Here is a 72089-nt window from a genome sequence, read left to right on the forward strand (position 1 = left end):
GCTTGCAACGATTACTGGGAAAGGAGAAAAATAAACAAACTAGACAAAAGTAGGATCCCATTTATGGTTGGAAAAGCAAACACATATATACTTCCAGGGCTTCCTGCACAATAACGCTACAATAGCTCACTTAACCCGGCCTTGAGACTATCAAACTCAATCACAATATAAGCCAAATGAGTAATACCACCTCAGCATCATTTTTACATATACGACAATGCTCTTATTGAGCACGTCGGAGCTGCTACATATAATTGACTTAGAAAATATAGATAGAGATATCTTGGTAGTATTTGGCTTTGGCTTATTGAGGCGTTCTCTCAGCGCAGGAAGTCAATGCGATTGACCCCAGCTGCCTTGAAGATTTGAAGGGAATAGTCCAATACTGTCCAACTGTAAATACAATGTAAAAAAAACACACATAGTATGATGTGTTGTAAGATAAGCCACCGACAACTAAGAGAGCGTTCTGTTGTTAAATGAATCCCTTTAATGGCTCGTTCGCTAAAGTGTTCTACTTTCTTAGCGTACAACGAACTTGCGGGGCCGATACCTGACCTCGATACCTGATGAGTGTAAGGGGGCACGACCATGTAGGTAGTTTTATATTTGCACATAAAGGAATCAGGATAACTGAAAGCCATTCCTTTTAAAACTTAGCCACTGCAGCTTGCCGGACTGCCGCTAAATCTGTTTACATTGGCCATAGAAGCAATTTCTGAGAGAGGTCAAACGGTCTTGTCTTACTACGCCACTATCAGGAAATCTCACGTTCACTAAAACGCCAATGCGAAACACATGTATTTAGGCGGGCCAGGAAATGGGCGCTGCTGAGAAAATACGTAAACCCGTGTCAAGTGCAATATGTGAATGCAAAAAAAAAATGCTACATGGCCTTTGAAATTTAAAAAAAAGATGCTACGTTTATGCTCGTTTCCACAAATTGTGTTTTTTTCTTGATCGACTTTTATATGAAGCCGATAGCAGATTTTGTGACCATGCGGTATTGATTGAGCTGTGAAATGAGTGATTTTATTAGGCAAAATGGACATGCCACAAGCAAATGTTAACAAATTCTAAGAGTATCAACGCAGAGCTCTCAGCACATTTTCAATGCTTGACAAACGAAAAGAGGAAAAATGACAAGACCATGGTAATAGGAATTGTTCATGTCTCCCATCTGCTCTTTCTCTTAAGAATAAAAAGCAAATTATCTTTGACTATGTCAGCCAAAGTAGCTGCACAAACATTGTCTCTGTCCATCACTGAAGATCGTAACGCAGCCCGAACGAAGATGGTGGAGCTGCCTTTTCTTTTTCCGTGCTGGGGTTTTCTTGTACACAAGCGGGAAAAGGCTAGCATTGTAGCTTACGCTGTTGGGTTCCTTTGATTTCTAATTATCAGTAAAGTGACTGCAGTTGATGGAGTGTGGTTTCGACTCCTAGACTCTCGTGCCATCACTCCTGGGAACAGAAGGCACAAAGCATCCGGTAGCAAGCCAAATTTCAAAACTTTGGCACTTTCAATGACCACACTCTAACGAAATCCGTAGATTCGTGCCTCTGCCTTTCAAAGAACCATGCTTAAGTCACCCGCCGCTCATGCTTGTGTGGAAACCCGTAGAAAGGAATCGACTTAAAAGCGTTCGACGAGTTTGCGTAGCTGCCAGTGCAGCCAACAACGCACCACGTTTCGCAAGCCTTGTTTGGCCAGAGTTCGTTTCACTGGACATATTCACACAACTAGGCCAACTTTCTGCTCTCTTGAGGATATATTCACGCACAACATCATCTAAACCTTAGGATTTCTCATTTCCACACAAACCAACGACACACAGCACGCTCCAATGCGCTGGCATGCGCCAGCCTCAGCCGGCGCATGCCAGCGATTCAGCGATGTGCCGAAAGGCAGCGCCACTCATTCAGCTGCCCGGTCCCTATAAACTTTCACGATTTGCAAGGTACTGTTGGAAACAGCACGTTTATGTGATGTGTGCATGCACTCAGCAGCTTTCGTTGGGAGAGGTGCTTCTGCTTAGTTACTGGAGGTTACATAATGTGTATGTGTATTGCATCTGTAATGAAGTGATTTGAGCTGGGCCAGAAACAGCCTGCTCTTTAACATGTGCACTGGTGGGTCATGTCATTTATTGATGCCATGCTGCCACAATACTGGATCATATGATGAAGCTTTGGGCAGATTGTATTGTGAGATCTGTGTATACCTCTCGATAAAATCTCCTACATCTTAATCATAATACCCAGTATTTGTGGCTACAAAGCATGAATAACTGGTGACCAACTATGTAGTGAACATGGTAATATTCAGCTCATATCTGCTTCAGCTCAAATGACTGTTACGGAGATAATACGCGCATTATGTAATCTTCACTAGCCAGAAAACCGAAGCACCCTTCTCCACAAAAACAAATTTTCTTCATTCCATGCTATACGAAGCACTTCACTACCAAGCATACAGAAATCGTCATACGAAACAAAACTGAAGCATCGGTCTTCGGAGAAACAATTCCGTTTCGCGAACACTATAGGAAACTTCTCATTATCAAGCACAAAGATTTTGTCGTATGTTCTGCACATATGGTCCATAATTAGCATATGAAAAATTCTTCGGCAACGCATTACCAGCGCGTTTTTAAGTAAAGTACAGCTTTTTTGTTAGTGCACGCTACTGGTTCAAACCTCGGGACACGCATGTTCTTTCCAGTTCTACCACTGTCAAGTAGACACAAAGAAACCGTGTACACGCCCTCGCTTCTGCTAATGCATACTTTGTGTCTCTGTGTGCGTGCAGCGGCTCATAAATTATAAGGTCGCTGGTTCCTCCTAGCGCTGCAGAGTCAATTTGCAGGTTAAACTGCCACCTAAGGCAATATAGTAAACTTAAATTTTTGGAAGCTCAGGTCATTCATTCATTCATAAATCTTTATTGAGAATGGTAAGAATAGTTATAACATTTGGTCATAGGTGGCGCTGTTATATTAAGGCAAAAGCCTTTAATACCTCATCGTTGTCAGCCGGGGCTGTCGGCAGAGGGTGTCAAACTTTCGAGAGCGTACCACCTACACATCCGCCGCCCTTACTCAGCTCAGTAAAGCTTTATTGCGAGAGCAATACTACGCCAGGTCTAACTGCTCGTCGCTGAGTGCCATGTCCGTGGTCCCCTGGCAGGAGCTGCCGAATTGGGTCTCTCGTTTCACATGGTACGGTTGTCAGAATCAGCCTACCAGGACCCTGTCCTTCACGTTATCCCTATAGGCCATTAAGGCACGTTCATGCTGTTTGGTTAAAGCGGGGCTTTATATGTGGGCTGAGGAAGAACGCTGGGTCAACCACAGCTAATATCTTTCCCTCCATATTCGGTTCAGCAGCGTTGAACCCTTCTAACTTTTTCAGTCAGTCATAAAAATGAATAAACCTTGGCTTCACCGGGAACTGAACTTCCATCCCTTGGATCCCAAGCCAAGCGCTTTAACCAACTGAGCCACCCCACGGATCGTGACATGCTCATCATAATTCTCCTCGCCTACCGTGAGGATGATAGTGGGATTTCGAGAGTGATCGATACAGCGCCTTTCCTGTAAAGTTATAAAATGCCGATGAACTATGATGCGTTCAGTGGAATGCTAATTGTGTTCGACAAGGGGCGCACGATGTACGGTCACGACTGGTCATGACGTCACCAGGCGATTCATGCATATATAACAACACCGATATCTGATGTAAGCACAATGCGGTGGCGCTTCTATCGCAAGGCTTAGACTGGGGGTGAAAAGTAGGGTTAGCGCCCAGAGGAATACATGGAACCCAAAGATTTCAAAGCAGTTTTCTCATTTCACGGGGCACCTATGATGTCATTTGGTACAGAGCAACCATGAGCATTCTAGAACAGATCGCGAAAGTATGAAATCTCATTACCGAGCGAAGTATTTCTAAAACACCGCGAAACGTATGGGGGTACGTGTTGGGGCGACCCATATAAACACATGTAAATACAACTTACCGCAATATTTTCATCATTTCGAGAGCACCAGAAGTAATGGCTGGTCGTTAAAATGTTGGCCAGCGCTTTGAAGAAGTGGGCGACAAAGTGTGCTGTGTCACTGTGGAGGCAATCTACTTTTAAACCCCTCGTTTAGAATCTGAGTTAGAAATGCACAGCAGTAGTGGGCCCCATACACAGTAATGTGGAGAACGGTTCGCAAAGAAGCTGACTTTGCGCTTTCAAAAGCAGGCGTTTTTTAAGAGCTGGCTGGTGCATTACTCTAAGACTATGAATATATGTATGCAACAACAATGTGAGCCTGACATCGCTGTAAATACATATTTATCAATAAATATGTGCTGCGCATTCCCAAATGAAGCTCGACGTCTAAGGCGAGTAGCCCGAGTGGTTGTTTTTTGTAAACCTCATGTACCATGTGCCGACATCATTTGCAGGTGAAAGTAAAAAAATTTCGAGTGCTGGCAACGCGCACGAGTCGCGTAAGGCAGTATAATGGTGCCATCTAGACACAGTTCATTTTATGAATTGAGAGGAATAATATGAGCATTATGGGCACGATGTCATTCTAAGTATTGAAATGTATGCATATGTAGCTGCGTCGCGATACATGCAGATAGTGAGCAAGTCTTAAGCAACCATTTTGAGTGGCTTATATTCCGATGTCCATGCACGCGCTGCATACTCTGCGCCATACCAAAAGAAAAAAAATAGAGATGATGAAACAGCACCGAACGATATACGAGAACCATAGCAGTACCACCGGGAACAAGGAAATAAACGAAAAATAGTTTACTAGTTTATATGCCCCTCGATGACCTTGCGCGCACCCACCTGATTCAAAACAATTGTATGCCACCAGGGACTTGTATGCATGTACGGTCGCTGTAGTGTAGCGCCTCGGAGAGAAAAATAGATAACTGAAAGTAGCACTCAGGTGTCCTTTGAAGAAAAATGGAGTAATGCGAAAGCACAGATGCTGCTGTTAGTTGCTTCTGGCTGCTTTATTCACTTTGATACTTTCGAAATCCGTGCCAATCCCTTCCTATGCCCTTTTTTGTCTCTACTTCCGGTTTCACGGTGTCACATACTCTACATCATATTAATTCTTTTTATTTAGAGAGAGAGAGAGGTCTGTTTACACCGACATGGACCTCGGGGCAGGGGCTCAGTCAGGTGGAAGGTCTCCTCCTTGCCGGCTCCGCTGCGCCGTAACCGCCTAGAAGGTTTTTGAGTAAGCTTCCTCCGCCAGGCGAAGGAAGATCTTGTACATCCGCATTTGGGCTGCAGATGTAAGACTTCCAGGTAATTTGATCAAGGGGATCAGTCTCTAGCTCCAGGAGAATCTGGGCATTGGCAGATTAGATGATTTTGACCCAGAGGTACGTTGCAGAGATTTCAAGCCCCTGGATCACCTGTCGACTCATTATGCAGAGTAACATAAGGAAAGAAGTGATTGGCCGGAATTTTTCGCCAGGCCCTGCATTCGTGGATCCTTGGTCTGGGAGTCTCAGAGAGCTCCTTGTAGGTGATGAGGGGGTCTTTGTCTTCGGGTAGCGGGGTCTCTACGGCCGCTCGGGTGTATACATCTCGAGCGAGACGATGGGCAGCCTCATTGCATGGTAGGCCCTGGTGAGCTGGAAACCAGATGACTGAAAGCTCCCGGTTTAGTGGCTGCTTTCTCGGTGGACTGGCAGCTTGCTTGAAACTTAGGCCTTTGCCGAAGTTCCTAACAGCTGCATTATTATCTGAGGGAATAGTTTTGGCTTTAGTGCCCGTACATGCTAGCACAATCGCACCCTCTTCAGCTATTAAAGCGTTACGCGTATAATGGATCCGGTTACTTTATGGAAGTGGTTCCCATCTACCACTGCTATGACCGCGGCCTCTTCTAGCCCGCAGGCAGCATATCAATAGGCTCATTCCTCAGGAGGGTCGTTCATTAGTTTGCTTTGAATAAATTTTGCTTAAGGTTGTGTGACTTCACATCCTTGACATCACCTTAACTGGTTAATTTAACTATTTCAGTATTTGATGCATTCAAACGTGGTGCCAAGCCATTGGCTAATGAGAACATTTTCGCCTTTATATTTGCATTTTGTCTCTACTTAATGACCTAATTATGTTTCCAGACAACATTGCGTCAACCTCCTTCGATTGACACCACTCATTTGCCTCTACCACTTCTGAATTACTCACAATTGCTGCGGACAACTTCTACATTTTTTGCCTGTAATTAATTACCTAAATAAGTAAGGAGAGGCACAGTATCTGTCACACTTGTTTCTGTGGACGCCTGAACCGCACCGTAAGAGAAGGGAGGAAGGTGGGAGCGAAAGTGGTTAGGGAGAGGTGCCGTAGTGGAGGGCTACGGAATACTTTTGACCACCTGGGGAACGTGCGCTAACATCGCACAGCACACGGGCGCCTCTTCGTTTCGCCTCCATCGAAATGCAGCCACCGCGGTCGGGATCGAACCCAGGTACTCCGGCAGAGTAGTCGGGCGTCTTACCACTGCACCACCCCGTGGGGCTAACTTATTTGCCTAATTATTTTTCCGGAAACATTATGTCACCCTCTATCGATTGACACCACTCATTAACCTCTACCACTTCTCAATTACTTACAACTGCTGCAGACACAATTTTGCTGACACGGCCTGCGGATGCTGTCTGCAGAAAGAAATCTGTGAACATAGCAAGTAATGCTTTCGCTATAAAAATCAAGTACACTACAATTTTGGCCATGTCCAATGGTTGCAGAGTGCCCGCGTCAGTCCAGAGGACTTCCTAGTGTTTCAGGCATAGCAAATGGCCCCAGGTGCACAACGCCATCAATGTGCATATTTTCATTACAGCCCCAGGAAGCACAAACCATCGGGCCAATGTTGTAAGTACGACGGCGAACAATGGCCCTACATTGGGCCACCCTTACCAGCAAGTTCCCAACATAGGACATGCCAGTGAACACCATGCCCAACAATGGCCCAGACTAGTCAAGGCTCTCCTAGTGCTGGCGCTGCCAATATCTAATACTGGCTAGATTGGGCCAGGATGTACAATGAGTTCCTGATATTGGCACTGCCGTACATACAGAATGTCTATATTGGACCGAGATTGCCGTTGCTCCTCCAATAATGGTCGCACCGGGATTTAAAACTGGCTATAAGGGGCCAAGTTGTAATGCGTTCTGCCATCATTGGGTTTCCCGTTTTTTAAAACTGGCTACAATGAACCAAGTTGTCCGGTGTTCTTGCGGCATTGGAGGTTCCGGTTTTTAAACATGGCTACACTGGACTATATTATCCTCGGTTCTTCCAGTATTGGATGTTCACTTTTTTAAAGCTGGCTACAATGGAACAAGTTGTTCTGTATTCTGCTATCGTTGGCCGTTGCTTTTTAAAACTGGCTACAATGGACCATATTTTCCTGTGTTCTTCCGGCATTGCCCGTTCCGTTTTAAAACTGGCTACAATGGACCAAGGTGTTCTGTGTTCTTCCGACGTTGACCATTCCGTTTTTAAAACTGGCTGTAATGGACCAATTTGTCTTGTGTCTTTCCAATATTAGCTATCCCTGTATAAAAACCGCCCACAATAGGCCACTTTGTCCCCTGATCTCCCGATTGTCATTACCATTATAAAACACAGCTTTAATGGGCTGCCGAAGTGAATATTGTTCGTTCACCATTCAATCAAAACATATTCTACATTTTTATGGTTGAATACACGTGCGCTGGACGCCAAACCCTGGCATCTAATACCGACAACATTTGAGCCGATCGTTTGGACCTCACAGAGTACCACATACGGGACGACAATTACTATAACGCATTCAAGCACGTACCACTGCAGCTGTCGAGATTCGTCTTTTCGGTGCGCTCATATGCGGAGCACGTTTGGAGGTCAGCTATATGTGGTTACATTTTAGGCTCTTGGCATGCATGCAGATTTCGTTGCAGGCGCATACGTACGTTTGTCGCACAATTATATCTGATGATAGCACGACCGTGCAACCACAATATGTATACCCCAGACCGGCTAGCACTCACGACCCAATATGCCTGTATTGGACGCCGATTACATCCCTGCATCTACTTAACCTCTAGTACAAATGCAGTTGTTAGTGAGAACGCGCATACAAAACGAAATCGTGTCGCCATAGCATGATCATGTGACATTAAATTAGTGATTAGAAGGTAGCTTTTTCATTACCGAGAAGGAAAACGTTGCCTCAAGTTGAAGGAACAAATTACCATTTTCTCAGCGATGTTTTTGTTCTAATGCTTTTGCATTATCCATAAGGAACTACGCGCAGCATCGTCTGTTTACCTGGAGAAAAGACCGAATACGATGTGTGTACTTTCTAGACGCAATCCCTGGAAAATGAAAAGCCGGAAGACTCTCGAGGTTACCATTTTAGTTTTGGGCATTCACACGGTGGTAAAAAAAAGAAAAAATTACAGTTTTTCGCGCAGACTGCGAGCATGACAAGCCCTGGCACCTTTATATGGCGCACAACATATATATCGGCGATAAACAACAAATTAGTTTGTTCCGCCTATTAGTTTAGAGTTCGATCATTCCAACCGTGCTAGACAGTGGCAAAGGAATAAAGAAATTGTACAAGAATGAAAATAATTTGCTCTGTCGAGTCATTCGAAAAAACGAATGCAGCCCAGAAACACTGTTTTATTTGAGGCAGTTTTCCATGCCCTTTGCAATTTTTTCATTCTACTACAATTATTTGAATATGTTGCTTGCTCATTGAACGTTATCGTCTTTTTGTGCACTCCGCGTTAAGGTGAAGGTGATTGCGAAAAACGTCTGTGTGTTGCCTGATGTCACAGCACATCAGGACTTCGACGCATACAAAATTGATTCTGAATCATTCATTGCTGTGTCTGTCACCGTCAATTTGCGAAGTCGAGACAAAACATGACCAAAGAAATATTGTTACAGCTGGAGAATGATGAGGACGAAGTGGCGCGCTCGTTTGTGGAAGAATAATAAAAAGAGTTGCGTCGAACGGGGGCCCCTCGTTGCCTGGCTCCTTGGCTGTTCCTCAATGTATATATCATTAATCCTCTTTTGTAAATATATTTCTCCCTGTTACAAAATTATATGCCAAAATTCAAAAACCTTGAACAATTCACAAATTCCGTAGAATCTTCAGAACTGCACTGTGCGCTATAATTGGACAAAGGCTTTATCGAAGTGGCCATAATTACTAGCGCAACAAAATTATGCAAGGTGTTTTTAATAATATTGATAGCTGAGGTTGTGTAGAATAGGTGGAAAAAGTTTAAACAATGCTAAAACTGTTTCTTTTCCTAAAAGTTTCAATGTTCGCTGTTTTCTGTAAATCAGCGGGATCGTATCTGTATTTAAATGTCATATAAATATAAGCTTTAGCTGTTTGCGGTTAATTATGCTGAGAACATAGTGTGGAATTATTGCTACTCTACCATGAACCTTTTCTGAAATAAAGGCCTGCAAATTAGGAAAATTTTGTTTCCTGGGCCGATGTTGAGAACTTTATAAAAACATCTACTCATACCCGAAAAGCGAAAATTAACTGAATACAAATAAACACATGTACATATATTTACTCAGATAATTTTCAGCTAGCTAACTTGAAAATAATTTGTATAATCAACAATCAAAGCTGTCCAGAACAGCAGAGAAGCTCGGACCTCTGCCTCTTCGACATTATTAATCAGTCATCACGCAACAATATATAATATTGTCACGTGCTTAGGGGCGTCAGGAAAGGAAGAAGTGGCTGGAGAGAAGAAGAAGAAACGGAAGACACAATGATGTGCTGGTGTTTTTTGCGTGACTCGCAGCGCTTTAGACTACCAATAAACACCCCTGTTACGTACTGAGTACGTAACAGTTGTGGTGGAGTTTGCGGTGTAGATCAACACGGATCCCCGTTGTCTTCGACGAAGCCGCCGGCTCGCTGGTTTGCCACCCCTACCATCTGACAAGGCTCAAGACGGCGATGCTGACCGCACAACACCTGCGGTGAGCAACTGGCAGCACTACCGGGAGCCGCGCACATTTGGGGGAAAATCTGACTGGGACGTCGACGAGTGGCTAACAAACTACGAGCGCGTGAGCGGGTACAATCGTTGGGACGCGACCGTGAAACTAGCGAACGAAGTGTTCTTCTTAGAAGGCACTGCCATAGTTTGGTTTGATAATCATGAAGACTCGCTTACCAGCTGGGATTGTTTCACAGAAGAGATAAAGGACTGTTTTGGCGACGGATCCGCGAAGAAACGAGCAGAACAAACGTTGATGCAGCGGGCCCAGGTACCTGGCGAGACATGCACCGCATATATCGAGGATATTGTGAAATTGTGCAAGGTGATAAACCCTCGGATGTCCGAGGAAGATAAAGTGGGGCACTTGCTAAAGGTATCGCTGTCGATGTCTATAATTTTCTTATCAGCAAAAACAATTTTAACTCTACAGCTGACTTCATCAGGCACTACCGCACTTTCGAAACCTTGAAGTTGCGCCGCATTACTCCTAAATTTGGGCGACTGGCCAACGTCACATCTGTTGCGAGCGTTGATGTCAGTGCTCCGGAGTCCATGGCTGATCTGATACGCCGGATTGTGCGGGAAGAATTGTTGCGTGAGAAAGACTGCGTGCCGGGACGAACACCAGTATGACGGTTGCGCGCTGCAAGCAGAACCCGCGACCCCATCAACTTCCTGAACTCCGGCTTTAAATGCATCACGCTTTGGCGAGGGCAGACAGCATAACGATTTTAGCACTTCTCAGCCACGGATGGGCCGAAGAATCACCTACACGCGCCAGATGGTTCGTCAGCAATGCCGTCCCGATTACTACCGCCAACCAGAACCAGTTTCCGCCCGCAGTTACTCGGACCGGTGGCTCCAGCAACCCGTGTGTTATAGCTGTGGCATGACCGGACACATCTCCGGGTATTGCCGTCGGCGGGGCCTGCTACCACAAGATCATCGACCGCTGCCCAACGTTTCTAACCATTTCGACACTGAATTTTATCCGACACCGACTCTGGATACATACCGCCTGGCACAGATGCGAAACGGATCGCCTGCTTCGAACCACAGCTTGACGCCGCCAACCCAAAGACAGCGACAATCACCGTCTCCTCGGCACCGTTCTTCCCCTTCGGGAAACTAGAAGACGCGGCCGATGGGGGTGAGGTCGCCGGAAAATCAACGTTCCCAATACCTCTGCCTGTGTTTATGTTAAAGAACAAACTCGAAGTATCCATTGAAGGCATCCCTACGATGGCACTAATTGACACTGGCGCAACAGTCTCTGTTATGAGTTTAGCATTCAAGAATCGATTAGGACATAAAGTGATGTTTAGCGTGAATCAAGCTGTGGTATTCCGTGGTGTTGGCGGTGAATCATTGATGCCTTTGGGTGTGTGCTATGCGAAAGTTGTGATTGGGGGTCAAGCGTTTCGAACCGAATTCACAGTGTTGCCTCGTTCCACGCATGAAGTAATTCTAGGTATACACTTTTTGCAACAGTGTGGTGCAACGTTAGACTGCCGTAGTGAACAGATCTCGCTTAATGCTGCGTTGATGTCGGCCCTTGTAGAAACCTCGTGTGTATGAAGATACAGTTGTACCTGCGATGTCCGGAGAATTCATTCAAGTTATTTCATCTACGAATTTGTGCGAGAATTTCGACGCTGTAGTGGAACCTACAACGCTGGCCTGTGCGAAGAAGAGTGTCTTGGTGCCTCGTTGCATAGTTTCAGTCACCAGAGGCCACACCTTGCTGTGGACTGTAAACTATTCAGACGAGCCAGCCGTGTTGCCTCGTGGCATGAGGCTCGCTCATTACGAGGAAGGTGTGTCGAATTACGTGGCGGCACTAAGTAACCATGCTCCTGAAAAGAAAACATCTCATTTTGCAGAATCTCGAATCCAGGCAATGATAAACACAGCGTTGGGAGCACAGGAGCGCCGAATTTTGACAGACCTGCTCTCCAAGCATGTTTTGGTTTTCGACTTCGCCAGAGATCATCAGCCACCGATTCCAAATTCTCGCATCCATCAATCAATTGATACTGGAATTTCTCGCCCGATCAGACAGAAGCCCTATCGTGTGTCTCCGGTCAAAAGTCAGCTTATTGATGAACAAGTCCATGACATGCTCCAACGTGGCGTTATCCAGGAATCTAAGTCCTTGGGCGGCTCCAGTTATTCTCGTTAAAAAGAAAGACATCACATGGCGTTTCTGTGTGGACTATCGTCGCCTTAACGCCGTCACCAAAAAAGATGTATATCCACTTCCACGTATTGACGAAGCAATCGACTGTCTTCATTCGGCCTCATACTTCTCCTCGGTAGACTTGAGATCGGGGTACTGGCAGATACCGATGAACCCAAGCGACAAAGAAAAGACGGCATTTGTGACCCCCGATGGTCTCTATGAGTTCAACGTAATGCCCTTTGAATTGTGCAATGCGCCTGTCACGTTCGAACGATTCATGGACACCATTCTGCGCGGACTCAAGTGGAAAATTTGTTTGTGCTATTTGAACGACGTTGTGATCTTCGGCAAGACCTTTCAGGAACACAATAGCCGCCTCGCCATCGTTCTTGATTGCATTGAGAGAGCAGGCCTCGTCCTCAACTCTAAGAAGTGCCACTTTGGCGAGCGCCAAACAATTGTTCTTGGTTGCTTGGTCGATAAGGATGGTGTTCGGCCGGATCCTCGGAAGATTGCGGCTGTAACCAGCTTTACAGCACCGAAATCAGTGAAGCAGCTTCGGAGCTTTTTAGGACTGTGTTCCTATTTTCGTCGTTTTGTGCCTAGATTCGCTGACATCGCATACCCGCTCACGTACCTTTTGCACAAAGATGCACCGTTCAATTGGACTACTGACTGCAACTCTTCCTTCCGCCACCTCAAATTCCTTCTGACATCAGGACCTATCCTACGTCACTTCTGTCCTTCGGCCCCCATCGAAGTTCACACCGACGCTAGTGGCGTGGGCATTGGTGCTGTGCTCATCCAGCGTCATGGCACCAATCAGCACGTGATAGCTTATGCTAGTCGTTCGTTGAGCAAGGCGGAGCGCAACTACACCGTTACTGAACAAGAGTGCCTCGCAGTGGTTTCTGCGGTGCAACGATTCCGTTCCTACCTATATGGCAATGTTTTTACCATCGTCACTGACCACCATTCGCTCTGTTGGCTCGTAAATCTTCGTGACCCTTGCGGCCGGCTCGCTCGATGGGCATTGCGGTTGCAAGAGTTTAACTTCACTGTGGCATACAAAAGCGGCCGCCAACATGCTGACGCTGACTGTCTGTCACGCTTGCCGCTTTCATCAACTGGTAGTGATGATGACAACTTTGATGACTACCTGGCGCCTATCTCGGCAACGTTTTCTGACCCTCAACTGTTCCAGATAGAACAACGCAACGATCCGACTTTGGCACCGCTCTTCTCTGCCGCTATCACTAAAGCTGGAAAACGCCGTTTTTGTCATTTCAAAAAGTTGCACGTTTGGAGGCCGGCTGCTTGCGCACTAAAATTTTGTCATCCATTGTTTTTCATTCACCATATCTGCGTAACTTTTACTTTTATAAGAAGTATTAAAAGTGTGTTTCATTGATGCAGTTGATTTAGTAAAAAATCGCAAACTTTGCTTCAGGAACAACGCGCTACAAAAATGTTAATGTTCAACCTTAAATACTGGCGTGATGCGTTACGTTGTTTGCACTAAAACATTGTGTTTATTACGAAGGTTATATTGTTAATTTAAGGCAGTATTTGGAGCTCTAAGCTGCTATGTGTGTTCTCTGTAACGCCGCCAAAATTATTATGCTGGAAAGCGATTTGCTTATGATTGTAATTATAAAAGTTACACATTGAAAAATCATCTTCAAAAATATAGTATTGTTAGTTTTGGTCAAAGCTGAGAAATGAAATAATATATTAATAAACTAGATTGAATACTATTGCACCTAACAATAAAAAAGAATGCAGGACAGAGAAAAAGTTCAGCCTTCACTTGCGTTCTGCCATGAAATTGACAGAAATAGCGAATTAATACTATATTAAGCTATATTAAGTATTTGCCCACAAGCAGAAAAAGGGTGTATAAGCGCTGACAAGGCTTTAAATTTTACTTAAGGTAAAATGTACCTAAATTCAGCAAATACTAAATTGAAGCTTTGATGCCTACTCCATAAGGGGGAGTCACATAAGGAAATCTATAGACTAAAAACAGGCATTTTTATATTTCTACTGTTACGTTTTGCAGAAATAAATATATTTGCTGACTCATATTAACAAATTACTTTGCATTGTTTCCACAAATTTCGATAAAAATTGATGTTGAGGCCGTTTCTTCAATTCTAATCAGTTTTCCTTCTTTTACCATTTTCTTACTTTTGTCCAATTTCAAAATAATATGCAGAAAAACACACAAATCTAGAGCTTCAAATTTTTCCAGAAATAAAGAATGGAACCTAGATAATGAAGAGAAATAGTTTCTGTGCCAAGATATTATTGGATCTTACAAGAATGCAGGTTGAATTTGGCCATTATCAGCACAAGCACTCGATTTAATATTTAATGTTATATTTTTAAAAAGTATAACGCAACACTTTTTAGTCCGTGATATTTTGAGGTACTGAAGATTTTTGAGAGGGATTTGAATGAAAATCGAAGGTGATCTTTTTTTAATTGCAGCAAATTTGCCCTTTACTGCTGTTTTCGAATTTTGAGCAATTTTGATGCGTTGTGGAGAACACACCTAGTGGTCTGGACTGGAATTAAGAACATGCGTCAGGAAGTGAAAACATATTTAGAGCAACCAACCTAATGCATCATATGCCAGCACATAAGGTTAAAAATGAATATTTTTGCAGCGCATCGCTCCTGAAGCAAAGTTTGCGATTTTTTAATAACTGAACTGCAAAAACAAAACAGGTTTCTAATAGTGTTTGTTAATGTAAAACCTGCATATATTTAGTGAGTAAAAAATAGTAGATGACAAAATCATGGTATCCAAACTTGCAACATTTTTAAATGGCAAAAACAGCGTTTTCTACCTCTAGAAAAATACCATACATATTTTTTTTCGAGGAAACTACGCCGTATCTTGCAAAACTAAGGTTGATTACTTTGTCTCCAGATATTCACCCACCACATATAAGAATTTCATTGGAAACCCAAGATGGTCATGGGACTTCGATTATGTTTCCTATCTAAGGCACCCATAATACGCTGTGGGAAAGCCAATATCAGGGGCTTATTTTTAAAATTCCATATTTCGAACGGTTGTGCCATCTAAGAAAATTTGAAAGCTAGGCACACCATCGGTGTCGCCAGCCCTCACTTTCTTTTACAACTGCACTTGCTAAGCTGAATTAATACGTTGAGTACTTAATTTTAGCCACGAATATAGCGCTGTTACGTGTCAACTTTAAAGAAAGGCCGCAGTGACGCGATTCCCGTAGAATTTGTAAGCAAAATTTGTTAAGCTTACAAATCTACCCATATATATGATATATTGCAGGTTTTATTTAAGCTACATTACACCTGCTGCGCCCGATAGCTTGAGCCAAGGGTTAGAAACAAACCATTAGAAACAGGCGATGGAAACCGGTGGCGCATTGCTGGCAGCCACTTAGGACACCGCAGTAAATATTTATTTTGTACGTAGGAAAGTGAGTGTATTCGCTCCAAGTACTAAATATTCACTTTATACAATAAATAGTACTTACAGAGTCGGTGAGCACGTTCGGAAACCCCTGTTTCAATATTTGCGGTTACAAACCTCATGTGTACCTTTTTTTCCATCTGCAGATAAATTCCGGGTTATGTAGATACCGAAACCGATACCAGCCCATTCGCGCACCCCAATTGTGCTGCTCACAACATGATTTTGAGCGGACAAAACAATCTGCCGCTATGATGGCTGGTCCCATGTATGAGTAAGGGTAATGCTGGCGATGGTTGCTTCGCGTCGGCCCTTTGGCGCACATGAAGGCTCGAGTTACAATGAGCGCGCCGAACTTTGCAATGCGGATAATGACTGCAAAGCGGTAAGGATATAAATGAGTGGAGCAGTATTTTTCAGCTGTAAAATGCAAATACAGTCTTGTTGAACGAATGTGCTGGCGCGTACGAATAACTATAGGCAACTTATAGGTCTAACGCTACACAGGGCTGTTGAGCCAAGCCAAGTCCTCAATTGTATTGTCCGGGAATCTGATTTTTGTATTTTCGTGGTTTCCTATTGTATCTGGCGTTCAAACTGCAGACGTGAGGGTTCTTTATCGCAAATAATCGTGGTTTGTACCGGTACTCTTCAAAGTAGCAACACTATTTATTGTGTAAGTCATTAATCAGTAATTTAGGTAAATAATATCAATTAAGGATTCCAAACAAAACTTATACTGTGGCGCTCAAGGTAGCTTCCAGCAATATGTATCTGGTTTCCTTTGCCTGCTTCCAAATGTTTTTATCCCTTGGATCAAATTTGCTTGGACAAGGAGTATATGTGTAAAAATGGTGCACCTCATATTTAAATTGACTTCAGATATCATCCGATGACTAAATCACCAATGATCCCACTAAAGGCCCTTATAATTGCTTTAGTGACAGCTTTTTATCACTTTAACAGGCTACAAAATTCATATGAATACGGAATGAAGGCTGATAGTTTCTTTCGTGTATTGTCTAGGATGCCTGAGGAGAGGCAGCATGTACCTGGTTGACGTCCTCTCCAGGAAGACCGCGGCAGCCATCAAGCGATGGCTCGTAACAGTGAAGTAATGGGACGGCGGGCACAACGAGCAGGAAAACGTGACATCTTCAACTCAGCCTAGAAGCTGAAAGCCGGAATAAATTGCTGTGAAGGCTCACAACCTTAGTAAGCTGTAAGTGCCACTCTTTTATTAGAAGGGCTTTGAGCCTGTTTCGAATATTTAAGAAAAACCAATAAACAGTGCTGTTTAAACCCACATTTGTCGATGCGCAGGTGTTTTTAAGCTGCATACGTATGGGGTCCTTTTCACCTGCCCGGAGAACACCAGCGCTGATGCCACAAAGTTAGAGCCAGCTTGGAGGAGAATATACGCATCTCAAAATACTGCCGCAGCGCTAACGTCCATACACAATCGAACTGCAGACGTTATAATGGGTAAACCATAGGCCATGGATGAGTAGACTCCTAATAATACCTGGATAAACCACCGGGTAGCGTGTACCGCCGAAGTGATTGGGCCATGTGTGGGTAAGCCATGGCCTTATGCATGACACTAGCGCGGCAGTAGGCTGACCAAGTCGGCCATACTCGTCGGCCCGAGGTCGATTGCCGATAATTGGCCGCTCTTAGGCCATTGTCAATTTTTGACTTCGGGCTGAGGTGGGTAGCCTAGGTCGGCCCGATGAGATTTAGTCGGCAATATTGGTAAGGGCCGAGCGCGGGCCGACTATGCGCTTGCCGCTTGGGACTACCGTGTGACAGCTATAGGTATTTTCTGGCTAGCGATGACGCAACGATCGAATATTGTTCGAGCGTACGCACCCGGTCGCAGCCATCCTCGAAACTGGCAGCGGAGCGATAAGCACTGACTTCAATAGCTGCAGTGTGTTTTATGGACTTCAGCAGAATTATAATAGATAACGATCGAGTAGCTAGATTTCAGTGTTCACACTTCAGCACTCAAGAGCTGTAAATAAACGCTTATGCGTGACAGTATGCAGACAGTATGCAGACAGAGCTAGTAATTTCGGCGTGTGTGGACAGCGACATTCACCCGTTTAAGTGAGCTACCTACAAAATCAGCCAAAAGCGTATATCAGCTAACCAGCGGCCAGTGCAGCAGTCGTGAGCTTAAATTGCTTGTGCATATTATATCTAGCCTTTTAAAAAAAAATGCAAATGGTCGCCAAACATTCTCTTGGTAACAATATTTAGTATAAACTGTTTGCACATTGTAGAAAGCGTAGAAGCGGCAAAAAACTAGCGCGCCAGTCATATGCGGAGACAGTCGACAATCAAGCACTGATTCCTAGTGTGGGATGAAACACTGGCTGTCTCAGCCGTATTGCTATGGAGGCGATCAAAATGCAACAGGTCACATGCTATGCAATGTATGTGCGTCTTTCATCATAACAAACCCAAGGCAGCTGAAACTAATCTGGAACTCATCAGTATAGCGTTTCTCATTGGCCATGAATTTCGGTACGTGAAACCTGGAATTTTCTACATCTTCCTAAAATAATGCGCGCGATTTTATATGCATCGTAATAGTGTTGTAAATTTTGTTTCCTCATTGTTTTTGTGCAGGGGCCATTTGCGAAAAAGGTGGGGGGACGCTTTGAAGGCACACGCATTTGTTCGCAGGTGGCTGCCTGGTTCCTGTGACAGAGGGGGTGGAAGACAAAGGCGTTATGCTGAAACCTTCCCTGGCGTACCAAGCATGCCACCAGTGAATGCAATTGCAGGGTCGGCCCCCTTCACTATGCCTATGAGTGTGCCCTCCAGCTCCCTGGCCCCTTCCACTTCCCGAGAGCCCGCCTTGCCCTGCCCAACCCTGCCACTGCCCTGCACGCCCCTGCTGCCACTCTGACTGCCACTGCCCGCCAGCTGCGGCTGTGTGTGCCCTCAGCGCTGGCTAGTAACAGCTGCCGTCTAGTAACAATTGCAATAACTATTATCTTTTTGTGAACCCTGCCCTTGTTTTGGGAATATCTACTGGTTGCTCATGAGCGGCAATTTGCATTATTGTGACCACTCCTATTTGGAAGGCCATTATTGTCCCAGCAAGTTCGACGTGCTTTCACGAATATGCCTTGAATGGAAAAGGCTGCATTTTATGGCCTGCACAGGCAGGGCTACAAAATGTGTAATCTTGGCATCATCAATGGTACATGATGATGGTACATGTACATGAAGTAGCCGGTGTACCCATGAAAAATTGGATGAATATTGGTATCGACAATATGCGGCATGAATGGAGTAGCCAGTGCACCTGCGATGGCTAACCATTGGTATGATATTGGCATTGACAATAGGTCATCAATGGAATAGCTGGTATTAAACAAATATGGGTAATACCATGATGGTATAATGCTGGACAGTATTGGCAAGAATCATGGTGCATGAATGGAAAGTCTAATATTAGGCCTACATTGGTGGCTCCAGCTTGGTTGAACACTGGACCAGTCTTGGAACGAAAGATGGGCCAAGGATGGAGAATGTAGTAAAATGCCCAAATGCCAATATCAATCTAATATTGATGCCATTCTTTTCCAGTGATGAACCATTGTTGGGCCAATGCTGGTGTGCTGCTTGGGGCGCTTTTTATCCGATTCCGTCAAGCTTTTCACATAGTCCGACATTGCTGCAGCACACACTACATTCCCTTGCACGTTCTGCAAGTCCGACGATTAGCGGCACTGTTCACAGCACGATAAACTGACCACGCACAGTTGCAGACGACCATTCACCACCGGCGTCGTTGATAGTAGATGCTCCGGAGCTGGAGGCACCCGCGGTGGGTATCGCCAGCTGCGCCGTCGTCTGCTGCAATGCGCGATTCTCTTTCACTCCATGTTATCGTAGGGCGTTTGACAACTGCTTTTTAAATGTAATTCTCCCTAGGATGTATCACTTGAGCGACAGTATTATCAAGCTAATTTACCCCATGCGGCAGCATGTCGGACTAAAACTGCGCGATTCGCTGCAAGCCTTTTGGGGTGTTCGGATTCATAACATATATTCTTTAGGGAGTTTTAGAAGTAGACTGCCTCCGCAGGGATGGAGCATACTTTGTCACACACTTCTGCAACGCACCAATGTTTAACGACCCGCCACCACTTCTGGTTTTCTGCGAAACGAGAAAAATGTTACGGTAACTTGTGTTTACATGTGTTTCTATGGGTCGCTCTCCCAGCTTGCACCCCCAAACGTTTTGCGGTGTTTTAAAAAAATACTTCGCCTTGGTAATGAGTTTTCATACTTTCGCGATCTGTGCTGGGATGTTTACGGTTACTCTGCACCGAATAACGACAACATAGGTGCCCCGTGAAATGAAAAAAATGCTTTGAAATCTTTCGATTCTATGTCTTCCTATGTGCGCTAACCCTACTTATTACCCCCAGTCGGCTGCGGCACCGCGAGCGCGCCCTTTAAAACCACTGTGTTGGTCTGTAAAGCGGGAGGGACGATACGGTGGCGTAACGGGCGTAACCACTGTCATAGAAAACGAAGAGAGTAGGGCCTACACTGCGCGGCGTAAAAGAAGGAAAAACCCCAAGGTTGCAGCCTGGCAGTTAGTCATCGAGGCAAGAAAGAACGAGCGGTGCAAGGCCAAAAGAGATGCGGAGACGCCAGAGCAAAGAGAAGAGTATCACCAAGCGCAGACGCCAGGACGCGAAGCGGAAACAGCGGCATGCCCTGGCTCTACTGGAAGACCGGAGCGAAGAGATGGAGACTTGCGAAGAAGAGAACGTGAAGGGCCGTCGCATCACTGACCACGTCATCAAGCTGAGTGAAAGTTCCAGTGCCACGAGCGCGTTCCATTGCCGCAAGCAACCCATTTGGCCTTGCATGTGACGTATAGTGTAAGCGAGACTGCGGCACCAAATGGACTTGGCAGCGGTGAGTAGTAATGCAATATACGAGACTGCGTTTGGAGACTGTCAAATCAAAATACTCTATTGACAAAATTGAGCCCGCTGCATGCTACTTCAAAGCTCGTCGGGCAGTCTTCCTCTCTATCAATCAAAATCAATAAAAGATGTCTATACCCAATGTCTCTAATTGCTAAAAATACATGATCACAACAAGCTCAGCCAAGGAAATGTACCTCTCGCTACGTATATCTTGGCATAGCTTAGCAACAAACATGTGATTCATATTAGATCTTACCCCTCCTATCGTAGTAGGCTGCATGTAATACAGCAAACTGCTTCACCTTTTATATATATTTTTTCAATTTTAGCCAATTTGTATGCTTCAGCAATGCAATTATGAGCTTACATTTGCTGTTTATGTGCTCTGAAAAAACCGCCACAATCAGTTGCAACCTCCAAACATAGAATATGATGGGGAAGCGCAACCGAAATTTTAGGTAACTTGAATATCGTAGCAGGTACAGCGACAACTGTTCCTAGCTACAATGACTAACAATATGTCTTGTTTCTGACATCAATTGCGAAATTGTGCGGCTCTCGTTGATTCGCTTTCGTGCGACATGGCGCATGATCCCATACAACTGTCCCCGAATGTATTTAGCATGGTCCTATAAAGGAGAAGTAGACGTGCCATCCCACAGAGATCCTCTTGAGATTCGAACATATCCCAGAAGAGAGCTCGCGGGGACAAACTGTGGTTACCTTATTGAGATGTGGGAGGAAGGGACTAACGAGACACCCTGGGAGCTGGCATGTTGTCTGGGTAAGGTGCCTGACTACTGTGCCGGATACCCGGTGGAGAAAAACGTTTATGATTCATTTTGGAATAACAGCGCGAAGGACGAGGACGAAGATAGAAGAACACAAACACAACACGGGGTGGAGGTATGCATGAGCCGGATCTCTAAAGATCCGGCCCTTACAAATACCAGGTGGGGTCCTGAGTACGGGACCTCAGTTGTGTCGGCCGCTGCCCACAGGCACGCTCGATCAAGGCCTTTTGGGCCTGCAGGTCATAGCAGCTGAGCAGGGTTGCCTCCCAGTCCTCCCGAAAAGGGGTGGGGTGAGGAGCAATAGCTTGGTTGGATGGACAAGCCCAATCCACCACGCCACCCGCGCGCTTTCCTTCCGGGCTTGCCATCTCGGCCCCCTAGATCAAGATCTCGAATTCGAACCCCCGTTTTCTTTTAAAGGCATTGTTCTTTATTATCAATCTTGCAATAGCCATTACCCTCGCCTGAGTAAAGGTCTAAGACAGAGGAGCGGCTTCTGCTCCGTCTCTACACCAACACTCTGCTGTGCCCGGCAGCACTCAAACATTTTAATCCTTCCTTCACGGGCAGTTGTCCGCACAGTGCGGAGATGTCTTCGGACATCTATCGCTGACGGCTGCGTTGCGATGAAAGCCAAATGAAGAGGCGTCCGTGCGCAGTGCGGTCAGTGCACGTTCAAGATCCCCAGGTTGTCTAAATTACTTCGGGGCCCTCCACCATGGCACCCTTTTCTCTTTCCGGTTTCACTCCCACCTTCCTCCCTTGCTTTATGGCGCGGTTCATGTGTCTACATGTGCTGCGCTTTTCCTTTCTTGTTAACCAATTATTATATTATTATTATTAAGAAAAAAATGAAAAAATTGTAGATTGAAAAGGTGGTGTTACGAACGCTATGCTTCAACACACAGCTTTCGCTCTATCACTAGGTTCAAGCCATGCTTATCCTCCCCAATTATTCTGGCAGATGAGCAGCGAGAAGGACGAAAGAAAGCAAAGGCCAAATTTTAGAAGTGTCCTTACTTAGTGAGGATGCCTTGAGAGCAACGCGCCCTTTTTCGGTGAACTTTAAAACGCAATTCTCTAAACGCTCTTATTTAGAGCGTTTTTAAACATGAACCGAAGCAGCGCGCACCAGTCTTGAGGCATCTTCACTGAGGTAAGGCGCTTTCTAAAATTTGGCCCTAAGTGTTTTGTCTTTTCTCCCTTTCCTTTCTTCCTGCCCTGTATGCATGGTGCTGCATGTCACTACTGTACGCGGTAGCTGCGAACCTCTGCTTTCTCGTCAGAAAATAGTTCAAATATCACTCCTTCTCCAAAGCACAAAGGAGGCTGCCAATGAGAGCACGTCAGATGTTGCACAATATAAAGCAGCTTGGGGGATACTTAAACCTCCGGCTCTAAGGGTGTGACGTGGCAGCATCAGTTGGGTTCCGCAGACACGGACACCGTTACGAATTCTTTTGCACAAGACCAGAAGGCGTGTACACATAAAAGCGACAGCATAGCGCTTACGTGTGACTGCTACGGAGATGGTGCATTGCACATTTCTCGAAGGCTATGCTTCTGGCTTTATGTCGACGGATCGAGAGATTGTCACGTTCGCACAGGACCGACCCAAAAGCAATTACACACCACTGGAGTGATCGAAAATAATGAACTCAGCATGCGGGACAGCTGAGCCACCAGTTTAGCAGTGGTGCCGGCCGTGTCGCCCTGTACATGCGCTACCGCATAGCGAGTGTTTTGGCTGCTCTATATTATTGGACAAGGCCCCTTACAGGTCTTGCAGCTATCTGCAGATGCTTTAAGGTTCGAGTGGCAAACTTGTATGATTCCAAAAGGTGATGAGACCATGATCTGCTCTTAACGAAAAGACGAAGCAGTGTATATATTTGTTTAGAGGTTCAAAAGGGATACCGTGAAACAAAAATGAAACACTTCTCAGGTGTGACAAATGTTTTTCTAGCTATGGCGAGACATATAGTCTCATTTGCAGTCTTCAGCACTCTACTGATGTCTTCAAATCTTGCTCTTATAGGCTCCTGCCCAGGTAACGCAAAATGTCACTGGAACGTTATCTGAATGGCCACAAATGTCAGAGAGCAACGTTGCCTGATTGTTGCTAATGTCACTATTTTTGATCACCAGATAACGTTATGCACTAATGTTTCTACAACGTTCTGAAAACGTTGACGTTATGTTATTTCAACGTTATACCAACAAAAAATGACGAAAGAAACGTTGCCTGTACATTGCCTTAATGTATTCTAAACAATGCATGCGGTACCTTCCTCAAGGAGCTTCTAGGCAAAAGCTACATAACCCGCACCATCTGTTCCTACTAGACAAGGTGCAGCCATAGCTGATGAATCATGCATGAGTGCGTTCTGCCTTCCTGAAGTGACTAATGTATGCTTATATGTCGGCAAGGCACACACCAAAAGGCAGTTATGCAGTAATCGTGGTCTGCTGACTGCTGACCGGTCACTTGAATGACACAGCCAGTGCAAAAATTACGTCAGGTGCACATGTGAGATCATTTACACAATTTATTTGGCATGATTGTACATCGGTTGAGTCAGCAATTCCATGAAGAAACGAGCAATCACATAGCTGCCAGGTCATCCATTCCATGAATTAGGCCACTAAATTAAAAGAACAAAAACACAAAAAAGATTATTATTCAGCCAAAATTCAAGACAGCACTTACAAAGTAATCAGACATCTAAAACTAAATTTGCAGGACCAGAATTACTTGTGTGTGGAGCGCGCCAATATTTATTGGACAGATAGTACAAAAATAAAGAACACCAGGACACCCACTGAATTTCCGCTTTTAAAACCATCAAAATTACAGCTGATGCAACATTGATGGCCTTACACTATATCCTAGAAGTTTACTTTTATGTCCCATAGGTTTTGCCTATGCTGTTCCATATGATATGCTGGTAAGCTAAGTGACTGTGACAAGTCCAGTTTTTGCACAGCTTGATGCACAAGTAGACTAAATGATAGTCCAGCTTCCGTACACAGCATAACAGACCTACCGTTTTTTTGCAGCGTGCTGGTGCGTAGCGAAAATGGTCGCCAATGTCATGTCTCATGTCCACTTCCTTGCCCAACAGGCAAGACTGCCGGAGGGCCACTGCGCGAACAAAACAATATCACAGACTTAGGGCAGTAAACCTAGACACACACTGATATTTACTACAAATTAACAAAACCCATTACATCTGTTATGAACTGTGAACACGCTTATGAATACATTGAATTGTGCATCTCAATCTATTATACGACTCAATGAATCCACACCTTTTGCACAAGGTTCTTCAGAAGCCCTTAAATGAGCAAAAGAAAAAAAATTAGAAAATACATTAGAACGCAGCAGCAAAAATGGACTGCTGGCCAGAATTTAAAAACTAGCCAAATATATATTTGTGCCAGAATAAAACCACAAATATAGAGCTATAACATGCACTGCACAGTAAAATGTTGCTTACAACACCCACTACAGGCACAAGGCAAGTTTTTACCTTGGATGCCGCTTTCTGCTTGTGCTGGTCTCGGTGGAGGACGGCCAACGAATGGTAGTTGCTTGGCTTGTTGTGTAGGAACTGTAGATGGTAGGCGATGATTATCGCAGCTTTCATCGCTTTCACTTTCCTCACAAACAAAAAGAGCCTTCTGTTTCCTTTTTTTTTGTTGGGACGTTGCTGCCGTCTTCATCCGACACTGCAGTTAAAAATGTTTCAATTCAGTTATTTCAATAGTGGCTTGCTAAAGTAACATTCACAAATATAGCAGCAAAGCAAATGGAATATGCATGATTAATATAGAAAGTGTAAACATATCAGGCAAAAACATTTTAGCAGCAAAACTGGACTCGTACTTCCATACAACGTCTTCTTGGTGGGCTTTCTCGGCCTTTTTGTCAGCCGTTCCTCATCAGCTGTCAAATCTGACACCTCTTCAGCTTTCTTCTCTCTTCTTTTTGCGTCAGCATATGTTGCTACAAGCAAAGAGTTCAGTGTAGAAAGATTGAATGACACGGCTAAAGGGAAACTGAATTAAAATATTAAGCAGACCCGTGAAAAGGCAACGTTCACAACTGCTTAGCAACAATATTACTGAAATAAGAGCATAACAATATCACTATAACAGGAACCTTGAGCCAATGAGCAACGAACACGATTACTGATAAGAGTCATTGAATTAAGATGATGTGTGATTATTTCACCATTTTGGCTCAAAAGTTCTCCCCTCTGGCAGTGCTTAACTTATGTGCATCGTTGCCTTTGTACACTGCCACAACCAAGAACCTAAAGCTCCAACAGTACCCTATAATCACAATACTATCTTGTGACAAAAAAAAAATGACGTACTAGTCTCGCCTAAGATTCGGCATTTGTGTGCAATTCATTCTTTTCCAGGCTCCGCGCAGTCTTTTATAGCGCTTGGGCAACGAGACGGGGTTCGGTATGGCAGCCATAATGCTTCCCCATTCCACACCCAGAATTTTGGGGATGGCAGCAACTCCGTCCGCACTGCTGAATTCGACGATGTAGAACATCCTGCAAGAATATAGCGCAGTTAGCATAACAAGCACTAGTGCCAAGTCAAAGGCATTATTTTCTAAGTGCCTCTGTTGAAGAGACACTAATGAGTTGCACTTCACTGCTCAAGTTTCCAATCAATGAGGGTCAATTTATGGTCAGTGTGTATTTTGCCAGCAGCTGAGCGAGATGCATGTCATTGAAACTAGTTTTTTTTGCACACTTATTGCTGGCGTTTCAGGAAATTAAATCGCTGCAAACACTATCTCCTACTCGGCATGTGCAAGAAATTTTCATCAACAAGAAGTTTACTGCTGATCTCTAAAGTAAAAACAGTGCAACACAGTCGTGGCGAAGAATTTCAGCATACTTAACTTCCAACTATGTTCAGTCCACGCAGATGACACACACACACACACACACACACACACACACACACACACACACACACACACACACACACACACACACACACACACACACACACAAAGCGCCAAAATGCTAAACCGGAATGGCAAAGGGCGCATACATACACTGAGCAAGTTAGCGAGATGGCTGGCTGGTGGCCCCAACCGGCGGCCTGTGGGCTATCAAACTAGATGAATTTTCAGTCACACTTCGAGCAAACGATTAATGACACTAATCGGTCACACAGACCTAATGATGCGGCTCTTGCCACGGGCGTGACAACTTAGGCGTTAGCGTGACACTGTCACGGTGACCACACCGCCAAAGAGGCAAAATAATTTCAGCATTTGTCTCCTGATCAGAACACAAGCAGCTCTGCTGAACATCTGTGATGCGAGGCAGCGCAGCACTGTTCTGCTGCGAAAATGCATGGCCAGTCGTTAATGACAAAGAAATTCATGATTAACAAAGCAGCAAGGAATAAACAGAAAACGCGTGGCGCATCCAATGTGGTTCCAGATGAGGCAGTCTGAGATATGCCTACAAGCTAAAAGGGAGGTCACCAAAGCAATAGCAACTCACCTGTGAGCGATGAACAGTGCATGCAGTCGGAAGATTGAGTTCGCACGTGAAATGCGGCTGCGAAGTCTGCACGAAGGCACTCAAAGTCAAAATGCACACGAGCACAGGCAAGTGGCAAGACAAGGCATAACGTGCGAAAAAGCTCCATAAAGCCCCACAAGAGCCATGCCGTCGTGTTTCTTTTGTCCCGCCATATTGAATGTGGTGCCGCCTGAACCAAGCCTGAACTGCCTGAACTGCCTAAACGCAGCAAAATAATATGAAATAAATATTTGTTAATTTATGCTAATGTTCAAGCTTAGTAATTTACTGCGTGAAAGTTTTTTTATTTGCAAAAAATTGTTTATTTATGGTTATTTATTACATAAACGCTTTCGTTGGCCAAGACAAGCAATGTATGGCACACAAACGAGGTGTAGTCGAGCCAAGCTGAAGCCCAGCCAGTGTTTGTTCACATCTCATGGGTAATGCTTGTGTAGCAGCGCGGAAAAGTGGCTTTTTCTCCTGAGCACGCCTTATCATGTATCAGCTTTGCGCTGTTATAACCCCGATACTTGTGCGTAGCTGAAGCAAGTGATCATACTGCTCATTCGTCGATGACCTTCAGTGCACCATGATGCGTACCGCTCGTGTTTGCGAGTAAAGCTGTGTCTATCGGCGATGGAGAGGACATAGTGGTGTATCATTGATGTTGGAAGAAGACAGAAATTCTGACGCAGGGCAACCAAAATAGCAGCACTTTGCCAATCTGATAGCCCTACTGTACAGCAGTCCCTTACAAGCTGAAACTTAGCTACTGCCGAGGAACATTTTGAGAAGGTGGTGTTTCACAGCAGCAACGACGATGAAGAATTGGTTTCTCCATTGTGCCCCGTTGATCCACCGCCAACTGGCGAAGTTGCCGAGTCTCAAGAACAAATTCTACAGCAGTATTCATGCAGCAGTGAGCTCCGCGATTTTTCGTCAAGCGATAGTGAGGTGGATTTAGCTCCGGCTTTGCACGACCCACTTCGTTCATGGGCTGTAGATAACATTTTTGCCGCCCACATCACTAAGCTTCTGAAAATTCTGCAGCCGCACCACCCAGACCTCCCTTCTGATGCCAGAACACTGCTGCGGACGCCTCATGCCAGTAGTCACCAGCATGGGAAGTGGCACTTACTGCTTTTTTGGCGTCACTGGAAACCTCATTCAGCAACTAGAAAGTGGAGCCATATCAGTGAGCGCTTCAGTGATTTCCCTGACGATGAACGTCGATGGTGTGCCCTTATCTAGGAGTTCGTCGAAACAGTTCTGGCCTGTGGTTGTGCGGGCCGAAGAAAGCTCGCGAAATGAACCTTTCCTTGCAGCTCTCTACATGGGGGACTCAAAACCCGAGAGTGTTCACTTTTAGAGCTTGGACTGCACCATGGTGAAGCTGTGTTCCCTAGTGATTGTTCATGCATTTGCGACATGCCTGCGCGGGCATTCCTTAAATGTACCAAGAGACATGCAGCATACTATGCATGTGAAAAGTACGTGCAAAAAGGCATGTACTCTGTAGAGCATAGGAAAGGTATATTTCCTGATGTGTTGGCCCCTCCGCGTACAGGTGAAAACTTCAACATGACAGCCTGATCATCACAATTGCACATCACCATTGCTCAAGCTGGGCATCAGACTGGTTCCCACTAGACTATATGCGTTTGGTTTGCTTAAGAGCTATGAAAAGACTTCTAGTGCAGTATTGGACATCAACTGCCCCATCAGTGTCAATGCTGCCTTTGAGTGCACGTAGGGCCATTTCTGAGAACTTAGTTACTTTGGCTGTCAACACTCCACAGGAGCTTCAGCGCATTCCAAGGACCCTGAGTGTTCTAGAATTTTGGAAGGCATCCGAGTATAGAAACTTCCTTGTTTACTTTGGCCCCATTGTTCTGAAGCAACACCTTGCTCATCCATTTTACACGCACTTTTTGAAGCTAAGTTCTACCATCACAATACTGGCCTCACCCGATCTTTGTATGACTTTGTGTGAATATGCTGAGCAGCTGCTACTTAGCTTCGTTACAGAGGCAGGTAAGCTTTATGGCAGTGGCATCTAAAATGTTAGCATACATAGCCTCTCGCATCTGGAAGATGATGTGCGACGGTTTTGCCACATTGCCATATTTTCAGCCATTCCTTTTGAAGCTTTTCTAGGAAAGCTGAAGCGACTGGCCAGAGGCCATGCCCTTCTTACGGAACAAATTTTTATGCGAGCAGCTGAACTAAAGCAGTTCAAGCAACCAGTGACTCCTAGAAGTGATGGCATCAAGCTGTCCAATATTCACATGAATGGACTAGTCCCTGAAACATTCCGGGGGCAGCGATTCAGTAAAACTACGATTGGGAAAAAAGTGTTTTCTACAAAGCCAAAAAACAGCTGTGTGAGGATAACGGGTGGAAATTTTGTCCTAATAAGAAATTTTATAGCAGCTGAAGGTGACGTCCTTATTTGCGGGCAACACTATGCCGATGTTACTTTCATGATGCAACGCTGTGGTCTGTTGACATAGGTGTTTACAGAGCCCGAGGACTTTCACGGGGTCTGAGTACGTGGAGCATCAATGAAATTGGTACAAAATGTGTGTGCTTACCGGTCAAGAAAAATGCAGATGCTATTTTTTGTGCGCTCCCATTGTAAAAACCATACCTTTGCTTGGTACTCTGACAATGACAAAACCATTCCCACAACACGGTGTTTGTTTGCACTCATGTCCATGATATAATTTTCACTGTCTGTTGGGCTCTCAACAGTATTGTAAATTAATAAAAGTATAGTTTGTGATATTTTTGACCGTTGTGATCTGATGATTTGTTGGAAAATAATTACTATCTAAAATTGTTTCCATGTTATAAAGCTGCCATTTATCACTTGAGCATATATTCTTGTCCAACCAGGAATTTCGCATTTCACTTTTGCAGCTTTATTAGTTTCGCCAGTAATATCTAACTCGGCCTGTTTATAAATGTTGCAATAGCAATGTTATCAAAACGTTGGTGAGATGTGTACACGCAACGTCAGTGCTGTGTATGCCTATAAACGTTATGATGACGTAAACTCTAAACGTCAGGGCAACGTATGTCTTGCAACGTCGCAGCAATGTGAGATTTTGTCGCATTACGTTGTGTGGAAGTTCATACATACAGGCAACGTTTAGGCAATGTTTTGCGTTACCTGGGCGAGTTCTCTTCAAACAGGCTTATCACGACTGAAATAAGGATTGGCATGCATGTCAGATTTGACAGCACAGAAATTCCGAAATTTTAGAGCGTACGTAAGCTCTTCTACAGGGTGCAACTTGATTTCGCCTCACCAAGTTCAAATGATCTTGAGTCGGGGTGCTGACACTTTAGGCACCAGCATTGGCCACAAGAACCCACAACTAATTCGTTTCCGCATACGATTGCAGATTTACTGCTGTCATACAAGCGAGCGACGTCCCCACGTGTGCAGGACTACGTAGAACTACAGCTTCTTCCTTTCCTGTTCGGCATCGCAGAAGTTGCCCCTTCATCTGCACAGGACTACGCCCCTCTACCGTGGTGGAGCCTCTGTCGCTATCTGCAGTGAATATAAGGTCACCTCAAGGCATTAAACGCGACACTTTGGCAGCAGCAGTGGCCACAAGAACCCACAACTAATTCGTTTCCACATACGATTGCAGGTTGGTGGCATTGTCATTATGTGTCTTAGTTAAATTTTGTTATACTGCTGCTGCTGCTGCCAAAACATTTGCCATGTCTAAAATTTCTGAGTGCCCTGAATGTAATGAGAATGTTTCAGAGTCAAATGATGGTGTATGCTGCACTGTTTGCCACATTATATACCATATGGGTAAATGCGCCGGCGTCTCTGAGACTACGTTAAAAACAAAAGCCGACGTATATCGCAAAGCTTGGAGATGCCAGCAGTATAGAGGATCGAAAGTGCGGTCACAACGACCTGAGAAATCCGAAGGTAATGCTGAACAAGAACAGCGTGATACATGGTTCATGCTTCAGACAATCAATAAAAAACTTGACATCCTAATGCCGCTGAAAGAAACTGTCGATGGCATCGAGGATGCCGTACAGTTCATGTATAACCAAATATCCAACTTGCTACGGCCCGTAGAACAAAATGAACGTGACATAAAGGAAATAAAGAGCAGAGTAGACAAACTTAAGGCGCAGGAGAAAAACACTGAGTGCCTAGAAGACCAGATCGACCAACTGGAATGGCGACATCGGCGAGCAAACATGGAATTCCATGGCATTCGGGAAAGAGATAATGAAGACCTTTTGACAGAACTTAACACTATCGCCCAAAAAATCCAGCTGCCACCGCTCACTAATCAAGACGTAGATGCAGTTCATCGATTGCCAGCGAGGCGTGATAAGATTCCTGGCGTTATTGGCCGGTTCACTAAGCAAAGCGTCAGGGACACGTGGTGGCAAAATAGGAGGAAAGTGGCCGATGCGGGCAATGGATTGCACCTGCTGGAAAACTTGACTAAAAGAAATCGAGAACTGTTGAAAGAAGTAAAAGAGTGGGCAAAGGCACACAATCACAAGTATGTGTGGCACTCGAACGGAAAAGTATTGCTAAGAAAGTCTGATGGCATCTCAGCAATTCACATAAGCAAAGCATGTGACCTCGAACTTCTCACTTAGGGCTACATTTATATTACATGACTGGCATTGACCCTAGCATTTTTACCCAATACGTTCATCCTGGCGAATTTAAAAGCCGTATCGGGTCAAGGTTTGCAAAGAGCTTGAAGTGTCTTCATTTTAACGCTCAGTCAATCAGAAACAAGGAATTAGAGTTATCAATTTTACTTCAGTCCTGAAATGAATCTTTTGATATCACTATGATCTCTGAAACATGGTGCACCAGTGAAATAGATATTCCTCGGTTAGAGTTATCAAACATTTTTTTTAAACCGCGTGACTGGCCGAGGAGGCGGTGTTTGCGTTTTGCTTAGGAAAACATTCCAGCCAGAGTTGCTACCTATGTTCATTACATCCACAAGCGATTTTGAAATTCGGTCCATTTGTCTCGGCAACATGATTTTTGTTGTGTGTTATCGTCCCCCTCATGGCTGCATTACCAATTTCCTTCATTTTCTTGAATCATTATTTTCGTACGTCAATGACAACTGTTTAAAGTTGGTGTTCGGTGGTGGTATAAACATTAATTTATTAGTCTCGGATACGCATGCTAAAAATCTACACGTTCTTTTGAAGATGCACGGTCTCTCCAATGTAAATAATTCACCAACACGCATCACAGCTTCTTACTCGTCTTTACTAGATGTTTTCATAACAAATTTTGAAGCTCACTGTCTTACATCACGCATCATTACTTATGATATCAGTGACCACTTACCTGTTTTTCTCTGTGTTAAAAACACTAAAATTAAGCCTCACAATTAAAAAGACCACTTTCAGCTAATTAATGATGAAACTCTCCTTAACTCCAGAGTAACACTAGAAAATGTCGACTGGACTAGTACTCTTCACGAAACAAACCCTAACAAGGCATATGAATTGTTTATAGGCATCGTTAAACGTATATATAAAGAAAGTTTTCCCATAAAAGTAACAAGGCGCAACCGCTCTACACGAAAGCCATGAGTTAATCGTCAACTTATGAATAAAATTACTGAGAAGCATAATTTACCTCATAAGTTTATCAAAACGAAAGAACGCAGTGATTTTCAGAGATTTAAAACATACCGTAATCGCTGAAACAAAAAGCTTGATCGAGCGGAAAAAGAGTACTATGCAAACTAGCTACTGCAGGTCGTACGGTTGTTATGTGGAAAAAATGAAATAATCTTTGCTCTACCTACAATAATCATAACGATATTATCGTTACAAACCAAAATGGGGTTAAAATATCAGATAAACAATTAGTTAACCAATTCAACATGCATTTCATTAACCTTCCTAACCCCCCTGCGGGTACAATGACCTCAGTAAAATCCCTCTGAGCACTGAAACCATATTTCTGGATCCCCACCGAAGATAATGAAGTACAAAGCGTGTTTAAAGAGCTTAATAATACTACAAGTGTAGACATTCATGGCATGCAGATAAAACCTATGAAGTTTGTCCTTGATATCCTCCTTCCGCCCCTCACGCATATATTTAATCTATTCATTGCTGATGCTGTCTTTCCTTCCAAAATGCAGATTGCTCGTGTATCCGTGATATATAAGAAAGGTGGCAAAAACGACCTGGGTAATTACAGGCCTATTTCAGTGCTACCAGTATTTTCGAAACCCCTTGATAAATTAATTCACAGACGCTTTGCGAAGTTTGAAAAGGCACAACAGATATTAACAGATTCACAATATGGATTTCGTAAACACTGTTCTACTGAGCATGCACTATTAGATCAGAAAGAATACATATTAAAACAGCTGGATCAAAATAAAATAGTTGTTGGCATATTCATAGATTTTACAAATGCATTTGATTTGTTGAATCATGAACTACTAATCCGAAAGCTTCATAGGTATGGTTTTCGAGGTCACGCAGGATCTCTTGTAGAGTCCTATTTAAGAAATCGAAGGCAGGCTGTCAGTATTAAAGAATATGTATGAGACGTAGAACCGGTTTCTCGTGGTGTTCCTCAAGGTAGCATATTGGGTCCTTTTCTTTTTAATATCTTTATTAATGATATTCTGCAGGTATTTGCTCCTGCAAAGTATATAATATATGCTGATGATACGAGCATAGTTTTTTTCAGGAACTGACGTAAATGACTTAATAGATATAGTAAATTCTGCACTCTTCCATTTATACACTGGACAGAAGAAAAAAACGGTTTACAAGTTAATGCCACAAAAACTAAAGCAGTCATTTTTAAAGCAAAGAATAAGACAGTTAAACTCACAAAAGATATTTACTTCAATAGCGTTCCTTTAGATATAGTACCAACATTTAAGACGCTGGGCGTCGTATTCAATGAAAAAATGACCTGGGATGATCACATCTATTTTATGGTAAACAAACTCTCGCAGTTAATTGGATTGCTATACCGTCATCGTCACATCTTGCCTTCAAAAGCAATGCTGGCAGTTAATCATACATTATTTAATTCTCGCCTCAGCTACTGCAATTTAGTTTGGGGTAAAACATCAGAAGAAAACTTAAGAAAGTTACATATCTTACAGAAAAGCTTTTTAAGAATACTTGAAAATGTCCCTAGAACATACCACACACTAGAACTTTTTTCTAAGCATAAAATACTTCCGATTACTAAACAGTTTAACTTTCATTTATGCCGCGCTTTAAAACGCGAGATTACTAATACTACGTCTTTTTTTCATAAACTGGCTAACACTGAACTCAGCTACAAAGTCTACGAAACGAGAAACATCGATAAGTGGCATATTAAAACATACAGAACAACATACGGCTGTCCAACACTGGAAAATACGCTGCCACGTCTCCTGAATTCCCTTCATTTCAATAATATCCCTCTAGAATATACCTCATACAAAAAACTGCTTGAATATTTCCTACTGAACGACACTCCATTATAAAAGTAAAAATTCTACATGGTGATTTTATTTTGCATGTGAGTAATTATGTATGTGGTTTTATTTTTTTTTTTTTGACGAATACTTGTCATGTGCTTATGTAGTTTTCTGTGATACATGTATTGTCGTTTTACTAAATATGAGGTGCTACTTTTGCTGCCAAAGTAAACGGCTGGGTGCCTGTGGCCTTGTCAAGCTGCCTAAGAGGCAGCTTTTACTGTAGGCATCCTGCCACCATGTACTTTGTGGTGGTGAAATAAAGTTATTATTATTATTATAAAAGTGCATGCAGGTTTACCGCTATCATTTTACCGAACCGCAGCCACGGACTTAGAGTACCTGAAGGAAATCTCGTCTGTCATTGACCCGCAAATCATGCTCTTGAAAGATATTATCATTATGATTACCCCTACGTTCCTCCTCCGCCTATCAAGCTACATGCAACGTGCAGAAAGACCCAGTTGGCAGTGCACCCGCGCCCACTTCCTCAATGCACGCCGAGCCTCCCTGATAAGGCGGTTCGCAAGAAGCATATTACCAATCAGACCGCGCCTGCGTTCCTGCGATGTCGGGAAATATTGACCTGTGTCCCATCTGCTTGGCCCGGGAGACAGCGGAGCACACCTTTCTGGACTAATTCCCGCAGCACTCCTAGAACGTCTGAGAGATATGTTTGGTCTCCCCGGAGTTCCATACCCCACCGTGCTCTACTTCAACTCACTTCCAAAGGAAGGGCGCAAGCAGTCTTGACACTGGCAGAGGTCAATTATCAGTTGTGGTTGGCCCGCTGCAACGCGGCCTACTCGAACAAGACTACAAGCCTCCATGAAGTTAAGGCCAAAATCAGAAAGGAAATCTGGTTCCACCTGGAGAGAGAAAGAAGCCACTTGGGGGTCAAGAAGTTTTTTGAAGAATGGAACACCCCATGGGGGGGGGGGGAGGGGGTGACCTTAAAAGAAAAACGAAAAACTATAAGTAAGATATTAGAAGACTTGCTCGCGTCAGGCTTCGACCCACCGTGGTGGTACGGACATGGTGCATATGCACTGCGACACCGCCCCGATGGGAACAGGCTGGATTGCATGAGCCCCTTGGCTGGGAAAAGCCTGTTCCCCAAAACAAAAAGTCCCCCAAACCTTATGGTGTGGGAGGCCTTGCCTGGGGTAGCCGTAGGATGATGATAGTCGTAGGTCGAGGTCTGCACCCTCACTGGAGGATCGCACCTAGTGCATCCTTCCTTCCATCTCACGACGCAAGTGATGCAAATACTTCGCCCTTCTTTTCCCCAAAACTAACTTAAACAAAACTATAGAAATGTTGTGGAATAAAAAGTCAGTGTTAAAGGCGCCTCCAGGCTAGCGCTACTTGTCGCGAATTCTCGTTCGCACGAATGCACTTTTCTACAAGCTTTTATCATCTCATATGTACTCACTGGCATACAGTGCTAAGTTTAGCCACATTTTATGTAAAACCTTGCCTGACATATACAAGTCCCCGTTCACTGAAGCCTTTATTAAACGTTCCTACACGGTTAGGACGTAGCGTGTCTGGCACGGGACTCCAGGAATTATGATTCCCTCCCTTTTCAAAAGAGCCGACAAAGTTGGAATCTCCTGCCGCCTCCGACTTGTTACGTGTTCTAGTGGCACTGTACAACCCGAAAACCAAATATTACCTGGTCCTGCCTCATACCACATCTACCACCTGTCATAATCATGCCCATGATTTATATGCTTACAACACCAACGCCAGATGTTTTTGGAAAACGGTGCACTTATAACGACGCAGTCGCGGTAATATAATACTATACTCCGTTTCATACATCAGGTGCAATTCAGCGAAAGCTACGCAGGTAGTCCGCAAAAAAAAAGGAGGCGTATCACTATACGCGCTCGTTTTGTTGCCGAGTGGTTCCTGCGGTAGCGGGCTCTATTCCGTGCGTACACGTTTGCAATAATTTACTTCGCGTGCCCGGACATCTTAGCAGAGTGAATCTTCTAGAAAAACTCCGCAGTGAAGAGGCAATCGAGGTCACTGCGTTATGCAGCACGGAGGACACCGCTGGGACGGTTGCGGAGAAGCGAAAACGAGACATGAACGAAAACGACAAACAAAAGATACAAATTCTCCGAATCCGATATTTCCTCCCTAAAAAGGTGCTTTTTATGGAGTTGATAGCAAATGTAAGATGTATCAAGCTTGTAGACAAAGCAACTATTATTTCCTCACATCAAGAGCAGGCACTAGTCATCATTGCAGATGCGGGGGGCGCAATAAGAGCTCTATGTATAGCTTTTCATTCACATGATGTATGAAATGGAATATACTTGTCCATGTCTGCGCAGCCAGAACGCAATGATTTATGTTGAAAGTAGGTATCTTGATAACACAAAGAGAAAGCAGCTATACTCGGGGAAAGCTTTTTGTGGCAGGTGGTAGCTACAGGCCGAAACGCAGCAGCTCGCTCCCGGGTCACACCCGTCGCTCCGGCTGAATCTTCTCAGATCGAGATCTCGGTATGGGTAGCGACGGTACATGTGATCAGGTTCGCCACAGTGGAAACACAATGGTCGGCTGTCCGCAGTTCTCCAGATGTCGCATTTTCATCGTCTCCGCGGCTCCGAGTACGTGTCATGCTGCACCAGGAATTCACGGTGTCGAGGCCCAGAATCCGTAACACCTTTGTACTGGTGAGGTACGGGCGGAGGCCGAAAGAGAACGGCAGCTTAACTTTCAACCGGCTTTTTTGCAACAGCAACCATTGGCCCAGTAGAGATGGCTTCCGTTGTGAGCGTCTGTCGCACTTCCTCACGAACGGCCGTAGCGTTCGATACTGAGGAAGGCTGCTCAGGAGCTGGGAAAACCCTCCCGAGCTCTTTACGCACGACTTAGCGAATAATTTCACAGATATCGGTGAGGCCAGCACCACTAGGTCCAGATGAAGCAAGGCTCGAGACATTGGAGTAGGTTCTCAGTCGCTGATAGTGGTTTGTTCGCGTGGCCAATGCGCGCTCAATGTTAGTTGCTTCGGCCACAAAACTGGCTACTGTAATCGGCGGATCGCGTATAAGTCCGACAAATATCTCCTTTCGGACACCCCGCATCAAAGCGTGCACTTATTAGCGAGTTGAGTCGGGCCCTAGTCTACTCGGCGGATATGCACCAGTGACCTGTTTTCACCAGATGTTTCCCGATAGGGATTTTCAAACGGCCATTGGGACCGAAGTCTGCCACAGGACGTTCCTGACAGTGTCAAACGATTCTTCGTTTGGCGATGTGGGTATTGCTCTTTAAATTAGGATCGTACCCTTACAAAACTTTGTTTAGACAGTCAATAGACAATTCCTTTAGACAGAGCTATAGACAATCTATAGATTTATGGCCATACACTTTTATTAGACTTTCGTCTATAGACACCACTATTAGATTATCTATGGATAGTCTATAGACATGCACCTTTTAGACGTCTATTATATATTTGTCCAAAGTCGTTTATAGACACTTATCTATAGATAGTCTCTAGATTGTCTATAGACTATTGTCTATTCTAGTAGACTTGTCTATAGACAAATGTCCTTGAGTCTAATACACATTTGTCTATAGGCCATCTATAGACAATTTTTAAACTTATGGCCATTTACTTCCAGCAGTCATGTCTACGGATTAGCTATAGACAAATGTCTGCAAACAGTAGGCATCTGTCTACAGACCATCTATAGACAATCTATATACCATACTTTTGCAGGCATGTCACATTTAGAGATGCCAACTTATGTGTAAAATGTGACTTTTCTGACCATACTTCTATTGACAGGTAAATTATTACCTTTATTTATTATTATTTATTACCTGTAAAGTTATCAATTTTGAAGTGTTACATAAAATGCAAAACTTCTAGTTCTATAATTACTGAGTAGACATTGCACTTAAGTAGCAAGCCAAGACTTCATTTCTAATCTGCCCAGATACATGAAAAATATTTAATGCACTTTATACTCCGGTGCATAACATAGTTAATGGTTACCTTATATATGCAAGCCAGCTAGATAAGCTTAGGCAGAGTGAAAAAAGAGTTCTGGAGGACAGCTAGCATACAAAAGCTGAGCAACTGCAAAGGTTTCTTCAGATTGCATTATTCCTAGCAATGTGTAACACATCCACAATTCCTTCCAGTCTACTTTCATAACAAAGCTTCGGAGGTTGCTGTTACTGCTAATTACTCGTATGCATGCACCTCGGTACAACTCACAGATGTGGTTTCGCCAAGTTATGCAAAAAATATATACACAAAAAAAGGTTCTACCATTTATTCTATTTCTACAATACAAATGACTACAAATGAAATAGAAATACAATGAAATGAATACAAATTGAATACAAATGACTAGCACAGTTTGCTATATAATAAAAATAAAAACACATTACTTTTCTTTACGTGAAGCAAAACTTTTTGCATTTTGCCAGCATTATGGCCAAGCTGGCCTTCACCTTTGAGGCACTTCCCCCAAACAGGCCAAACATGTAACATTAAAGAAAATATTTTTTTAAGAATTGTTCTCAAATACTATATAGCATGACACAAAAGTCCTCTCTGTAAAAGGAATGTTAGACTCCATTATACACAGGAATAAGGCACTGCAAAAATAAGGCCTCAGTGAAGATGCCTCAAGAGCAGCTCACCTTAGTCCGATCCATTTTTATGCTTCAGAGTAACATCCCTTAGTAAGACTCAAATTTCTCAAATGCTTCCTTTTCTCTGCTCTTGTCCTGCACACTTCACTTCATAACGTTTCCTTCATCAGTGGGTGCCTATATAAGGAGATCATCTCAAGATTGATATTTTGAGCTCGCACCCCAAATTTCTGTTTGCTTCCTGTTCGTTGGACTCTCACCTTCCCCATTAATTGCCTTGAAGTTAGCAAAAAGCATATAAACCCTCAGATATTGACAGATTTTAGTTTTTGTACCCATCACCTAAGCAAAACATTATCACCTTTTATTTTAACCTTGAAAGAATGCTATGTACAGTAAATGAGGTTGCATTTTTGCCTCAATATGGAACCAAAAAACCTGTTGGCCACGACACATTACTTAAACATGCTCTTATATGAGCAGCAGAGCCTTGTGTTCTGCAATTACCTGATATTTTCATGATACATGAAGCTATAAAGGCACTCATTTATAGAAATCACACAATAATGCTTGCAGTTAGAGCTAAAAGAGAGATAGAAGCAACACGGTTCATTAAACCAGTTAAAATATTAATTGCCACACATACTGCTGCACATCCAAATTCCAGAAGTGGCTTTATTGATTTTTATAATCCTATAAAAAAGGTTCTGAATCTTTCTTTGGCTTATGAGGTTTGGCATCCGAAAGAAACTTGGGCTATCATGCCCTCGAGCCACTATGGTGTCTTTATCGTCACTTAAGAACATTACATTCCACATAAACCAGACCAAACCAAAAAAGATTAGTCATGGGTGAGGCATGAAGCTAGTCGCCATGGAGTAAGAATACTCAAACTGAGGTGTTACATGTGAGAGCATGGCAACTGCCGATCACAGCCAAAATATGTTCAGGGGCTACTGCCACCACGGTACCGGCGGCCTCCAACTTTGTCCGCCACTGGTTTAGAAGGAACCACAAAGTGCAGGCCCATACAGGCCCAGCCTGTGTGGCTCGGTGCAGCAAACTGCACTACTGCACACTTTTTCATCCATGTTTTGGCCCGTGGCTGCATTTGTGTTGAATTTTACACTCGTTATTTCTACTGCTGTGTTTCAAATTCTAGCCTTTGGCAATCACTGCATTGTAGTCCACACATGGTGAGCACTATGCAGACAAAGATAGAAGCATTGTTTTTTTTTTTATGAGATGTGTTTGCAATGGGAAGTGCTTTGTCCCAAACTACGCTTGGGCCAGATCACATGCACAAAGCCTATACCCAATGCCCCATCCTATAGACCTTATGCAAATTTGCTGCCATCTATCGGACCTTCAGCGAACCGCGCTACGCAACGCCATGTTCAAGGGTTGAGTGCGTCGGCTGCACTTACGACTGCTGCCGTCGCGTTAGCTGCGTCTGCTTTGTGCTGTGATTTCCGTGTATTTGTTTGCATTCAAAGCAAAAAATGACGAACTATTAGACGATTGACTTGTCCACGCTGCCTACATTCCCATTTTACTTCGTGAAGCGATACTACACTGCCAGAACTTTTTGCGAACGGTGGTAACGGCGTAGTTACAAATGGCAAAACATTCGTTGTTGCTCCGGGGCATTCCTTGATACGCTACTCAAATACGCGTCCATGAAAGTGCAAAATATATTGAAATTGCTTCCGGGTGTAAAACATGTCTGCGATGTCGTTACGCGTACACAAATGAGCCTAATGTTCTTTCTTTTATTTTAATATAGGACTGATGCCTAATAAACACAGCACTCTGATGGATTTTCACAGTTCGCAGTGAAGCGCGCGCACTACTGTTCCCATCTTCTGTCTGAACGTTTAGCAGCTGATGTATCTCGTTAGCGTGTAATCCACCGTATAGCAGGTACCACATTCTATATGTTACTGGCTAAAACCCCCCAACTACGTGAATTTGCCGGCGAAACGCGACAGGTCAGCGACGTGATTCCGTGCGCGCTGATCCTTCTCAGATATGTAGCTCCTGTTGCCGTCACATCGTGGTTCTATTTCCTGAAAATCAATATATAGCAGATACTGCTGCCTGCGAAGTCACATAGCAGATGCCTGCCTTATACACAGACGCAATGTGAAGCTCCTTCGTGGACGCGTATTCGAGCAGTGCTTTGTGCAATGCGCAGTAATTGCAGCAGTCTCTTTCCTTTCCAATACCGCATTTTTTTCTTTTTATTTCCGTAATTCTTGATGGAATTGCAATATTTCAATTAGTTTTGTTGTCCATGTAAGGGATGAGCTCAGTAGTGAGACAAGGGGGGGGGGCGAATAAGGTTTAATGGTGTTCTTAGCTTGTGAAGATATTGAATGAAAAACTAATCGCCTAATCGCACTGCGTTCTCATGCCATATTCGACACTAGTGACATTCTTCGCGAAATTGTTTTGCGAAAAAGTGGTGAACATATACGGGCTGACTAATGTTAAATGGCGGTTTTCTGTCTATAGCTGCCAAACATATTTTGCATAATTCAAATTTACGGGGCGTCCAGTCAGTTAATTGAGACCTGAAAGAACACAAATGTTTTCAGTGTGGAGCTGTGATGCATGCGATTTTTTTGCCATATTGCAAAACAACAAACATTATTTGCCAGCAGCAATTCTGGGTAGTAGAATGTACCAAGCAATGGGCATACAGAAAATGTGATGCATACATGCATAGGGCTGGGTACTTTTAGACAAAATAAAGTTGGAAGAGATGTGTGTGCTCATTCTTGCTTCTACTGCGATAGGCGCAGTAGCAAACCTTACTGCTTAGCGCGGTAAGGCTCGCTACAAACGATATTGCTCTGTGGATAGTGTCAAATCGCTGACAGTTTCAATCCCTACCTCATTACACTGTTTTCACGGCGCGCCATGAAGGTTAAACGCAGAAACGGCATTATTCAGTGATATGGATGGGAGAAAAGATATCTAGCGGGGTCCAAATTAAGGCATAACTCCTTTTCGATGCACCTCACACAACTCTCGGAAAAAAAATCTCGCACTAATAAAAAAAGCAAACAGCGCGGTGATCGCCATCACTATAGCAACAACAATCATGAAACTCGCGATGGACGAGAGCAGCTAAATGTTAGGGGCAGTTGCTGCCACGTGAGTCATTTCTTTGCAAGTAGTGTTCTGGAGATGCATTTCAGCAACTGAAGCCTCGACGTTGTCGACTATATTCAATTCATCGATGAATGGAATGCGTAGACGTTAGAATATCGCGCTGGAATTTAAGAGAGCAATTTGGCACCTTTAAAGTGCCCTGAGTGTTCCCGGAGACTGTGATGGGTTCCGATTGATTAGGTTGGGCGAGACACTGATGAAGCGAGCCTGTTAGTTAAGCCGCCATGTTTTATTCCATAGTGGCCAACAAAGTGGTAACATTCGGCTAGATGCCGATTTCAAACACTACACTACCCTCCTTGGGGAAAGTTGAATGGATGTGCACACACTCTCACGGACCACTGTAGAAAGGTTTCTCACTGGCAAACAGTCACAAAGTCAAGTCTCAAAGTCAGACAGATGACTTGGAGGTTTTCTGTTTCTGTGTGGATAGCCCCGTGTTGGAGAACTCTGGTACAATGCAGGTGGTGTAGGCGGGTGCAATATAGGAGGAGCAGGCTGGTTCACTACAGGTGGAGGATATATGATGTCATCGCGGTCGAGTGGTGTTGTGGCTGATGCTTGTTTGAGGCCAGAGGCATCCTTGAAAAAACTTGAGTTGCGCGTTATTACTATATTTCCTCTCGATGCCGTGATTTGTGATCCATGAATGCCTACAATGATATAAGGGTCTGTATCATAGTATGGAGTGAACTTGTCGCGTCTCTGTTGCTTGCACAGGACTAGTTGACCGATAGAAAAGCGATGTGGTTGAGTACGTCTTCGTGCGTCAGCATGATGTTTGTTGTATGCCTTTTTCTCGAGCGCGGTCGTTTTCAACCCTGTTAAGTCTTCATTGTGCGAAGGAGCTTCAGGGTAGCAGAGCAGAAGATTCCTCATTTGTCTGCCAAACAGCTGTTCATATGGTGATCTTCCTGTTGTAAGATGTTTGGAAGATCTGTATGACATCAGGAAAGTGTCAAGCTCCACTTTCCAATCGGTGTTCTCAAGCTGACTTGTGTGAACATGATTTTTCAATGTTCTCATAAACCGTTCAGCTTCACCATTAGCTTGACGCCACAAAGGTGTGATGCAATGGTGTCGAAATCCTAACTCTTTCGAGAGTGCAGCAAACTCTCTGCCTTGAAATGGTGGTCTAATGTCAGTTTTTACCTCTGCAGGGATTCCGAACTGGCAAAACACTTGTCGCAGCAAGGCGAACACATTGTTCGCACTCGTGGAATTTGTGACTTGTACTACTGGGTATCGCGAGAAGTCATCTATTACCACCATAGCGTACTTTCCATCTGGGAACGGACCACAAAATTCAACCGAAACTTCCTCCCAGGGACCATTGGGTGGTTCAGGGATGGCAAGTGGTTCTTGCTTTGCTTGGGGACCGACTTCACCTTGATTGTCAGAAACTTGGTACGTGATCTGGACAAGCCCCAGGTTGGTTCCTGCTGTGAAACTTAAGAGTGGTGCAATGTTTCCTGGAATGACAAAAATGTCTTCAATGCACATATCTTTGTATCTCATTGTAACAGAGACTTTGGCCAAAAGTTCAAGTGGAGACGTTGATTTGTATGGGAACACTCTGATGGATGTTTCTTGGAGATTAACATTTCGGCGACAGCTTTTGAAGTCATTTTGGCTTGGAAGCATAATGGCTGGTTGTTCGCTGTCCTCCAGGCGTCGCACTTCCTGGGGCTTGGGGGTCGTTGGTAGGCTTGGCGGGCGAGGACCAAGGGGCGGTTTTCGGAAGCAGGATGGTAGCGACGAGGGCTTGAGAGGTCGCATCGGCTTGGGAGGTCGCGTCTGGGTGCAAGCGTGAGCTCTTTCTTTTCGGACAGAACTTGTAAAGGCCATCAAGAACTGTGCTTTTGAATATCTCCCAATCCTTGAAAGAAGTCTCGTGATTTTCAAACCAAACTCGGCCATGTCCTTGAAGAACAAAGTAAACCTGCCTGAGTTTCGCAGCGTAGTTCCAACCATTGAATTCTGCCGCACGGTCAAAAAGGTCCATCCAGTCACCCGCATCTTCATCCGATCGTCCATGGAAGCAGTGGGGCTCACGGGGTTGGACGAAAACAACCGGTGATGTAGTCTGGGCCATTGTCAGCGTCGATGGCTTCCGTGATCGAGTGGGGTCAGGCAGCAGACCGTGTTCGGGTTGTAGGCCTTGGAGTCGGCGGCTGGCCCGGTGGCCTGTAGGCTGGTTTTCCAGGGTGACAGGAATAACGCTGAGGTTCTCGCTTGAAGGATCAAGGACAGCACCTCCACCAGATGTCACGTGGTAGTGACCAGGTCGATGACACAAATGAAGGGTTGATGATTGCACTGAAGAAACTCTTTATTCCCACATGGCCAATTATGTACGTCGGACGTCCGGTTAAAGTCCGCACGTCCGGAGCCGGTGCGGGACGACCGCCGGAAGAACGAAACACATTCGAAAACGGATCATCCGAATTGGGACATAAACCGGTAGGAACGAAACACAGCCGAAAACGGATATCCGTTTTGGGGTGTCCGAAGGATTTACGAGGGATCATCATTCACAGATCAACATTCAATTATTTCAGAAAAATAGTCTCTCGATACAGACCTCAACAGAACCCGTGCTCATCTGTTCATGTGTGGACACTGGTGGGCACTCATTAGTGGAATGGGCTACCAAGGGAATTTCGACCTGAGCGCACTCATTATAACACCAATGCACCAGTAAAAAAGCAATAATCCCTGCCAGTCATTGCAATTTATATCAAGTTATCAATAGTTGGGCTTTCTCGCGAAAAGCTATCCATTTAAGAAGCTGTCAGTGCAGTTCTGCGTTGTTCAGCAGTGCACTGGCCTTTTCGCACCGCTCGATCCTTGGACGCACTCACAGCGCTCTGATCCTAATTACTACATTTATGATGTCACTAAGCGCAAAGAAACATCCTCAGTTTATAAACTTCAATCGCACATGCATTGAGCCAGCGCTTCGAACGCACTATAACTATGGCATATTGAATATGTTATCGACGTTTTATCCGCCATGTTTGTTTACATATCATAGATGGCTTCGACTTGTCTTTACTCGAAGTGTACAAATAATATTAATAAACTGCTGTTAAAAAATTGTTTTAATACAAAATACTGCATATTATTTATGGTGACACATTAAAATTTAAACTGGATGTTTTATTTTGGCATAATGGTTTAGCATGCCACATATGCGTTACTGGTGGTTCAGCCAAAGTCTCGGCTAAGCCAGCCTAAGCCTACGCCAGTCATAGCCACTAGCCGCTCAGCACGAGTGGCCGTGTTCTCACCGTAGCTATAGTGCTTACCGTAGCTTTGCTCGTCGGCGGGCGATTCACAATCCGGTGCATCTAGCTGTGTCGTGGTAAGTAAACATCTTTTAATGCACCCGTCAGGGTTTTTTAAGTGCTCTTCAATCTGTCTAGTAATTAACAGCGCAAATTTTGGTTTTGGGAGTGGTTCATTTGGTACGAGTGTTCCAACGGTCAACACGGACCGCAAAATGCTTCTGTCGGTTAAACCGCTCGCTTATTCACGCTGAAATTCAGCACACGTATAGCATACAACCGTCTATTTTTTTAATATCAGTTTAGATTATATACTTGCCTGATTCGACCACAAATCATTCGAAATCCTTCTGCAGCATCGTTGCCGCGGCAGCCAAGCCGCGTTATCTGGGTCGCCGACCGCCGATGCTGCAGGCACAGGTTTCAACTTGATTTTAATCGTATCAGGCAAGTAAATTGCCGAAACTGTTATTAATAACGATACAGTTATGTACTATCTGGCATATAACAGCCTAATAAGCGAGCGAATTAACCGATAGAAAGATGTTACGATTCGCGTTTAGTGTTACAAGTTGCAACAGTTAGAATGCAGCGCTGGTTAAAATCGCATACGTTCCTACTGTTTGCTCCCAGAGACACTGTTTCATCTTTTTAGATAGTAGTAGTAGTAGTAATGTCATCCCATGATTGTCATTCGCTGTGCAAATGTTTTTCGCGACCAAACAATTTCGAGTTCTCAGTGTGGTATTTTGAACTGAATTTTTTTCTAGCTGCAGTGAGGAGCCCACACTCGGACTCAAGGGGCACCTCTGAGGCTGTCGCGAAATCATGGCCGAGGCATTCATCGGAATGGTCAGCTCAACCCGCAAGAGCGCATCTGACTAAGCACGTTCTTTTTGATGTATGTACATATCGTGAAATAAAACTTTCATTTCACTTGCGACTGGTTCTTTTAACAAAAACAGTGGCCTGCCACCGTTTTATAAACAAATGCATGTAGAAACCACGCGGATTTGCTAGGTATGCATGCTACTATGAAACGTCCGAGAATAGTCCGTATGTCCGCGCTCGGACGTCCGCTGGATTAACTGTACATGTTCTGCGGTCTTGCATCGGATGGTCCGTAGGACGTCCGAGAGGTGACTTCGGGACAAAAACTGGATGACCGACGGAGGTCCGAACGTCCGAAGCGGGCGTACCGACGGTCATCCGTCGGATGTCAAATATCGTGTGGGTTGGGCTGACTCGCGCCCGCAAAAGAACTAAAACTCGGCGGCGGCGATAGCAACAAACGTGCTCGTCGATCGTCGAACAAAGAATGCCCGTCACACTCGTCAACGCTCAGTTTAAAAGCTGCTCAGAACAATCTAGATAAGTCGCAAACAGCTACCAGCACAAGCTGGAACATTGTAGAAAGACATACGAGTGGCCGGAATCTCCGGGACAGATCTCGGTGCATCTTGCGCTACAACGAAACTGATAAAGGTGTGACTCGCGACATCGAGCATTAACCAATACAGAACTGATACGCGATCCAGAATCAGAGTGATAAGGCCGTGTGGCAGCGGCTGTTAAAAAACAACAAATACAGTTTTGCAGGTTTCGCGGCAATATTGTTACGGTGTAGTAAGAAAGGGCTGCTTATTTATATTGCTGAGGTTAACGGGACCAAATGAAGCCTACTAGCCCCCAAAAACCAACGCTTCTTCCTCCTCCTCTGCCACACCATCACAATCCTTCGTCGTCAGTAGCGTGACGACGATGAGTAGCGTGGCAGAAGAGGAGGAAGAAGCGTGACAATATCAATACTCCATCTCGAAAGCTACTTGCAGCACTACGAAAAGCAGGGGCAACCTGGTCCAATCAGGATCATATGTCCTATAATTGTGCTCATATATGAACCTCTCAAACATCGAAATACCGGGGATCTCAGCAGGAGCACAATTATGTATTAGAGTGCACATGGGCGAGAGGCACCTAGGAGCACAATTAAGCATGATCCGGAATGGCCCCGGGTGCCCCTGCCTTTGCCAGTGCTAAAAACGGCTTCCTAGGTACAGTATATAGCGACGACATCTGCACCAAGCATTTTTCAGTGGACGCGATATCTGCAAATTACGTGGAGGTTGACAGATAAGTGCTACTTAACACGGAAAAGAGGTCTGTTCTGTTTTGAGGTGCAGTTCCTAGTTCATTTCTGCACTCTCTGAAGTACCTCACGCAGCCAGATAGTCCTCGGAAGCGAGAATCTACTCCGCAAGCATCCAAGCACTTTGTCTTCCTGTTTGCGTCATACGTATAAAACTGCTGCTGCCGTTGCAGTGACATTGTGCACATCTTTCGTGTTTACACCCAGTTACTGCATTTACTATTTGCACTCTGCATATGGTGCGTAGTTGACGTGTAAACTTTCTTATTCCACTTTAAATTGTGTGAAAGTGTGACAACACTTCTGAAATCGTTATCTCCTAACAAAAGTTTTTCCTCTCAATGTGTGTTTCTAAAGTGTATGTGACTGCACGCTGAACTATGCACACTTAAGTCCTTCCAGTGCCTTCAAGAGCCATTTTACCTTCAGTGGAAGGGAGTGCAATAAGCAGCATACTTGTTCCATAGTAATTTCCATCAGAGTAAAACTTCTGTCTGCTCACGCTGTAAAGTGTAAACTGTATTAGTTGTGTTATAATCCAAGATCAGATACAATGTAGTAGTGCGTGGTTATATATTATTATATACCCAAAAGGAAGGAAATTATGTTTGCAAGCTGCAGTGTCTGCTATCTGGAGCACCTGAACTGTGGCGGCAGGAATAAAGGAATAGCTAGTGAGAAAGCGGTGATAGAAAAATGCGATAGAAAACCAGGTGATAGAGAAATGTTCAGAATATAACCAGCCCTTATACATAGCATTCATTGATTACGAAAAAGCATTTACTCAGTAGAAACCTCAGCGGTTATGCAGGGATTGCGAAATATGGGGGTAGACGAGCCGTACGTGAAAGCGCTGGAAGATATATGTAGTGGCTGCGCAGCAACCATTGTTCTGCATAAAAAAAGTAATAAAATTCCCATAAAGAAAGATGTTAGGCAAGTAGACACAATCTCCCCAGTACTATTCACAGCTTGCTTAGAGGAAGTATTCAGACTTGGAATGGGAGCAGTTAGGGATAAGGGTAGATGCAGAATACCTCAGTAATCTACAATTTGCTGATGACATTGACTTGCTAAGTAACTCAGAAGATGAACTGCAAAAAAATGATTGGTGACCTAGAGAGGAAAAGTAGAAAGGTAGGCTTGAAAATGAATAATCAATATGCAGAAGACTAAAATAATGTTCAACAGCCTCGGGAAGGAACAGCAGTTTACGTTAGGTAGCGAAGCACTGGAAGTAGTAGGCGAATACGTCTAGTTATGGCAGGTAGTAACCGCAGATACAGACCATGAAAAGGAAATAACAAGAATAAGATTGGGATGGAGCGCATTTGGCAAGCACTCGCAGAATATGACTAGCAGCTTACCGGTATCGCTCAAGAGTAAAGTATACAACAGTTGCATCTTACCTGTACTCACCTATGGGGCGGAAACGTGGAGGCTAACGAAGAGGGTTCTACTTAAGTTGAGGACAGCGCAGAGGGCTATGCAACGAAAAAGGGTAGGGGTAATATTAAGAGACAGGAAGCATGCAGAGTGGGTCAGAGAAATAACTCAAATTAGTGACATTCTAGTAGAAATCAAGAAGAAATGGGCATGGGAAGGACATGTGCGAAAAAAGGATAACCGATGGTCGCTTAGGCTAACAAACTGGATTCTAAGGGAAGGAAAGCGTAGCAGGGGGCGGCAGAAAGTTAGGTGGGCGGATGAGGTTAAGAAGTTCGCAGGGTCAAGTGGATGCAGCTAGCACAGAACAGGGTTAATTGGAGAAATATGGGAGAGGCCTTCATCCTGCTGTGGGTATAGTCAGGCTGATGATGACGATGAGAAAGCGGTAGAGAAATCAAAGAGGTAAGCAACAAGGAGAAAGAAAATGCCAAGTAAAAATAAAAAATGAAAAATATACTTATACACTATGGCATTAGATACAATAGCAGACCAATTTTTCGGCAATTCGGACTTGCGCAATATCGGACTTCATTCAGGAACCATCAAGTGCCCCACAGGGGCGTGCACATTTTCACGACCAATATTTCACACTCTGTGGTGTACAAAAGTTGAATTTTTCACACCGCATTTGGCACAAGCAATACTGTGGAAGTCAAGCTCTTTTTTTGGCATGGCAGACAAGAGCGGGTCCAGCTGTCGCAAATAATCGGCTTTGCACGGCTCTGAAAGTTCAGTGAAGCATAGTCAATCAGACAGACGAGCTTGGCTCTCTATTCATTGCTGCCATTTCAAGCAGTGCAATAAGGAACTGCTCGTCGTCATTGTGGTAGCCTACAAAGAGCATGCAATTGGACTGAGAATGCAACGCACGCACCGTCTGCTGCGGCTCAATCTGATGCTGCTGCTGACCGTGGGGAGAAGCTGAAAGGGGGAGAGTATGCATTCATGAAAGCTGTGGTTCTGCTCACTTTTTTCCATGAATTCCACCTTGCTCACATCGCTATCATCGTTAACCATGAAATCACTGATGAATATTAATGCTTCGAATGGCAAAGCATAAAATTTTTCGGTGCAATAATAATTTGCTGCTTTATAGGCGGAAGGATGGAAGCACAACCGAGTGCCATTACTTATAACTATATGCTTATATCTGTGAGTAGTTTGGATGAAACATGAATTCTCCATGCGAGTGGAATGTGAATGGACTTTGAGTGCAGCTTGATCTGTTTGCATCATTAACTGCTTTGCAAAAGACAATTTCATACTAGCAAATTATCAAAGGGCTATAGACACCTAATTTCTGGGTTCGTGTTTTATCATTTGTAATGATGCCAAGGACATTACTGTACACGAATCACTACGTCAAATTCGCCAACGACTGCTCAATAATTTATGATCGAATTTCTTTTCTCATCTGTTTGGGTTTCAACGGCTTAGCAATGGCTGTGACGTCACAGTCAAGTCTAGGTCACACGAAGGATGAAAATACAGCAATGTAATAATTGCTGTGTCACCTTTTTTATTCATTTATTTATTTGATGCCTCAAAGGCCCCTGGTATGGGGCATTGCATGAGGCATGGGCATGAGAGTTAAGCAACAATGGTCTCGATAGCGTTCTTAAAATGGATGGCGTTGATATGATGCGCGGTGTCCTGAGGTAGATCATTCCAGTCCCGGGATGACATGACGAAAAAAGATCGAAAATGAGCGGTTGTTCTTGCGGAGGGGGAGTAGACGGTCTTATAGTGATTAATACGGCTTGAGAGGCGATAAGCGGGTGATATGACTGATTCTCCTAAAGATGAATGATAAAACATGAAAGAGGCACAATCGAAAAATTTTCCGTCGGGTTTCAAGGCTAGGTAAATTGGCTCTAGATTTTAAAGCAGACACACTAGTGTAGTATGAATAATCAGAATAAATGAAATGGATAGCACGATTTTGTATCTTTTCTAAAGTTAAAGAAAGCTTAGACTGGTGAGGATTCCATATTGATGAAGCACGTTCTAGTTTAGGATGGACAAAAGTTATGTATGCTAATGATTTGATGGATGGGGTGGCAAAACGTAGATTGCGCCGTATGAAACCGAGGGTACGATTAGCCCCATTAGCGATGTTCATGACATGAGATGAACATGTTAGGCTTTGCGTTACAGTAATACCCAAGTACTTACAGCAAGAGACGAACCACACTTCAGAACCAAAAAGAGCGTATTTAGAAGGAGTATGCATCTGCCGACGATGGAACGAAATCAAACATGTTTTGGAAATATTAAGAGACATTAGCCAACGTTTGCACCAAGCATCGACTTGTTTAAGATCTTGTTGAAGAATGCCAATGTCAGTACTGTTAGTGAATGGGCGGTAATTAATTACACAATCGCCACCCAATAAATTGATAGTAGAGGAAATATTGGAAGGAAGGTCGTTAATATATATCATGAAAAGCAAGGGTTCCAGGACTGTACCTCGGGGAACACCTGAAATGACCGGGCTACGAGGGGAAAAACAATTGTTAGCATAGACAAATTGCTCTCATTTAGTCAAAAAGTTAGACAGCCATTCCAATACTAACGGGTTAAGATTTAGGCACGATAGTTTTAGAAGTAGTCTTGTGTAGTACTTTATCGAAAGCTTTTCCGAAATCAAGGAAGAGAGTGTCAGTAGGAACATTTCGGTCTAGGTTTGAGCTTAGGTCGTTAATAAAGAGAGCCAGTTGGGAGTCACATGACCGTTCTTTCAGAAAGCCATGCTGGTTAGTATGAAAAAATTTACGGAGACAAGGCATTTGACTATGTGCAAATAAATAATATGTTCCGTTAGTTTCTAACAAACGCTTGTGAGGGAAATGGGCGGTAATTTTTACATGAAATAGGTGAGCCCTTTTTGGGGACCGGAATGATCTTACCAACTTTCGGACGCCTGTTGATATGGACTGCTGAAAGAGGTGGCGCGATATAACACTTAAAATGTTTTTAGTATTTTTTAGATTTTTAGGATTTATGCCATCGACACTAGATCAAGATGCAAGTTTCAATGATTCAATGACTCGCCACAATTATAAAGGCAGCCTGCCTCAAGAACAGAAATCACTAGAAGTGAAGAATGAGGAATTATATCGCTGTTTTTTCATTCCGTGCACCCAGACATGATTGTGACATCACAGCTATCTCTCGGCTGTCGAAACCAAAAGTGGCGAGAAAAAAATTCAACTTATAAATTATTTAGCGGTCGTAGGCGAAAACTGCGTACGGATCAATATACAGGAATGACTTATGCATCATTAACAAGAAAAATGCCACCAAACTTTGACGTCTATAGTGACTGCCACACTTGTGATGTTTGCGCTTTGAGCTGTTTATTTGAAGCGGAAATTATTTGTTCCTTATATGTTTGTTTTTGCTGAAGGAGAAAGTGCAAGAGCATGCACCACATGCCACCGACGAGACATAGCGTGCAAAAGTTATCAAAGACAGCACTCTATTTCTGCAAGGGCTGTGCATTTAGTCCTGATTTCATCACTGATGGAGTGTGTTAGCATCCAGCATGAAATCCGAACTAGCCACAACGTGAGCCAAGCAGTGTCTTCAATAGAATGTTAGCATCTACAAGCGGTCACTTTGATGCATATAAGTCTGTGGCACTTCAACCTAGCATTCTCTTTTGAGTAAAATAAAGAAGCGCAAAGTGACATATTAGCACGAAGTGTGCGAACAGAGAAAGGCTCGATCATGAAGTCTGGGCATCGACCGACGGCTAGTTACCATTTTTAAAACTGATAACAAAACAAGACTAGGGTAAAGGTGAAAGCAAGCAAGCGGAGGTGATGTGAGCTTGCTGGAACAGCTACACCCCCTCCAGATAGCTTGAAGACATGGCACAAGCAGCGCCGCTGTACAATCATGCCGAGCGTTCGGCCAAGCGCTCGCACGGTGTAGCACAAACTGAGTGCGATAGTACATCATTTAGCACTCACGTTAACAAGTATAGATGTTATCATAAATTTTATCATACTACAGCAGGACCATACAGGGAGTGCTAAAATATAAAAGTATTGTGTACCTTAGCAAAAACCTGAGAATGATCAGGGTTTTGCCTGAAGTAGCCCAGGAGACGATTGACGTCGTTGTTGATAGGCACCAATTCCATCTTGACACTGCAACTTAATAATCTGTGCAGGCTACAGCTTGTGCAATCCAATGAGCTTTTAGTGAAAAAAGTACTCACAAGGTAAAAGTACTTTGATATGCCACGGTAGATTCCAGCGTCTTCGGCTAGCCAAATACATAGCCGAACAAGATTTTTGTCAGAAAAGACATCAGTGAAGCTGCCTATAAATAGCCACAGGTTATTTGATGCAGCACAACTTAAGTTTTAAATTAAAAAGAACAAATAAATTAATTACATCTGCACAGTCAACATAATATGTAGTTGCACAGAGCTCACATCCTTGCAACTTTAAAAGAAAAGGTAAAGTTTGAATGTGATTCATTACACTATTATAAAAAATGACTGTACACAAATTAACACTTCGGTTAGCAAGTGGAGATGTTATCGTGTGAGCTTGCAATGCCTAAATGAGGCACCTTTAATTTAATTACATAAGTAGGCTCATGTTTTTGAAACGTGTACCATGTTTTCTGAAAAAGGTTGTATGCAAATGGGGAAGAAAGAATTACGTCAAAACACTAATAATCTAAAACCAAAGTTATTGACCTCTACCAGTATACCACTTTTGATGCACAATGAATGTCAGGGCGTTGCCCATCTTTGAGCCTATGTAGTCTCCTCAGCCTGTTCGAAAGCCTCTCCTGTGTATTGTAAGGTGCCCCACGTTTACAAAATTATTCGTACTGATTTTCGGCTGTGGCTGCTAAGCTGCCACTTCTGCTCATTATACAGTTCAGTTTATAGCATCTCTAACTTTGCATCTAACTTTTGTTAGCATGGCAGGTACTTTGAAACGTATTTGTCAGGACTTATACATAAGTCTTTTTATTCTAGGACTAAGAAGCATTCCTGCAGACAGTAATTTCAACATCACCGAGGTAGCAGCAAAAGAACTACTTTATTAGTGAAGGCAAGCCACAGTTAGCAGTGCACTAAACAGAACATCTTTCTAGTGTACTGCTAACTTTTTCTGCCATGCACGAGCTGACCCATCTAATTCTTCCCGTGATAATATAGGATACATTCAGAATATTTTTTTCTTCCACTTCTGTAAAATTTAGAGCTGGCAAGGAAACAGTGAGGAAACATTGAGATAGAAGCCTGCCAAAGGCAAAAAAAAATGATCTGTAACACAGTGGAAACAACCCCACCACATGTCTTCGATCATTTTAGATAAATCTGGAAATGTCTTGCCTTACAATGGGACAGAGCTGCGTCCTGGCACCTTAGTGCATGAACAAACAGTACAGAGCTTTATGGTAGTACTTTTCTGCAATATATGCAACACTTTCTAAGGTTGGTATGGGTCGCATGCAAACGTGCCCATACCAAGCATTTGCTCTAGTTTTATATTCTTTGCCTCCAGTTTGACCATTTTTTCCTTAAGCTCGGTCTGACTCGTGGCTGTGAAAAGCTGTGAGAGGTGTAAAAAGACAGAGTGGTTGTATGTGAGGGCAGAGTACGAAACACATAATAAAAGAAGCTATAGCAAAATGCTAAATCTGGAAGAAGATGCATGCACAGTTTGAAACTGTTTACGCAAAGTTTGAAGAGACGCTTCAAGCTCAAGGCTGGATCACATGCAAGCGATTGAGTTAACTCAGTGGCAAGCAGTAGCAACAGAGCAAAAAATTTCCAACGTATTGTAACTGTGCCGCTACCGCTGAAAATGGATTTTTGCGTAGTTGCGGCAGAAATTGCTAGCATTTTCATTTGCACGTTAAACAGGCTTCACAGGTAAACATATACAGTGAAAATTCATATGGCAAACGAACCGGCGAAACGAAATAACAAAAATAAGTTAGCCAATGGATACACTGCACTGAGTAAAACATAACCACCTATAAAGCACATAGTTTGTACCTTACGTTAATGTACACTCTGCGTCCAGTATCAATCATTCTGCAGCAATAGGAACCTGCATTGCCTTTCAAACTTTTCAGACGTGCCACCACGTTGAATAAAAAAATAGCATATGAAGGCTACTGTTTCACGCACAGGAGCAACAAAAAGAAATGTGAATACTGGAGCACTCCGCTGTTCATGGTTATTTTTGACATGCTTCAAATCGAGTGGTAAAAGAATATGCTAAAAAAACCTCCATGAATACAACATGGGCGACTCTAGTGTGCCTTTGTTACCGCTTACATATAAATACAATGAAAAAAATTCAAAAAGCAGTGCATGTAGGAGGCACGCGTTCGCATTTTCCCATCGTGATACCACACCGCATGCTGCAACACACAAACGCTACATAAAAACATCCAGCATATCATTTCTTTTTGTGAAACATTGACTTTCACGTTCATCCCTACGTCTTATGCAAAAGTGCCATTGCTGCAGTTCTTCAAAATTCTAGCAACAAATATGTGACACGTGCTACAGCAGCAGCTAAGAAATAGTAACAAGCTGGTTTTCTTGGATTTGCATGAACAATGCTGTCAAAGCAATCCTTTTCATTATACATGCTGTCACTACTGACTCCATAGGATTGCAATATATCTTAACACGATCAACTGTGTACAAAATGCAATTTTACACCGCATCCATTTATTCTGCTTTTTTTAAGGTCACCAATATTTACACTTCTTCGAAAATGGGTTGAATTCCTGACAGTGCCCAAGGAATGTAACTGCAAGCTGAATACGAAGACTGAAAAGAACAAAAAAAACTCTAGCATTGCATGTACAGAAGTCATTGGCTTACTTATCAAGCTGCCCCTTCAAAAAGCTACATATCAAGAAAGTTTGTGTTCATCAAACGCTCAGTGCATTATGGATAATCAAAAATAGCCATGTACCAAAGATGATGAGCATGATGTCAAGATGTTCCTTGGCATAAACTGGCTTCAAAAGCAGGGGAATTGTAAACCACTTAGCCATAGTTTTGATGTGCCCTGATATCCTACACACAAAAATGGGGGCAAAGGCACAATTTTAGTTAACACGAAATAAAAATGGTTGCTAAATATTACATTTGGCGTTTGTGCAATGCCTCCTAAGCCAAGAAATGTATAGAATTTATTGTCTTTCAGGGATGCCCTAACATGGGATATGACATAGGAGTAGATATTCTTAGAGAATAATAACCAGCCAAGGGACGAGGACGAAGAAAGACGATGTACACACGGATTCCAGCTAACTATAAGACTATACAGCAGGATTAACAGCTAGAGTACTCTCAGTGTGGTGCAGCTTTGCTCAGTGATGTTAATGGAAGTATTGACATTTTATATAACAATTGCATAATCGTCTTGAATATTGCTTCATAAAGTACTGTACTGCTTAATTCCCACTTACCTCGTGCATTCCACAGCTGCTACAGCTAGCACGTGTCCAGCGTCATTCTCTCCAGTGCTCCAGTGACGACAAACTATAGGCCTCGCGATAAACTACAATATAGAGCTTGGCTTTGTTCCGTTGTGTATTGTTTTTTTATAAATGCATCACATTTCGAAGCTTATAGTCACCATCCAAGGATCACTTAATTCGAGAGCACGAGAACAGGCAGATGTGTACGCACCTGGATTCGATGCCATGTACAGCGCCGTGTTGGTTTTTTTTTACGAAAGCATCCGACGCGCTAGGCGTCCTAGACAAGGTTCAAGTGCAGTATGCCTTTCTATAGTAACCATGCATGGTGTGAGCGGTTGCAATGTTTTCAGTTCACTTTTGTTGGCTGTTTCTTAAATAAAAATTGTCATTGATCACTGGGCTATTCATATTAGCTCTATAAAAAAGCAAGGACTGATGCATATTTCCATCGACAGCAGGCTTACGACTCACTAGAATCAACTGCGCAGGACATCAGGACTCCACGAATACCAGGATGCGGAAAGTGGCCTGATTTTGGGCACTTCTTCAGAAGTTGTGTCTCTAACACTCCGGCGGCCGCGATAACCCTAACGCCGCCGGCGGCGGCCACCACTGGACGACCGCGGTCGTTTGACCCCCGCCCGGCCGTGCCTCGTCGTGGGATGAATATCGTCGAAGTCGATGGCGAGAACATCTCGCCGGAAGAGCTAGGACCGCAGCAGGGATGGGCGCGAGCCCACAGAAAGCGAGGAAGCAAGCACGTCTGCGGAGACAACCAAGGAAGCCAAGATGGAGGTGGGCCAGGCAGCGAGGAAACCAAAAAGGCTCTTCGAGTCGGGAGGAAGTTGGCAGAGTGCTCGGTGACATCACAAAAGCTGCGTTTGCCTGCAGAAGACTATAAAATAGTTGCTCGCCCGAAAGGTGGACTACATCTCGGGCTTCTTACAGGAGTGGAGCGCAAATTCAAGAGGTCATATGGAACGCCGCTGCGCTCAGTGCCGAAGAAATGCAGGTGGACACCGTTGGCAAGAATGAGAAGCAAAACACCATTCTGGTTAGCACACCCAGTAGAAAAAGAGCAGACCCCTATTTGCTGATCAAGGAAATTAAGGTAGAAAAAAAAAGAGCTACGAAGTGTCAGCATATGTCACGGCTCCGGAGAACTATGGAAAAGGGGTCATCCACGGCATTTCGTTAGACCACAGCCAAAAAGAAATCGAAAGACGCTTTCAACACGACGGTAAGCCATAGATTCTCAGCGCTAGACGCATGGGCAAGACGGAATCCGTAATCGTACTTTCTGCGATGGAGAGGGCGCCACGTTACGTGATTTACTCGTGCGTGGCGCACCGCTACGTACTATACAATAAGTACGAAGTCTGTCGTTTTGCGGAAGCTTGGGCCACCGAGCTGGCGTCTGTACTGATCCCAGCAACCCAGTATGTCTAGGATGTGGTCTACAGAACCCTCTCGAGGAACACCAGTGTGACCCAAAGTGCCAGCTGTGCGGCAAGGGGCATCTTACCGGCACCAAGGACTGCAAGGAACGCTACCGAACCCCTACATAGTCAAGAAACGAAGGTGGGAGGCGAAACTACGAGCCAAGGTAGAAGAATCAAAGAAGGCATCAGTGATGTTGGCGAGCCGACAAAGCAGATCGAGAACCCGGGGACGCAGCAGCAGCCGTTCCGACTCGACCTCTTTCCCGAGACTGGGGACGAGCGGATCGCGATCAAGATCCAGTTTCGGGGACCGGAGAAACCAATCCAGGGGCCGGTCGAGTTCCAGGAACCGATCCGGAGGTTGCACAACATCCAGGAGCCAATCCAGGGGCCGGAAAATATCCGAAATGCCAATGGAAAACGAGGTGAACTGGGCAGATAGAGTCTCTGAAACGAATAGGCAGCATACCGAAGAGCTTACAAAACTTAGGCAATTGGTAGACTACTCAGAGAAATAAAACCCTTAAATATAAGGTTGAAAAACTAGAAAATCCTAATGCATCACAGTAACAGAGCGCAGTTGGAACGCAGGTTAGCTCGAACGCTAAACCACAGCAACAGAGCGCCGTTAGAACGCAGTTTAGCTCAAACGCTACAGCAAAGCAGGATAGAAGAGAGGATGCCCCGCCTCCAGCGAAGAGGAAGGCGGAGGAATCGAAGGATCAAAACATAACATTAGAGGAGATCAGTAAAATTATCGACCAAAAGCTAGAGTAGAAACTCGATATCTTATTTTTGGAGTTAGCTGCATAATTTGCGGCAGTCAGGGCGCTACTAAATGCGTTCACTATCAAGTTCAATGAGATAGATGCGCGCTTCGCCGCGCTGGATGCGGTAAGGACGCCACCAAACGGAAATATAGTTAATCATGGAAATCAAAATAACAGGCACGCTATTCGGCAGTGGAATTGTCGTGGATATCGCTGTAAAATGGCGGTTCTGCAGCAACTCCTTAGTGTAATAGACAATCCGGAAGCAATCGCGTTGCAAGAAGTAGGAATACAAGCAAAGCTAACGGGGAATCGAGCTTTCTGTACGGAAGGGGAGAAACCGCGGGTGGCTACACTAATTAAGAGAAACATAACCGCAATCTGGCATGACACGGAGCTTAAAAACATTGACCACGTCCTCGTGGAACTCATACCTAACAAGATGACAGAAGGAAGCCTTTTCATCCTGAATGTATACAGCACTCCGCCGCAGAGAAAGGACGAATTCGGCACGTTATTACAAAAGACTTAAAATTGCCAACAGGCGACTTTAACGCTCCGCACCCAGCGTGGGGCTACAAGCGAGAAGATAAAAACGGCCGGATCCTCTAGAAGGACGCACAACAGGCAGGGCTAATGCTGTTAACGGATCCACCGAACCCAACACGAAGCGGAAACAGCGTGACAGAAGACACTTCTCTGGATTTCACCTTTCTTAGCTATGTAAAAGACGCCACATGGTTTAGCACTCAAGAGAACCTTGGAAGTGACCATTACATCATCGAAACTGTGGTGGAAGAAGGACCGCGAAAAATAAAATGCAAGAAGGCTATATTAGTGGAGTGGGAAACCTTCAGGGAAATCAGAAGCCAAATTGGAAGCGGAAAAATCACAAATATAGAAAAGTGGGCAACAGCGCTTCGTGCAAATGTTAAAGAAACAACCACAGAGGTGCCTGAAGAAGCAGGTTTGTAGGAAGTAGACAGCTGTCTCTTGCACTTATGGCAAGCCAAAAAGGGATTACAGAAGTAGCTAAAGCAACAAAGATGGAACAGGACTGTACGCCGCAGACTGGCCCGGCTAAACAAAGGAATAGAAGAATATGCACTTCAGCTATGTAGACAAAATTGGGAATCTACGTGCAATAGCATGCAAAGATCCGTATGACTAGCGAAAACATGGCAGCTACTACGCTACCTCTTGGAGCCGGAAGGTTGCAAGTCAGCGCAAAAGCAAAACATTCAAAAGATTGTCCATTACTACGATGGGACGGAAAAGGAGCTGGGGGAATGCCTGTTCCTAAAGCACTCCCAGACTACCACGGACCGCCAAACCTGGACCTGGATAGACCCATAGAAGAAACAGAAGTCAGGGCTGAAATTGCTCGCCTTAAAACAAAGTCAGCAACGGGGCCGGATGGAGTGAGCAACAAAATGTTGCGAAAACTGGACGACGACTCAATCGCTGCCATCGCAAGATACATGCAAGGTTACTTGCAATTAAGATGACTTCCCACCATATGGAAAACAGCGCAGATCGTCATGATCCCCAAACAAGGCAAAACGTTACAGATTGAAAATCTAAGACCAATTTCTTTGACGTCGTGCATGGGGAAACTCATGGAACACGTCATCCTGACAAGACTAAACAGACACATGTAACACAACAGACTCTACCCAAATTTTATGACTGGCTTCAGACCTGGACTGTCGACCCCGGACAATATGCTGCAAATCCAACACCAGATCATTGAAGGGCAGACTAAAGACACGCGAGTTATCCTGGGCCTGGACTTAGCAAAGGCCTTCGATAATGTCAAACACAAAGTAATACTGAAAAACCTACAAGATCTCGGCGTAGGTAAAAAAACTTATGTAAGGTACTTTCTCTCAAAGCGAGAAGCAACCATCCAAATTGGAGAACACAAGACGGACAAATTTACACTGGGCAGCAGAGGAACACCCCAGGGCTCCGTCCTCCCACCCCTGCTGTTCAATGTTGCACTCATCAAGCTTCCATCAAAGCTAGAAGAAATTGAGGGGCTAAACGACATGCAGACGACATCACACTGTGGACCACGGGAGGTAGTGTAGGACAATTTGAAGACATCCTTCAGGCAGCTGTGCAAACTGTTGAAGAATACGTAACCACTAGAGGCCTGAAATGATCTCTCGAAAAATCCGAGATGCTCGTGTACCAGCCACCACGCAGCAGATTCGACAAAGAACCACCTAGAATCGAACTAAAGGCAGATAGAGTTCCTATCCACAGAGTGGACAAAATTAGGATCCTAGGTATGTGGCTGCAGGAAATTGGTCGTCACAGAGAAGCTATAAAGAAACTCGAAGGCTGTGCTCAACAAACGATACGTCTAATCAGACGTACCGCAAATCGCAAGAGAAGCAAACCTCCTACGACTTGTACATACCTTTGTCATCAGCAAGATCGCCTATGCAGTCCCGTACTTACACCTTGCCTGCTGCGAGAAGCTGATTGAAGCAATCATCAGGAAAAGCATAAAAACAGCCCTTGGTCTCCCCATCAGTACGTCTACGAACCGGCTAATGAAGCTGGGGGTGCACAATATGCTGGAAGAGGTGATAGATGCCAACCAAATCTCCCAGTACGAAAGACTGGCAAAGACCCGGACAGGAAGAAGCATACTGCTAAAACTAGGTATTCGGTACGAAAGCCAACAGGACCAGAAGACAGATGTCCCGATTGAAGTCAGGAAGTGAGTCAAACTCCTCGCTGCCATGAAACATGCATCCAGAGCATCACCAGTAACGAAGGAAGGAAGGGGCGGAAACGCTAAGATATATCAAGGAAGACGGGACGTGTCTATGGCGATGCCGTCAAGTATGAGGAAAGCATGTTATGGTGGCAGTATAGTGTCAGGTGAACAAAATCTAAGAATAAGCGGCTCCGTTAGGACGAGTTTAGCCCACATGGCTGAAGAGGTGGCGATTGCACTTGCAATAAAAGGGACAATGGCTACTACAATTATAAGTGCTTCCAAAACAGCAATGTGCAACTTTCTCAAGGGAAGGGTCTCTCTACAGGCAAAAATAATACTGAGAACATGTCAGGATAATAGAATAATTCGGCTAATATGGGCACCAGCCCACTCCCAGCTTCAGAGAAATGAGGGAGCTCATAAGCTTGCCAGCGGTCTCACCTTCCGGGTAGGCTCTCATTCTCAATACACTCTTAGCAGGAACAGGCTAGTCAGCTGCAAAGAGATTACATAGCATTATAGACTAAACAGGTTAGAATACCCACCGGCAGACACTAAATAAGATCTAAGAAAGCATTTGGAGGCGCTTACAAACAAGGACTTTTCCGAACACAGCTACTTTAAGTCAGTGGTACCCGGAGCAATTCTCAGATAGGTGCAAACTATGTAAGTATAAGGCGGATCTGGTACATATGATATAGATGTGTCCAGAAATAAAAAAAATATAAATGAACAGACAAAAACGGAAGAATTTTGGGAGACTGTACTGTTAAGCTCACGCCCTGAGACTCAGCTAGGTGTAATCACTGGCCGAACACGCCGCCCGGGTCCAAGGGCTCCAGGCCGTCGTGTAGGCGGGTAGGTTGACGCCTACCCTGTATCTGTTGGAAATTAGTTTTTACCACCACAACCATTGGTCCCTGTGTCTAAAGAGCCGCTCTGGCCGAACCACGTACGTAGCGATGATTGCACCGCGGCAGTATGGCTTTGTTCCAAGTTTACCAAAACAGTTGAAACCAAATCAAAATCATAAATTAGCATTTTCAACTTGGATATTGGCCTCCAGTCAACAATTTAGAGTCCAATTCAATCGCAACAGTTTGAGTTCTGTTCAGCTCTGTGCCAACATTTCGTACAATTAAGGGAGTCGAAATTCTGAGAATTGCATGCATTTCTGAAAATCGAACAAACATGCTTCACATCCTAAGAACAACATGTCATGCAATGCTAATAATATAAAAGCTCAATATTCTATCAGGAAACACTATGGAATCTCCTGCTAGAGCATGGAGCACACGTTCGTAGAGCTATTTTCTTGAATTACACACACTCACAAAGGTATTGAAAATGATTTAAACAACTGAGCAGATGGCAATATCTACAGAAGAATCTAAAGTTCATTGTCTTGTGTTTGATGAGATATATTCAAGTCCCATTCAAGGAACCAGATGAACAATAACAAAAAGAAACCCTTTATATATTTTGTTTATTACCTCAAGGAAGCGTATTAGGCACACTTGTTGAATTTGTACATAAATGACGTAATTCATATTGACAACAGTGCTTAGCTCATCATGTAGGCTGATAATAGTGTGTTTATTACTGGCTTTAAAATCGTTTGTCTGGTCCAATTTCATGAACAAATAAACACAGAAAAACTATTTTGTTTAGAGCCCGAAATAAGAAAATGATGTAAGAGATGGTTACCGATCTATAATGAAAATATTGATCTTGTTGAAACCCACATAAATCTTAGTGCGAATTTTTTTCATTTGAGATAGGAAATTCATGTAAACAACACTGCAAAAAAATTTCTTCAATGAGAGCTTTATCTTGATGTGGTACTGTACTTGCCTTTAATTATACAAGTCCCCACACATAAGGTATTGCAGTTTTGTGTGGGCAAGCACCACAAGAGCAAATATTGTGAAAGAAGGCTAGGTTGAGACAGCAAGGTCGTGACGGCAAGGCCAGCGATGCCTTGTCTAGCGTTTTACTCCGATGACAAAACCCCGGCGCGTGCCGGAGCTGGCGCCGCGGGACGATGATGATGGTATGTACAAATGAAAGAGGAAGATCATTGCATGTACAAATTAAACAACGTCCACGGAAGGCTCACACAATCTGCCCGGGGGGTCGGAAGCGGCCAGCGTGGCCGCTCCAAACTAACTGATGCATCGCGGCGCACAAGCGGTTTCAAGCGAGACACATGAGGAGGAGGAAAAACGTTTATTTGAGGAGGAAGAAGTCAGGCAGCAGAGGCTACCACTCTAGGTGGCCAGGAGTCCTTGGGCTCTGGCGACCTGGGTTGCACGCTCGATGGCCCGGAGTTGGATTTGCGGGTCAGAGCTGAGCATAGCGGCCTCCCACTGCTCGCATGTGGAGAGCTGCAGATCCCGCGGAGGGCTATCTCGTGGACAGGCCCACAGTATGTGGTCTAGGTTGGCCCCCTGTTGGCATAATTTACAATATGGGGTGTATAATTCAGGATATGCATGGGCATAGGTGACAGGATTTGGGAAGGAATGTGTCTGTAATTTTCGCCAGGTGACTTCCTGTGCCTTCGAGAGCGATTTGTGTCCTGGAGGGTATAGGCTACGTGTTTGTCGAAAGTATTGGGTAATTTCTTGATATGAAGCCATAAGGTCTCTCGCCGACCTCATGAGGGGTTGTCCCGCTGCCCGGCTGACGAGTCCTCGGGCGAAATTGTGGGCAGCCTCATTTCCTGGATGGCAGGAATGTGCTGGTGTCCAGATCAGCTGAATGGGACGGTTTGTCGTCTGAGAGGCAAGCAGCAATTTTAGCGATAGAGGGGATATTCTGCCTTTGCTGTAGTTCCTTATTGCGGTTTTCGAGTCGCTAATAATATGCATGGCTGAGGTCGAGCTTACCGCAAGGGCGATTGCCGCTTCCTCTGGTTCCTCCGGGTCATTTGTAACGACCGAGCCGGCCGTGAGCAGTTGACCTTGGAAATTTACAGCCACAATCGTGAAGGCATTGCGGTCCGCATGTTCGGCTGCATCGACATAGACAGTGTCTTGTTTGGAGTGGTATTGCTTGTGTAGGTTTTTGGCTCTCTGTACTCGCTGTCTGAATGAAATTCAGGGTGCATATTCTTCGGGAGAGGTGGAATCTTCAATTGAGCTCGCAGGCTATTGTGCAGGGATATTTTGTCCTGCCTTGCTGCGGGGTAACCAATTGGAGCATGTTAAGAATAAAGTGTCCAGACGGTGTTTGGGTTAGCCGTTCGTACTGAGAAGTGAGGTAGGTGGGCCTCTACTAGCTCACAAAGAGTGTTGTTTACTCCCAGCGCGTTGAAGCGCTCAGTTGGGGTATTTATGGGGAGGCCGAGTGCGGACTTGTACGCCTGTCTGATTAGGGAATCGACACGTTGTGTTTCTGCTGCGCTAAGTTTAAGGTAGGGTAGTGTGTAAGAAATTCTACTAATGACGAATGCCTGGACCAGACGGAGGAGATCTGTTTCTTTCATGCCCGATTATCGGTTGGCGATTCGGCGTATAAGGCGCACTGTCTGAGAGACAGTGCACTTGAGGCGATTAAGAGACTCTGTGTTTCGGCCATTGTTCTGGATGTTAATTCCAAGAACCCGTGTAGAAGATACCTCTGGTATAGGTTGTCCCTTAGCGTACACCCGGATTTGGGGATAACCCCCAGCGCCTGGTTTGCCATGCTTGAGAAGAAGTTCAGATTTTGTGGGGGAGCAGGAGAGGCCCGCACTCTCTACGCATTCCGTAACAGTGTCCACAGCTAGTTGTAAAGTTTCTTCAATTTCTCCGTCATTACCGGATGACACCCAGAGTGGTATATCATCGGCGTATAACGTATCGACAGATTTGGTATACGGTTGAGTTTGTCTGGGAGTGGTAAGAGCGACAAGTTAAAGAGAAAGGAAGACAGCACGAACCCCTGTGGGGTGCCGCGGCTGCCAAGTGTTATAGTGTGAGATTTGATGGCTCCAAAATTTAGTTCGGCCGTTCGGCCCGTAAGAAAATTTTGAATGTAGTTGAAGGTCCTAGGACCGGGATTTATTGAGTGGAGGTTGGTACGTATAGCCTCATGTGCTACATTGTCAAACGCCTTGGCTAAGTTTAGACCTAGAATAGCCTTGCTACCTGAGCCAATTGGGGGCTGTATAACATGATGGGAAAGTTGCAGCATCACATCTTGCGCTGAGAGTCGAGAACGGAAGCCAGACATAGTGGGTGGCATGATGTGCACATGAACAATTTCAGTTCCACGGTGGCGTCGATCAGCTGGGTGATCAACAGGCGTCACTTTTTAGTTCACTGGGGAAGTTTGGCTTATGACCTCATAGGGACCTATGTAGCGGTGGTGGAATTTGTCACTAAGGCCAGGGGTGCGCAATGGTGTATAAAGCAGTACTTCGTCACCAGGACGAAAACAGACCACTCAATGTGTAGAATCATAGCGAGTCTTGCGGTCTTCCTGGCACGCTGCCGTGTTGAGGCGGGCAAGATGACGGCATCTGGCCACATGGTATATACAAAAATGGGTAAGTACTGATGTGGAGTAGTCGGGCGTATAGAAGAAGGAAGCGTCGAGAATTGTACTGGGAGGACGGTCATAAACAAGGAAAAATGGAGAGTAACCGGTAGTTCGCTGTACTGCTGTATTATAGGCGAATGTGATGAATGGTAGAACAGTATCCTAATTTCGATGATTTGCTGCGATGTACATGGATATCACGTCCGACAAGGTGCGATGAAGTCGCTGAGTCACACCGTTAGTCTGGGGATGGTAGCTTGAGGGTGTCTTGTGAAGGGTGGATGACGCGTGAAGAACTTCGGCAACGACTTTGGATAAGAAGGCTGTACCGCGCTCACTTAGGAGAATCCGAGGAGCGCCATGACGCAATACAATTGATCGCAAAAAGAAATTTGCTACTTCTTCAGCGGAACCAGTCGGTACAGGTGCTGTCTCACCATAGCGTGTGAGGTGGTCGACAGCCGTTATAATCCAATGGTTAACCCCGTCGGAGAGAGATAGGGGACCATATAAGTCGATGCCGACTACGTCGAATGGCGTGGCGGGACAAGGAACAGGTTGTAGAAGGCCAGCGGGCGAAGAAGTCAGCCGTTTGCGACGTTGGCACAGAGGGCAGGATACGACGTATTTGTCAATGGTGGAAGATAAGCCAGGCCAAAAGAATCGTTTTTTCACGCGGTGGTAGGTTTTGTCAAAACCAAGGTGACCTGCAGTAGCGTCATCATGGAGAGCCGCCTGTATACTTGGGCGAAGCACACGCGGCACGACTGGGATCCAGCGAGTTCCATCAGGGCAATACACGTAGCGGAGTAGGATGCCACCTTCGAGCTTGAAATTGCGAAGCTGTCGGCGCAGCCTAGCATTGGGCGGGTCCGAAGCGCCGATAAGGCGGTCGATGATAGGACGGCAGTAGGCATCGGCTAATTGCTGTGAGCGGAGAGCGTGCTTGTTCTCAGAGTCGTCAAAACAAACGGTTGTGATATACGTCGGGCAAAGAGATGCTCGGCTCTGGTCAGAGGTGGAAATGCACTGGGAAGAAAAACAGCAAGTTGATTCTGAAAGGGGACAGTGGGAGAGAGCGTCGGCGTCTTGGTGTTGGCGACCAGATTTATAAGTGACCTCGAAATGGTATTCTTGCAGGCGTACAATCCAGCGGCCAAGTCGGCCTGTCAAATTTTTGAGTGAAGACAACCAGCAAAGAGCATGGTGGTCGGTCACAACTGTGAAGTGCCGACCGTATAGCTAAGGGCGACATTTTTGGACAGCCCAGACGACGGCAAGACACTCCTGCTCGGTAATGGTGTAGTTTTTCTCAGCTGGAGTCAGAGTCGGACTGGCAAAGGCAATCACTTTCTCCCGCGATGTTGCATCACGCTGCAGAAGTATGGGGCGGAGAGGAGAAACTGAGCGGCGGTATGGGGATGTGGACCGGCTTCGAGATACATGGCTCACACGAGGCTCAGAGGAAGATACTGGAGGTGGGGAGGATCGTCGAGGTGGGTTCGGAATAGACCGGCGTTGATAATATGAGGTTGAAGGCATGCCAGTTTCGAAGGCGTCGTAACCACGGCGCTCATTCTGAAGGCGGCGACGACAAAAGCGGGATATATGTCCTCTAATACCACAGTAATAGCAGACTGGTTGGGAGGGACGCCAAGGTGCGTAATAGGGTGGTTTAGGTTGAGCCATCGCCATTGTGTTGACGTGATTGTAAGTTGGTGCCGGTTGGGGCGGGGGAACTAAAGAAGGGGGGGGATGCAGCGACGTGCGCTTAGGTCGGCGCTGGGCGGATTGCAGAAGGTTCGGATGCCATAGGGTGGCTGATGGTTGCTAACTCTTCTTTATTCATGTTGCGCAGAGCGGCGTCATTAGAAGGTGTGGAAGAATGATCGCACCCATGTCGACAGAATGAATTGATGGCTTGGAGCTCCTCGCGGATAATTGCTCGAATCATTGCCCGCAGATCAAGGTCAGCAGAGGTCGGACCAGTTGCGAAGCCGGGCTGTAATCGAGAGGACTGCGGCTGGTCGCGGCGTTGACAGGTCGTTATAATTGAATCAACACTTGAAGGATTCTGTGCCACTAAGGTATGATAAGCCATAGAATTGATCCCTTTTAAGACGTGGTGCACACGTTCAGGTTCTGTCATGGTGGGACTAATGCGCCGACAAAGTACAAGAACAGCCTCTATGTAAGACGCATATGATTCATCGGGACCTTGAAGGCGGGAAGCGAGCTTGTTTCTCGCGATCTCAGTCCGAACTGCCGGGTCGGTGAAGTATTGTCGGAACTGCTGTTTGAAAGTGGTCCAGTTAGTAGTGTGGGGTTCGCGAATAATGAACCAGTTTCTGGCGACCTCAATGAGATACTTCAGACGGCATTCTTAGCGCAAAAAAACTCACACGCACACGAAAGAAAAGGAGGGACACGGGACAAGCGCTACTCCATCTGGTTTATTGCGCTGAAAAGACCTGCAATATATAGCGAAGACCACACACGCGTAGATCAACCAACACACCCCCCTTCACCGAAACCGCTCAAGAAATCGCATTTCTGCCCCCAACAGAGCAACAGACGTGTCACTAACACACCCCTTCCCCCTCTTTCTTATATGAAAAGCTTCAAGAAGTTCACGCGCCTTCTTATCTACGCTTCTGCCCAGAATCCGTATCTCGTTCAGCCGTGGCTCACACCCACTGCATCGAGCACAGTGCTCAGCGAGCCTAGCGCCCTTGTCGGAGCTCAAAGAGCGAAAATGTTGCGCCGCGCGGTCGTTAACACATTTGCCTGTCTGGCCTATGTAAACCTTCCCGCAAGTCAACGGTATCTCATACACGACCCCCTTGCGGCACTCCACAAAACGTTTCTCATGCCTAACACCGCAGGCGGACCTTCTGTCTTCACGCATGACACGTGAGCAGAGTTCTGAAAGCTTCTTGGGAGCGGAGAACTCGACAGGTACACCGTGTCTATTCGCCACCTTTCTGATGTTGTGGGATAACTTGTGGACATACGGCACCACTTCAGGTTTAACCGCAGTCCTACTCCGCTCTTCCAGCTTTCGTGACATGGCTTTTTTTTTGTCTCTTTGACCAGACCTTCTATTACCGACGTGACGACCGCGCAGGGGAATCTTGCTGTATGCAGCCGCTCGACCTGTCTCCTTAAACTCGAAGCCATGGCATGCGGGCACGACTTCACGAGTGCGGACTCTAGGCAAAGGCTAGCAATGGCCCTGTTAACTGTTTTAGAATTGGCTGACTCATACGGAAGCAGAGCCTTTTGTGCCCGCGGTGCGTATTCCCAACATACATGACTACCGCTGAAGTTAATTTTAATGTCTAAAAACTGCAACGAATCCCTTAAAGGAAGTTCGTACGTAAAAACCAACCCCTTACCATTATAATAAAAACAAGATAAAACACTGCGTACAGCAGTTGTGTAGGCGATGCCAGGCTGTTGCCTTAAAACTGCTAAAAAATCATCAACATATATGAAAGCTTTTAAACCCCCTGCCCATTAAAATCCTGTTTCAGGTCGCGATCAATAAAGGCCAAAAATATATTACAAAACACAGGGGCAACGCACGACCCTATACACATGCCTTGTACCACCGGACGTGAGTGCCTTGTTTGGTTTTTAACAGGATATTAATGGGCAGGGTGTTTTAAAAGCTTTCAGATATGTTGATGATTTTTTAGTAGTTTTAAGTCAACAGCCTCGCATCGCCTACACAAGTGCTGTGCGCAGTGTTTTACCTTGTTTTTATGATAATGGTAAGAGGTTGGTTTTTACGCACGAACTTCCTTTACAGGATTCGTTGCAGTTTTTAGACATTAAAATTAACTTTGGCGGTAATCATATATGTTGGGAATACGCACCGTGGGCACAAAAGGCTCTGCTTCCGTATGAGTCAGCCCATTCTAAAACAGTTAAGAGGGCCATTGCTAGCCTTTGCCTAGAGTCCGCACTCGTAAAGTCGTGCCCGCATGCCATGGCTTCAAGTTTGAGGAGACAGGTAGGGCGGCTGCATACAGCAAGCTTCCCCTGCGCGGTCGTCACGTCGGTAATAGACGGTCTGGTTAAAAAGACAAAAAAGCCATGTCAGGAAAGCTGGAAGAGCGGAGTAGGACTGCGGTTAAACCTGAAGTGGTGCCGTATGTCCACAAGTTATCCCACAACATCAAAAAGGTGGCGAATAGACATGGTGTACCTGTCGTGTTCTCCGCTCCCCAGAAGCTTTCAAAACTCTGCTCACGTGTCATGCGTGAAGACAGAAGGTCCGCCTGCGGTGTTAGGCATGAGAAACGTTTTGTGGAGTGCCGCAAGGGGGTCGTGTATGAGATCCCGTTGACTTGCGGGAAGGTTTATATAGGCCAGACAGGCAAATGTGTTAGCGACCGCGCGGCGCAACATTTTCGCTCTTTGAGCTCCGACAAGGGCGCTAGGCTCCCTGAGCACTGTGCTCGATGCAGTGGGTGTGAGCCACGGCTGAACGAGATACGGATTCTGGGCAGAAGCGTAGATAAGAAGGCGCGTGAACTTCTTGAAGCTTTTCATATAAGAAAGAGGGGTAAGGGGTGTGTTAGTGACACGTCTGTTGCTCTGTTGGGGGCAGAAATGCGATTTCTTGAGCGGTTTCGATGAAGGGGGGTGTGTTGGTTGATCTACGCATGTGTGATCTTTGCTATATATTGCAGGTCTTTTCAGTGCAATCAACCAGATGTAGTAGCGCTTGTCCCGTGTCCCTCCTTTTCTCTCGCGTGCGTGTGAGTTTTTTTTTTTTGCGCTAAGAATGCCGTCTGAAGATGAAAACCATCTAGCCCGTCTAAAAGTTCTTTTAAACTCAATGAGATAGAACGAAACGTTGAGGAATTATAAAGCGTCGTCCCACCGGTTATAGGCACTGCAGCGTTCATATGTGTCGAGCCAGTCATCGACGTCTTCGTCGCGACCACCAGCGAACAGCGGCCGGTCGCGTTGACGTGTGGGTAGAGTCGGAGGCATCGGTGCAGCCGAGGAAGAGGGTCCGGCCGGGTCGGGATTGCTCTCGGTGGACATGATTATGGTGGCAGTTGCCAAACGGCGACCGGAACGTAGCTCCAGCGAGAGGCAGGGTCCAAGGCAGCAAGGGGATCGAATTTGACCTCCACCACTTGTGAAAGAAGGCTAGGTTGAGACGGCAAGGTCGTGACGGCAAGGCCAGCGAAGCCTTGTCTAGCATTTTACTCCGATGACAGAACCCAGGCGCGTGCCGGAGCTAGCGCCGCGGGACGATGATGATGGTATTTACAAATAACAGAGGAAGATCATGGCATGTACAAATTAAAGAACGTCCACGGAAGGCTCACAATATCAATAAAATAATAATTCTCAGTAAATGTGTGTTTCTTAAGGCACGCTCACACTGGCGGGAAACTTCCCGCAGCGGCGCAGCGTCAACGGCACCGCTGCGTCGCAGCACCTCGGAATGAAGCTCACACTACGCGCGTTTTTCCGCTGCGGTTGTCGTGGAATGCAGAGAGAGGAGGCGCTGAGGGAGTACCCAAACCAGTTGAGCGAGAACGTGATAGTCACGTGACACCAGAAAGACGGGAAAACGCGCACTTTTCCCGCGTCGTCGTCTTGATCGTCTGCTAGCTTTTCTCCCATCGCCCTTTTTGTCCGGAGGATGGCTGGTTCTAACGATGAACATTTGGCTACGGTCAACGTACTAATACTTGTCTGTTCGTTGCTTGTGCACCGTCGCCGTGCACGGAATGCACGGAAGCGCCGATTTTGGGTGCGACCCATGTATCGCCGTCGAGATCAAGAAGGACAGGCACGCCTATTGTTGCCACGGCTGC

The 72089-nt window shown here is 44.8% G+C and overlaps 2 protein-coding genes across 4 annotated transcripts; one reads left to right on the plus strand and one right to left on the minus strand.

Moving 5' to 3' along the window:
- Positions 1–24052: 24052 nt before the first annotated feature.
- LOC146182849 (uncharacterized) lies at positions 24053–27252 on the minus strand. 3 transcript variants are annotated; one of them, XM_084608953.1, is made up of 6 exons: positions 27024–27252; positions 25863–26051; positions 25370–25489; positions 25014–25212; positions 24528–24625; positions 24053–24125 (listed from the first exon to the last, which is right to left on the minus strand). In XM_084608953.1, the coding sequence occupies exons 3-6, from the start codon at positions 25373–25375 to the stop codon at positions 24102–24104; spliced, it is 327 nt and encodes a 108-aa protein (XP_084465079.1). In that variant the 5' UTR covers positions 25376–25489; positions 25863–26051; positions 27024–27252; the 3' UTR covers positions 24053–24101. The 3 variants fall into 3 exon arrangements, with proteins under 3 accessions (XP_084465079.1, XP_084465081.1, XP_084465080.1); XM_084608955.1 differs by lacking the exon at positions 25370–25489; XM_084608954.1 differs by lacking the exons at positions 25863–26051; positions 27024–27252 and having other exon boundaries at positions 25370–25654.
- Positions 27253–31076: 3824 nt separating this feature from the next.
- Positions 31077–31700, plus strand: LOC146182850 (uncharacterized). Its single transcript, XM_084608289.1, has one exon. It carries the CDS (start codon positions 31077–31079, stop codon positions 31698–31700), a length of 624 nt encoding a protein of 207 aa, XP_084464415.1.
- The last annotated feature ends 40389 nt before the right edge of the window (positions 31701–72089 follow it).

This window comes from Amblyomma maculatum, chromosome 7 (assembly GCF_055883805.1).
Source record: "Amblyomma maculatum isolate TAMU_Amacu chromosome 7, ASM5588380v1, whole genome shotgun sequence".
Classification (NCBI taxonomy): domain Eukaryota; kingdom Metazoa; phylum Arthropoda; class Arachnida; order Ixodida; family Ixodidae; genus Amblyomma; species Amblyomma maculatum.

What these genes read in the sequence shown, in the direction of transcription:
- LOC146182849 (XM_084608953.1), bottom strand. An exon ending in AGCAGAAAGCGGCATCCAAG is followed by an intron (nt 24,626 to 25,013) that starts GTAAAAACTTGC and finishes TTGTTCGCGCAG; the next exon opens with TGGCCCTCCGGCAGTCTTGC. An exon ending in CAGCACGCTGCAAAAAAACG is followed by an intron (nt 24,126 to 24,527) that starts GTAGGTCTGTTA and finishes CTTTTAATTTAG; the next exon opens with TGGCCTAATTCATGGAATGG.
- LOC146182850 (XM_084608289.1), top strand. Translation starts at nt 31,077, where the DNA reads ATGCCGCTGAAAGAAACTGTCGATGGCATCGAGGATGCCGTACAGTTC.